The 61452-nt window shown below is 35.0% G+C and overlaps 2 protein-coding genes across 2 annotated transcripts in view; both read left to right on the top strand.

The window, feature by feature from the left end:
- Positions 1-10009, top strand: part of LOC144968808 (beta-1,4-N-acetylgalactosaminyltransferase bre-4-like) — a 26759-nt gene extending 16750 nt beyond the window's left edge. Inside the window, exons 7-11 of the mRNA XM_078907514.1 lie at positions 682-786; positions 4733-4871; positions 8269-9156; positions 9278-9539; positions 9576-10009. Of these exons, the coding sequence (XP_078763640.1) occupies positions 682-786; positions 4733-4862 (235 nt within the window). The 3' untranslated portion in view covers positions 4863-4871; positions 8269-9156; positions 9278-9539; positions 9576-10009. The remainder of the gene's footprint in view (positions 1-681; positions 787-4732; positions 4872-8268; positions 9157-9277; positions 9540-9575) is intronic.
- A 27706-nt stretch (positions 10010-37715) lies between these two features.
- LOC144968809 (beta-1,4-N-acetylgalactosaminyltransferase bre-4-like) lies at positions 37716-60238 on the top strand. The gene is made up of 7 exons (XM_078907515.1): positions 37716-38248; positions 42297-42529; positions 45069-45256; positions 46048-46170; positions 52743-52847; positions 55800-55938; positions 57655-60238. Exons 1-7 carry the CDS (start codon positions 38173-38175, stop codon positions 57667-57669), a joined length of 879 nt encoding a protein of 292 aa, XP_078763641.1. The 5' UTR covers positions 37716-38172; the 3' UTR covers positions 57670-60238.
- The last annotated feature ends 1214 nt before the right edge of the window (positions 60239-61452 follow it).

Here is a 61452-nt window from a genome sequence, read left to right on the forward strand (position 1 = left end):
GTACTGTTATTATTCAATTCAGAAACAAAAAAAACTTGATAAAACCTAGAGATGACAATCTCCATAGTACAATGATTTTGTTTGTTAGGTGTCGAATGCTAAGAAAATGAGCATTTATTAGCCTCATATATTGACTCATTATATTACGAACATTGATTTGACCATGGTTAATGGATGCCTTTTGTTTGGTCAGGGTTTTTTTTTGCCATGGGTCGAGCTGGTTATATTTAACGTGGTCTGTATTCATACTTGTTTTTATTTAAGAAAATAATTTATCTCTGGGATATTGAATGGCTAAAATGGTTTATCATAGTCAATCGTGGACAAGGGAGACCAGTTATTGAATTAAAAGAGTATAAGACAGACATGGAAATGACTTAGGTTCAATTCTTAGGTGTCCATTCTGTAAAATCAACTGTGATGTGATAGCTTTGTTTAATCTATATCTTTTGAAAAGCACTTTTTCTCTCCTATCCAGTTGGATATCACGAATTTGTTACTGTTTTTTTTAAATTTAACACAAGAACTACCCTCCCCCCTCCCCTAAAAAAATTGGATAATCTTTAGGTCCTGAAGCCACTAGGTTATAAGGTTATTTTTACTATTAAGCTGTCCAGTATTGAATGAGGTTGCCTCATATCCTATTTTGAAAGATCACATTCTTGTTTTAATCTGATACAGGATTCGAAATAGTGGATATAAAATCACTAGATACCCCATGGATATTGCTCGATACCGAATGATAAAACATACCAGGGACAAAGGAAATGAATTAAATCCTCAGAGGTAAGAACCAAAGTAATGCTTCTGAGTTAGGATCTATGGAGGACATAAATTTGTGTTTTCCATGGCAACACTATCACCATGTCAACTCATAATTAAAAAAAAAAAACACACGACTAGTTAAAGATCCAATTTTATTGGCATCTTCATACTTTTACATAAAACTGACCATGCCAAGACCTTACCACGGTGTTGAATAAAACATGAACTTCTGCTTATACAGGTCGCAATATCCTCTTAATATGAGCTTTTTTATCAAGCTGATATTATGCTGGAATAAATATTATTATTATCAGAATGAGGAATGTCAATTTCTTTTCTAAAGTGTTTTGCAACGAAAATTCATTCTACACATTGAAAGCATAATTTATTTCATCTCAAAGTTTGTAAGTTAAGCATAAAGTAGAATATTAGACGTCAGATTCACCCGGGCATTGTACCGATTTGAGATGACTGGTCACAAATGTGCTCAAAATGATTTACAAAAAGTCCTAAGCCAACAACACTCCATATTTATGGCAGGGTACACTTGCAAGGTGTTGTTACGTTATTTTTTCATCGATGACAATGGTGTTACCTAGCCTGGTACTCGTTTGACATAATATGAGTGTGGTTAGAGAATGTGGAAGGAGCCTTTACCAAACGTTCAACTTTGCTCTATCAATTGTAGTTCTTGAACCAGGGATCTATAGGTCAGAAGGCAGATGTTGTACCACTAGACCATAGAGTGAATTGTTTTGGATTAGTATGTATTAGTATTAGGTATACAAGATTCTTTTTTGCGTTTTATTTGCCATTCCAAAAGTTTCTTGTCATCATCATCATCATCATCATCATCATCATCATCATCATCATCATCATCATCATCATCATCATCATCACCATTACCACCACCATCACCACCACCAGCACTACTACGACTACTACTACTTCTACTACTACTACTACTACTACTACTACTACTACTACTACTACTACTACTACTACTACTACTACTACTACTAGTACTTAATAGTAATACTATCAGTATTAATACTATGAATATGACTACTATCTAATATCTAGTGTGTTGTACGCCTAGTAGGCCGACGTGTGTAACTGTGCCCTTGCTGTTTTTGTGAAGTTTTGTGATTTTAAACCATTTAACATTCATTTCTGCATTGGGTTTTTATTCCAGTCTATGGGACCTGTTTCAGTTTATCTTGTGATACAATTTTTACAACTTTTCAATAGAACGAAATATTTTAATCAACAAATTTTTTAACGGATTTTACTCAACATAATCATTTTTATCCTACTTGTCAGTTGACATTTTTGTACCGACTTATGTTCACATCATTGTTTATGCCTATGTCACCATTCGATTACAATATAAGTACACGGCATAACTGTGTTTGCGATCCAGAGGTGGCTGTACAAAATATTTAGGGGTGACGTTGGATCGCAGCCTTACCTATCGGGTGCATCTCGAAAGGGTTGCCCGGAAGATAGAGAAGCGGATTAGTCTTCTGAGGAAGCTGGCGGGATCGACTTGGGGCGCTAGCCAAGCGCTCCTGAGAACGTCCGCCTTGGCACTATGCTATTCCACCGCGGAGTATTGCGCTCCAGTGTGGGGTAGAAGCAGAAACGTTGAGAAGGTGGATGTAAAACTTCGCAAGTCAATGCACATAGTGACAGGAACGCTAGCAACAACCCCTAGAGAATGGGGCCCGATAATGGCAGCGATCCAGCCGCCCGATGTCCGGAGGGAGACGATTACCGGAAAGTGGCTGAGTAAGATCAAAGAGAGAGGGAATGGGGATACCCATCTGATGCGCATAATGGACGGTGCCCCCGTTTCGAGTCGAAATAAGTCCCGGCAATCCTTGTACGCAGAATCCCTGACTACGGACAGGGCTGCACATACGAGATGGAAGTCGGGGGGGGGGGGACGTACACTCCTCTTAGCTTGGTGAGAAGTTGCCAGGCTTTGATGCCAGTGAGAGGAGACACTAGGTGGCTGCGAATCGGCTTCGGTCGAGGAGCTGCCTAACGGCAAGTGCGTTACATCGATGGGGTCTTACTACCTGTCCAATATGTCCCCGCTGTGGGCAAGAACCCGAGACGGCAGAGCATCTAGTCGAAAGGTGTGATGTGACGATGCTACCCGGCGGGTTCGCGACGGTGCACGAATGCGGACCGGACTTTGCTGATTGGGTCGATCGTCATAACATAGTAGTGTGAACCATAAGAGGCTGCTGCTGTCGCAAACAACGACCTTTCGAGGTGCAATCGGACGAGACGCCGTCCTGCAGAATCACGACACGACCACTTGTGTTAAAAACAATAAACTGTGTGAGAGGTGTTAACATCAATCACGTTGGAGCGGTGTCAAAACAAAAAGCCTTTCCTAAAATAACAAAATTGTGCAACAATAACGACCATAGTGAGCTCATCTCAAGACAAAAACCAACTGAAGCCGACCATTAGAAATATCAACAGTCTGTAATAAAAGCAGCAGGGGCTTTGTTCAAACCACCAACAAACAAAATATTATTACCGATACTTTTGGCGTTTCACACAGCAGACACGAATTGACAATTGTAAATAAAACTACCTGTCGGGGAAAATGTATTCATGGAGATAACACAGAACCTTGTAACAAAACTGAGGACACCCACCTACAATCTGTGTCAATGTGTGAGAACAACTTACATAGTAAAATTAAAGTGGCAAACCTTATGAAATGTGACTTATTTAACTCAAGATCACTATGTAATAAAAAGACAACTCTGATTTGTGGACACATTTTGGACATGTTATCCATAACAGAGGCATGACTAAAAATTTTTTTTTTGCTTAAATCATTAGTAAAATAAAACCTGCTGGGTACAATGTGATCAAGAAAAGGCGGAAAGGTCGACAAGGTGGTGGGTTAATAATGATTCATAAGGAAAATATTGAATGACAGAAAATAAAAGTAACAACTAAGCCAACGACCTTCGATACAATCGAATGTCATCAAAAAGACAGGAAAGAATATACTCATTCAGTCACTACGCGGGCTTCCAATAGAGAAAAGGATAGTGTACAAAATCGCTTATTTTGCTTCCAATTGCCTTCGCCATACAACATTTGAATACATTGAATACCTTGGGAGGAAATATAAACTAACTCAATCTCTATGATCCACCAGTTCTTCGCTAATGGAGAAAAACATCCCAAGAATAAAGTTTGCTGAGTGTGGTTTTGCATTTTCGGCTCCAATCATATGGAATTCTTTACTACCTAAAACCCAACAATGTGAAAGTCAACCAGTCTTCAAACGGCAATTAAAAACCAATCTTTTTCATTCTGCTTATCGTGATTCTATGTGAACTTAAAAGAATAGATTGTGTGTGACTGTTGTGGTGATTTTGTAGTTGAATGAATAAACTTGTGTGATACCAATAAAACAAACAAAAAAAACCTGTTGAAAAGCACCAATGAGCACTAAATGTGGATACTGGCGCTCTATCAAATAATAATAATAATAATAATAATAATAATAATAATAATAATAATAATAATAATTAATAATAATTATAATAATAATAATGATAATAATAACTACTACTACTACTACTACTACTACTACTACTACTACTACTACTACTACTACTACTACTGTTACTACTATTATTATTACTACTACCATAACAACAACTACTACTAATACAATAACAACAACAACAATAACAACAACTACTACTATTACTACTACTACTACTACTACTGCTACTACTGCTACTACTACTACTACTACTACTACTACTACTACTACTACTACTACTACTACTACTACTACTACCACTATCAGCTATCCAAACATGAAGGACTCCAGCTCATTGGCCTTTTCACTTTCTAAGTCTAATCATTCTTGTCTGTCTAAAGCATATTTATTATCTCTACATTTCTCTTTCAAAATCAGATATGCTCTGCTAAAAACAACCTCAAAAAGGATGAAGACAGACGGTCTAAATTCTTTGAATTATACAGTCCAAGAAGTGGATGAACAACCAACTCACTTAAGGATAAAAGTTTTTATAGATGAAAAATAAATTTTGAAAGTAAGTTTTGATATATTCTGATATTTGATTTTAATTGCGAGAGAATTTTATACATGAAGTTGGAAGTTTTGTTCAATCTTATTCCTGTTACTTTCATAACATTTTTAACAAAAATAATTATGCTGAGATTAGATTTCATCTGCAAAATGTAAATAAATACTGGGAGACAAGACATATAAATTGTTGTTTCGGTATAATTTATTACTGATCTTATTTTCTTCTGATTGGTTAACACCTGTCATTTTATGAAAAGGTTGAACTATAGACCCCTTTAAGAATCCAATACAGATTTTCAAGGGTGAGAAATAACAAAACTGTTCTTTTTTTAAATATATACTAATTCATTTTATTTGGACGGATTGAAGCAGATGTCCAAAAGTGATGTGATGTGAAAATGATTAGTATTACAAAATGTTAGTGATATCTTACTTGGTGTAAGACTGTATATTAATAATATAATAATAATAATAATAATAATAATAATAATAATAATAATAATAATAATAATAATAATAAATAATAATAATAATAATAATAATAATAAATAATAATATATAATAAATGATAATAATAATACATAATAAAAATAATATAAAATAATAATAATAATATAATATAATATAATAAATAAATTATATAAATATAATGTAATTCTAATCATTACATCTTCAGATACAAAGGTGAGCAATTGTTTTTAGAGATAAAACATATTGTAATTTGTATAATCAATTCTCGCTTTAACAGTTAACCAATGGAGTTCATAAAACTGGCTGTGTATTCTCTTTTTTCTTCTTTAAAACAATTCGTGCGGCTTGATTTTGTAAAAGCTGTCACTGGAGAATTCAGGATTCATCCTTTTGGCTATATAGTAAATTGTAATTGTCACGTTTTCCTGACTCAATACCAGTTTGAGACAAATGGTGTAAATAAAGAATAAAAAAAGAAGAAAAATGTAAATCTGTAAAAATGAATCCGTAAAGAACACTGCATACCACTTGAGGTTAAAGCGATCCATACAGAATTCTATTTGACTTCAATTCTGAAGTAGTTTAAAAATTCCAGTTGTCAGATATCTTGTGTTTCTAACTCTCCTTCTCTTGCCTTACCGTCATTTCAGTCTAACATTCAGGATAGAGATTAGTGCACTTACTTCACTTCCTAATTTAAACTGGTATGGTTGTGTCAATTGCGTAATCATTTCGATGTGAATTAGAATTTGGATCACTTTTGATTTGATGATAACGGTATTGGTGGCTGAGCTCTATGATACCTTGTCTTGAACTTTGGTCAAGCATTACGGACTGTGGTCAGTGACAGATGTTGACAGCAAGTGAGAAAACTTGTGTTTCTGCAATGTGCAATTGGGTAAGGCACTTTGCAAACATTACCACTCTCAACTCAGAATGAGTAACTGGCATAAGACCGTGAAAGATTTATCTTATTCAAACAAGCTATATGTATGAATTGAACATTTTAGTATAGCTTGTTTGTATAAGATGGCCTTCTGGCGGGGGGGGGGGGGGTAGACGATGCATATAAAACTCCACTCACTGTACATGTTAAAATTATGGGGATAAATTTTCTAAATGTCAATATAGTTGTTCCTATAGTAAATGAGTCGTAGAAACGAAATGGTGGCCCAAACCAATCATACCAAATTATGTCATTGACCACAGATTGTTATAGTAATTCCTAATACTCGTGCACATCGAATGATTATTTTGTAAAGCTGCACATCTGTCAAATGGATTTTAATAGCAATAAAAAAAAATATTAAAATTGATAATCATTATTAAACAACATCTACCATCTGTCCTTGTTGTGATTATAATTGTGATTAACAAAATTTGATGAAGCATTTCGATCGAAATTTGAAAGTAACAGTTGTTAATCAAAAGTTTGCATTTAATTCTTTAACAATTTTACATAGAGTAAATGCTATTTAAGATTGCACCGTTTAAAATGCACCTTTGTTCCCAATCTTTGCGACAAATTGTATAGAGTATAGACATAAAAACGACATCAAACGTAAAAATATTCTTTATATCAGTGCTTCTTTATACTTTTGAAATAGAAATGAAAAAAATTCGGACAGTTTTTTATCATCATTTTTCATAACTTGTTATAAGTATGGTTGATATAAGACTGGCTTTTGTATGTACAGATTTTTAGGGCTTTAATTCAGTGGCCAAATTCAGATATTCTCTCTCTCTCTCTCTCTCTCTCTCTCTCTCTCTCTCTCTCTCTCTCTCTCTCTCTCTCTCTCTAGTTTTGTTTTTTAAAGTCAAATTTTTGTCGGAATTTGTATGTTTGACCAAATTTGACCACAATGCCACTGGTTTTATGACAGTGAAGTAGGGGTATGGTGACAACTACTATCGAACTAGTAAAATTATAAAGTATAAAAGTATAGATTTTAAAAATTATAACATGTCTTCTGATTTAATTAAATTTCAACGTTATTTAAAGATAAGAAAATGGCAAATAAGGTAAAATAGTTAGACAACAAACACATACCTTCTATTTGATAATATATAAATATAACACAATACAAACACACAATCTTGTTTTGTTGTCCCAGAGTTGCTTCTGTTTGGGTAGCAGAGTTTGATATGGTGTCTGTTGAAGAAGACATGTAGCGTAATGATTACTACACTTTTAACCTGCCACAGGACATAATAATAGATATTGAGAACAACAGGGCTTCAAAAGTTCTGCACACTAGATTTTATCACTTTCCCTTTTTGTCTCGATTCGTGATTATCGCTAAAGCGGAGCTTCAATTTACCAATTTTATCACAGTCCTTTATGTCATGGAGATGTGATATTACTGATAAATAGGGCTTCTTGCCTCTTTTTATTGGTCACAAAATAGTACAGCTTAACAGGACATCAAATATTAAGTTTGGCCTTCTCCGTGTTATATTTTATAGACACCCGTTCGTACATACTCATATAGCACAGTTAAATTTTCTTTGTGCTATGATGTTAATGGACACCCATTCAAATATACTCACATAGTACAGTTAAAATTTCTCTGTGGTATGATTTTAATGGACTCTTGCCTTGCTATCTTTATGGCTCGTACTGTGTAGAGCAAAATATCAGGTGGCCAGTTGTGGCTTGACATGGGTTCATATATCCTGGACGGTCAAGTGGGGTTGCCAACAGAAGATAGCCTAACAACAGATTTGAAAATAAACAACATGTGGTCAGTCACAAGTTACTTTACATTAGAACTTGAGGTTGTCTTACTGTAATGTGACGCTATTGAATTTAAATTTTGCCCCAAAATTATACAAATCTTATGTTAGTTGCCATTGGCAGATCTGATATTGGTATGGATTGCTTTACTTGTTATAAATTATACACATTTTCTTTCCTTTTCATCTTTCAGAACTTTCGTATCTAATAGTATATTTCGATTGGCAAGTTGACAAGAATGAATGGGACTACAAAGCCAAAAAAGGAATACATTAATTGAATATTCAATCATTCCAATTCAAGATGTGTAAATTATATATGTCATGAATTATTATCATTATTTTATTCCAATCTTGTACTTTATTCGAACATGTGATTAATGAAATGTACTATCTGGTAATTGTGTATTTGGTTGTGTTTGTGTGTGTGTTTGTCTGTGTGTGTGTGTGTGTGTGTCTGGATGTGTGAGGGAATAAGTGTAGTCAATAGTCAAAAGTATAGACGCAGTATTGTAGATTCACTCTAACTTAACAAACAGTAAATCCTCAAGATTGTTTTGAAAGTAGAGTTGGTCTGAAAAGATCATCATGTGAATGACTTTTGTAGTATTAGATATTCAATACATTTCAGGCAAGGTTTCATTTTACTTTAAATTTGAAAACATCTTGCATTTGTCATTAGGAGAATATTGACGACCTCATTCCGAGCCGCATCGCAATTACTGCTCTTTTGATGAACTTTTGGTCTGTAGTCATATAGAGATTATTATTGAAGGAAAATATAATTTGAAAGAAAATTGAACCTGTCATTAAAGAGGATTTATTTTTTTGTAATTGGTTCGTGTCAAGTCCGTGAGATTGTGACAGGATTTTAGATTGAATTTTTGTTATGTGATAGAGTTTGAAAAAAAGATTGAACACTCGAAACCAATTTCATTTCATTGCTTTCTGCCTTTGTCTTGGATTGAGATTACTTGATTTTGTCCTAGGCCTGGCTGGAGTCCTTGACTGTGGGGGAAACAGTCAAATGTCTAGTTATACTTTTGGGGGATGATATTTTTTTTCTTGTAAATCATCTCTCTGTTATGCATTGTTATATATGTTGTTTAATTAGTGTAGCTTTGAGTATGTTCATCTTAGTGCGATCTTGTGCTTGTGTCTGGATAAGACTTTTAGGTGATCTCAAACTAAGTATAAAGTCAGTATGCTCCTGGAATCTGTATCTGTTCCCTATTTGTCCCATTCCCCTTTGCCATACTTTTTCTTGGCTCCTTTAATTGTAAATCTATAATCTTTTTTGACTATTCCATTTTCTTCCTTTTCTTCTGGCGCTGAAAAGACCTAAATGTTTTGCAAGCGCCGTAAATCTCCTTAAAAAGAAACAAACAACTAAAAAAAAAACAAAACAACAACAACCAAAAAAAACAAACAAACCCTTACTGTATCTCACATGGTGGGCAGAGAGGTCACTCTTGCTGTATCTCACATTGTGGGCAGCGAGGTCACTCTTGCTGTATCTCACATTGTGGGCAGCGAGGTCACTCTTGCTGTATCTCACATTGTGGGCAGAGATATCACTTTGACAATGTCTTCTATCCCCCTATATCTGATTTCCCTTTTCATTTTGCTCTCGTCTTTGTTTTGGATTGGCATTGTTCAGTTTTTTTCCAGGTAATGGCAGGAATCTTCTCCGAGAGGGAGGCAGTTGAGTGATTGTAGAATTCCTTTTTATGTAATATATATTTTTCCTGCAAACAATCTCTCAATTACGTACGCTTTTAGCTTTTAATTTTGAATATATTGTACCTCGTAAATATTTGAGTGCATCCTTTTTAGGTCATCCTTTGCTTCTGCCTGATGGGATTTTTAGGTATTGTCAAAATAGGCACATTGAAAGTAATAAAGAACAACGAAATTATGTGGTAAAATTTAAAAGAAGTTCAATTAAACGTTACTTCTTAGAAAGGTGCACCGGAGGACAGAAGTCAAAGGATTTCTGGCCAAAGGTCAAACCATTCTTATCAAAGAAGCACAACAAAGATCAACAAAGGATTGTACTTCAAGATGGGGATAAGATGTTGAATAATGTTGGTGATATCTGTAAATTTTAAACTCTTTCTTTGTAAATGTTGCAAATGAAAATTGGTAAAGATGTTGTTTTTGATCAGGAAACTCACCCAAGCATCAAATCCATAAATTAAACATACCTGACCTTCCGAAATTTGAATTCAAAGAAACTAATACACAAACTGTCCAAAAAGTTATCAACAATATCAATGTTAAGAAAGCAACTGGTTTTGACAATTTTCCGGCCAGACTTCTTAAAGCTGGCTCCCCCATGCTCGCTGAACCAATAACGAATCTAATTAACAAATCAAATTCTTTTGGTGTGTTTCCTGATCAATTGAAATTAGCACAAGTCACGCCTTTATATGAAAAACAAGATCCTCTAAATGTGAAAAACTATCGTCCTGTTAGCATTCTACCAGTCGTTTCCAAAGTATTTGAAAAAAATATATTTAGGCAATTATCAATATATTTCGATGACATTTTTAATGAATACTTGTGTGTTTTTCGTAAAGGCCATGGCTGCCAAACAACACTTTTGCGTTTAATTGAAGATTGGAAAGATGCATTAGACAATAACAAATATGTCGCTGCAATCCTCATGGACCTTTCGAAGGCTTTTGACTGCTTGCCTCACAACATTCTTATTGCCAAACTAGCTGCCTATGGGCTAGAACAAAAAGCTCTTTATCTAATTGAGAAATATTTGAGCAGAAGAAACAACAAATAAAATTAGAGGATGCCGAGAGCGACTGGGTAGGCATTAAAAAAGGCGTTCCACCAGATCAATTCTTGGACCATTATTTTTTAAGCCTTTTATAAATGATAAATTTTACTTTATCAGAGAGGAAAAATTATATAACTATGCTGACGATAATACCGTGTCATATGCTCATTCAAATTTTGACATGTTTCTAAAAACTGTTGAAAATGAAAGCGCAATTCATACCAAGTGGTTCGAAATAAATTGTATTCAAGCAAACCCGGACAAAAGGATTGACATAGACAACCAACTAAAATTTGATTTACACAATAAAGCCATCTTTAAAAAAAACATCAAATTGAACAAGTTAACAATATTTCACTCTTTTGTATTGTCAAATTTCAATGTCTGTCCACTAGCTTGGCAGTTCTGTTCTAAAAATAACTATGATAAACTTGAAAAGATACAATAAAGAGCACTGCGTTTTATTTATGAAGAGGACAAAAAATCCTACGACCAATTACTTTCAATGGCCAAAATCCCCTCATTACAAATAAGAAGAATGAGAACAATTGCTTTGAAAACGTTAAAAATTTATACAAAAATGCTCCTCCTTGTCTATCTGATATGGTCATTTTGAAAAATAACAGATACAATTTTAGATATTCAAACCTCCTTAATATTCCAAGAGTCAGAACAACGTCTTATGGCAAAAGATCTTTCAGATATTCTGCTACTGTGCTTTGGAATGAACTTCCCGAGCACATCAGGAAAATTTCAAATTTTAATGTTTTCAAAAATCATATCCTCTCATGGAATGACCAGCCATGCCAATGTAATATTTGTAATTAATCTAATCGTACAGATATATATATATATATATATATATATATATATATATATATATATATATATATATATATATATATATATAGATATATATAGATATATAGATATAATGTTACTTTTCTTTGTGTGGCATGATGATTAGAATCTTGATGAGGGAATCTTTTTAAGCGACATGAATGTATAACTATGTATTTTTATGCACTATGTTTTAAAACCTGTGTCGGTCAAAAAGTCGGGGGAATTAGGCTAAAACCGTGCAAATTCGGGTTGAAAGCATGAAACTTTGCATACAGGTTGCTAGGACTATAATCTGGTATAGAACCACTCTGGCAATCAATCATAACTTAGCTGTTTAAGGCCTTAGATTTTACCTATTACAGCTATATTAAACAAGGGAAATAACTGCGTAAAAATATTTATTTTCTTCATATTCATTGTATTAGGGAAAATTAGGCTAAAATCGTGCACATTGCGGTTGAAATCCTGAAAATTGGCATATAGGTAGCTATGACCCGTCTGATAAAAAACACCTGTTATATAACAACTCTGGCAATTTATCATAACAGTGCGTTTTTAGCACTTTTATTTTTTCCTATATAGCATGACTTATCTGAGGAAATAGCCACGATAATACAATGCGCTTTCTAAAACTTTAAATTCACTGTTAACCATTTACGGTAGCTAACTGATGGTTATTTCGTGTTGTAACTAGTAGATGAGAGAGAGAGAGAGAGAGAGAGAGAGAGAGAGAGAGAGAGAGAGAGAGAGAGAGAGAGAGAGAGAGAGAGAGAGAGAGAGAGAGAGAGAGAGAAATATTACTCATTACTGTACTGACCTATCACTCTCGCATCTACACAAGTCCGTGTAAGGCAAACCGGACCTTAAACACTTGCATCGGGTGCCGATACATTCTCTCTTACATGATGAGTTTTTTGGACACAATTGACAATTCTGGAAATAAGACCACAGTGGTACATGTCGACCCTTACATTTGTTGCAGGGTTCTCTTCTATAAAAGATATAATGTTAGCAAAAAGATCGACTTATTTCAAGAACTGTGAGATCATCATTATCATCAACAGTGACATCTTTTAAAGCATGACAAACTTTATGGTAGTGTGCCTCCTGGGCGACTAAATCTCCTCCGGCAATAAATGACAACATATCAGAATCTTTGATAGATAATGCTATTTTACGAATATTTTCTTCCATGTCATTACAGAATGGAGTACTCTCGATTCCATGTTTTTACAAAAAAAGCACGATTGTATAGCCAATCTCATCCGATGACTCCTCCAAGTCAAATGAAGAAGTTTGGAATTCTTGTAGGGCATTTTTTTTTAGATTTCTTTAATTCTAATCGTCTAATTTTGGTGGCATTTCATTTTACACGACAATACTTATCCCACTTAGCATCATTTTGTTTTTAGCTTTAAATAAACTCATTTCTTTCTGATGAATTTGAAAAAAATAGATACATCCAACTTGTTTTCTTCAAAAACCAAAGAACTGAAGAGTTTCATAGCCTTTCCCTTTGTCATACCTCCTCGACTTAGAGGGACATTCTAAATGGTCTGCGTTATCTTGTTGGCATATCAAACACTTGTCCCAGTCTCTGGGAGCAGTTCTTTTCGCCATTGTATGTTAGGAAATCATGAAATCATGCAAACGTATTCCTTTATTAGTCATATGCAATATTCTTTCACATCTCTATTTCTCTCTCTCTCTCTCTCTCTCTCTCTCTCTCTCTCTCTCTCTCTTTCTTTCTTTCTTTCTTTCGTTCTTTCTGTTAAAGACCCATCATCAGCAGGCAAAATATGTGCAGTGCCTTACATAAGGACACAACAGTACAAATAGAACATTCTCCCATTGTCCCCATGCAGTAAATAACGTAAAGTAAATAACTTGCCACAAGACAACTTCATAGTGATTGATGATGATGATGATGATGATGATGATGATGATGATGATGATGATGATGATGATGATAATTATAGCGTTCTTATATAATTTAAGTGGTATGCCGACTCTTTACTGTCATCATGTTTGACCGAAATAGGTTTTAACTCACGTAAAATGATTTTGCAGTATTTTTGGAAAGAAAAGGAAACAGGGAGAGGGGAGAAGGAGCAATGTTCTTTGACAACACCGGTTATCGGCATTTATTGAACTATTCTGCCAGTATATTTTGTCTACCCCTCTGCTCGTCTGCCTGTCTGCCCGTCCGTATTAGAGCAATTAATTATACTTATTAAATCAGCTGCAGAAAAATCTCATATCAAAGAATATTGCTCGCTAGACATCCAATATGGTTCGTGAATCGAAAGTAAAGGGAAAGGAAAACATACGCTTGGATGATAAAAATAGTCACCAATGAGAATCCAAAGGATGACGTAAAACAGCCTTGGATCGGTGTCACAGTAAAGACTGTTCACAATTATCTCATTAAATTTTTATTTTATTAAGAACTGAATTCATCTCACTCCAGTTATATTTCGGTAGGCTTAGATAAACTTTACCTTCTAATATTAGATCATCTTTCCTTTTATATCCTTCCGTCGACGTAATTTCTAATTAGTGAATACTTTTCGTTCTACATTCTGTCACGTAGCCACTTATTATAAAAGCTGATAGGTCTAACATTCTACACTCACTTCTCTCTACAATCTATGCCAGACGGCCAGCCGCTCACTCCTCATACATTGATATATTTGAAGATTATTATCTTTTGGTACTTTGTGGATATTTTTATCTCCACCATCAAGACGCCGAAGCTTTTACCTTTGATAGTGCAGTCTTCAACAAATTAAGGATCAAACTGAGCCCGCTGTCGGAGGAATATATAATTCATCCCTTACAACTGCCTGGAAGCGGAACCTTACAAACCTGATATTATATCATCATAAGTTACGTAATGTCTTCACATTTCTATTTGTAACTGCCATAATCATTATTCATCTCATTTAATTAAATTTCATCTTTCTTTTTATTTCATTTTTAACTAAACGTTAATTGTTTTTCATTTTAAAGTAACTATTAACTTCTGGGGCCTTATTCTATATATCTTTATGAATAGTTGAGTAGCTCTACTCACTTGAGACCATGACATTTTGGAGAGGACACCGGAGACCATGACAGTCGGTTTGTCTCGAATGTTTACACAATAAAAATTAAAGAAATTTTTGTCGTCCATTTCAAAATTTTCTTATCTTAAAAACCTTGTATCTCAACTAATACTGATCTCTCAGAGTAGTTCTATATCATAAATTATAGGATTTTTCATATTCTACAACATACGTCATTTTCATGCTTTCAACCCTCATTTGCACAATTCAAGGGTTTTTTTGGACCTAATTCCCTACTAAAAGGCTTCTATCAGCCTGACTAAATTATTTATGGAACATTTTTAATGCCGACAATAAATAAATATTTGAAATTGAAATAGATTGCTCATGAGGCCGCATCAGCAGCAGGAGCAGCATTAGTAGCAGTAGTAGTAGTAGTAGTAGTAGTAGTAGTAGTAGTAGTAGTAGTAATAGTTGTAGTAGTAGTTGTAGTAGTAGTAGAATAATATAGTATGTAGTATAAGTAGTAGTAGTAGTAGTAGTAGTAGTAGCAGTAGTAGTAATAATAATAATAGTAGTTGTAGTAATAGAAAAAATAGTAGTAGTAGTAGTAGTAGTAGTAGTAGTAGTAGTAGTAGTAGTAATAGATGGGTACCAGCAGGAAGAAGTGCTGAAACCTGAAACTAAAATCTAGACACTTTGCCAAACCTGAAAATGTTCTTACTGAAAATGCGGCCTAAACGTTACTCTTATTTCAACACCGTTTTTATACCGTTATAAAATGATTACACAGCAAAGGTGGCTGAATCACGTTTTAGAATTTTTACCGATGCTATTAGGTTATTTTACTCAAAACACTGAAACCGGAGGTATTTGACTTCGAGATATCGCGAAACCGGAATTCCGGCATGAACCGGAAAACTGGCACCCATGTAGTAGTAGTAGTAGTAGTAGTAGTAGTAGTAGTAGTAGTAGTTGTAGTAGTAGTAGTAGTAGTTGTAGTAGTTGTAGTAGTAGTAGTAGTAGTAGTTTTCTGTCAAAAGGGTGATCTGAAGGAAGAGATAGGAGGGAGATTCGAATTCACTTTCTTCATTGCAATGAATGTTTTGATCATTGATACGCAGTCAAAAGATTGCGAAGCAATTAGTAAACAAAAGGTTGCTTGGATGCACATGACATTACTATTGGTCAATTGCAGCATAGCTAGGATCAATTGCATCTAATCATAAAACATCTAGGTCATATTTTGACGGTGTCAGGAGACTTTATCCTTCTATAGTGAACTTTAGTGCTGCTTTTGTTTAAGAAAATAAATTAAATATGAACATTTATAAAGAGCACTTGAGAATTAAGTGTTTTTGTTTGCATAGTGTACATGTTGTGTTCTTGTATTTTAGTAATGTATTATAAATCGTTTTATATGAGATGTCTTTTGCTTTTTCTGAGCTGTTGTTTTTATGTAAGTTGTTAAATTATTGAATGATGTGGCTCCTAACAGGTTCTGTTTCAAATGTTACGCATTTGTCATTTTGCAGTATGATTTGTGCATGTATTTGCTGTCATGGTGACTATTCCATATATTTAATTTCCCACGCATGTGATAACATTCTGGAGGCCTCAATGTCCGCCGAAATGGGAAAATGTTCCTAAATAAAACGTTCCTACTGGATATGTATCTTTGCGTTGTCTGATATTGTCAATGTATTTTAGTCTAGCTATACCAAAATCTAGGGGTGTCTAAATGAGTCAATCAAATGTATAGTAAAATAAAGTGAGTATAAATGTCTGTTATAAAAAATACGTTGTTTTGTATAATTTATGAGAGTCATTTTACGCCTTTTATTTTACTATACATTAATCTTAGTCTAGCTGATCTTCGTTTAATAGGTATGTCATATGGTCAAACTCTTCCTCTATGGGTTGGTACTGTGAATGTATTGTAGCTAATGCTATGTTCGCTATTCTTTAGTATTTAGTCTTCAAAGATAAAGGTTTGTAGACATTGATTTTCGTGTAGTTTTTGCTTCATGCTATGTAGATTGTCTTTCAAATCCTTATCTGTTTTCTTGTTTGTCTTCCTATAAGTAAAACCTAATACTTTTATATCTCCTACTCATTCTAGTCAACTGTTTCTTTTTGTTTGTTTTTAAAATAAAATTCTTTTGAGTTTTGTTAAGGTTCCTATCTCCATTAATTTTGATTTACTAGCGTTTACTTTTGCAACCTTGCCCTCGCCAAAATGTCTAAATTTTCATAATATTTTTGATGCTGATCTGTTGTAAAGAAAGTTGTGACAACAGCGTACGCTTCACGTTTTCTTTATTACTGCTACCAGTACAGAGAGTTTAGCACCTCTGATAGAAGGGTAATTATTTACGAAGTGGTTATTCAGTATCAGATACTGAATAGCGCTTTGCCACGATTCAGTATCCACAAGGAACTCTTTTTTATAGAGAGAGTGAAAAGTGCGACAATCTCTGTTGAATGTAAATAAACTGCTGACCTACTTCCAGATTGAACACGTGCAGTAACTGACAGACCGATTCAAAGTTGTAAAAATATTTTGATCGTAATTTTTTAATTTCTGCTATTTTGCAATTAGTTCAAATTATCAAAGTAAGAGTGGCATTCAAATACATTTTTAAAAGTCTAAATAGACATGATTAAATGTCACTAAATGTTCAGTGACAACATGGCTTGGTGGATATAAGCTGTTTGACTCTGAGCTTAAGGTTCGAGAGTTAAATTCTCGGGAGGGATAACTTTTTTTTTCCCCCCCAATATTTTTAAAATTCCTTCTGTCTATTGATATTTTTTAAAGTTTTGTTTTAATAATTTTATTTGCTTGTAATATACTTTAATGTTGATATTATACTATTGTTCTTTTATTATTATTATTATTATTATTATTATTATTATTATTATTATTATTATTATTATTATTATTATTATTATTATTATTATTATTATTATTATTATTATTTTTTTTTTTTAATTTTTTTTTTTAATTTTTTTTTTAAATTTTTTTTTTCTACTTACTTACTATTCTTATTATTGTTGTTGTAATCGTCATCATCATCATTATTACGATTACGATTATGATTATGATTTTTTAAAATCAAGTAGTTGGAGTCGGTGTGTCTTTTTTACGAAACCCGCCGAAACCCTGCGAAACCCGCCGAAACCCGCCGAAACCCGCCGAAACCCGACGAAACCCGACGAATCCCGACAAAGTTATGGGAAGTAGGTAGCTGTGGGGAGTGAACCTAGGACTCAGGGAAGTGTACACCATTGGGGAGTGAACCTGGGACTGGGTTTCGGCGGGTTTCGTAAAAAACCAGTGCTTTTTTACGAAACCCGCCGAAACCCGGCGAAACCCGACAATATCCAGCAAAGTTATGGGAAGTAGACAACTGTGGGGAGTGAACCCGATACTCAGGGAAGTGTACACCAGTCGGGAGTGAACCTGAGACTAAGGTTATCGGCCGGTTTCGGCGGGTTTCGTAAAAAAGAATTAGTGCTTTATTACGAAACCCGCCGAAACCCGCCGAAACCCGACAATATCCGGCAAAGTTATGGGAGTTTGGCAACAGTGGGGGGTGATCCTGGGAGTCAGGGAATTGCACACCAGTGGGGAGTTAACCTGGGACTGTGTAAAAAGGATATCAGTGGGAAATAAACCTGGGACTAAAGGGAGATGGATACCATTGAAAGTTGAAGCCGGATATGGGAGTTGAGTACCAGTGGAGAATGAACCTGACACTATAGGAGGTGGGCGCCAGTGGGGAGTGAACCTGGGACTATGTAAACAGGATATCAGAGGGAAATAAACCTGGGACTAAAGGGAGGTGGATACCATTGGGAGTTGAAGCCGGATTTGGGAGTTGGGTACCAGAGGAGAGAGAAACCTGACACCATAGGAGGTGGCCGCCAGTGGGGAGTGAACCTGGGACTATGTAAACAGGATATCAGTGGAAAATAAACCTGGGACTAAAGGGAGATGAATACCATTGAAAGTTGAAGCCGGATATGAGAGTTTGGTACCAGAGGAGAATGAACCTGACACTATAGGAGGTGGGCGCCAGTGGGGAGTGAACCTGGGACTATGTAAACAGGATATCATTGGGAAATAAACCTGGGACTAAAGGGAGATGGATACCATTGAAAGTAGAAGCCGGATATGAGAGTTTGGTACCAGAGGAGAATGAACCTGACACTATAGGAGGTGGGCGCCAGTGAGGAGTGAACCTGGGACTATGTAAACAGGATATCAGAGGGAAATAAACCTGGGACTAAAGGGAGGTGGATACCATTGGGAGTTGAAGCCGGATTTGGGAGTTGGGTACCAGAGGAGAGAGAAACCTGACACTATAGGAGGTGGGCGCCAGTGGGGAGTGAACCTAGGACTCTGTAAACAGGATATCAGTAGGAAATAAACCTGGGACTAAAGGGAAATGGATACCATTGGGAGTTGAAGCCGGATATGAGAGTTTGGTACCAGAGAAGAATGAACCTGACACTATAGGGGGTGGGCGCCAGTGGGGAGTGAACCTGGGACAATGTAAAAAGTCCCAGGTTCACTCCTCACTGGTGCCCCCCTCCTATAGTGTCAGGTTCATTCTCCTCTGGTACCAAACTCTCATATCCGGCTTCAACTTTCAATGGTATCCATCTCCCTTTAGTCCCAGGTTTATTTCCCAATGATATCCTGTTTACATAGTCCCAGGTTCACTCCCCACTAGCGCCCACCTTCTATAGTGTCAGGTTCATTCTCCTCTGGTACCAAACTCTCATATTCGGCTTCAACTTTCAATGGTATTCATCTCCCTTTAGTCCCAGGTTTATTTTCCACTGATATCCTGTTTACATAGTCCCAGGTTCACTCCCCACTGGCGGCCACCTCCTATAGTGTCAGGTTTCTCTCTCCTCTGGTACCCAACTCTCAAATCCGGCTTCAACTCCCAATGATTATGGTATCCACCTCCCTTTAGTCCCAGGTTTATTTCCCACTGATATCCTGTTTACATAGTCCCAGGTTCACTCCTCACTGGCGCCCACCTCCTATAGTGTCAGGTTCATTCTCCTCTGGTACCAAACTCTCAAATCCGGCTTCAACTTTCAATGGTATCCATCTCCCTTTAGTCCCAGGTTTATTTCCCACTGATATCCTGTTTACATAGTCCCAGGTTCACTCCCCACTGGCGCCCACCTCCTATAGTGTCAGGTTCATTCTCCTCTGGTACCAAACTCTCATATCCGGCTTCAATTTCAATGGTATTCATCTCCCTTTAGTCCCAGGTTTATTTCCGATATCCTTTTTACATAGTCCCAGGTTCACTCCCCACTGGCGCCCACCTCCTATAGTGTCAGGTTTTTCTCTCCTCTGGTACCCAACTCCCAAATCCGGCTTCAACTCCCAATGGTATCCACCTCCCTTTAGTCCCAGGTGTATTTCCCACTGATATCCTTTTTACATAGTCCCAGGTTCACTCCTCACTGGCGCCCACCTCCTATAGTGTCAGGTTTATTCTCCTCTGGTACTCAACTCCCATATCCGGCTTCAACTTTCAATGGTATCCATCTCCCTTTAGTCCCAGGTTTATTTCCCACTGATATCCTTTTTACAGAGTCCCAGGTTAACTCCCCACTGGTGTGAAATTCCCTGAGTCCCAGGTTCACTCTCCACTGGCGCACACCTTCTATCGTGTCAGGTTTATTCTCCTCTGGTACTCAACTCCCATATCCGGCTTCAACTTTCAATGGTATCCATCTCCCTTTAGTCCCAGGTTTATTTCCCACTGATATCCTTTTTACACAGTCCCAGGTTAACTCCCCACTGGTGTGCAATTCCCTGACTCCCAGGATCACCCCCCCCCCCCACTGTTGCCAAACTCCCATAACTTTGCCGGATATTGTCGGGTTTCGGCGGGTTTCGGCGGGTTTCGTAATAAAGCACTAATTCTTTTTTACGAAACCCGCCGAAACCGACCGATAACCTTAGTCTCAGGTTCACTCCCGACTGGTGTACACTTCCCTGAGTATCGGGTTCACTCCCACAGTTGTCTACTTCCCATAACTTTGCTGGATATTGTCGGGTTTCGCCGGGTTTCGGCGGGTTTCGGCGGGTTTCGGCGGGTTTCGTAAAAAAGCACTGGTTCTTTTTTACGAAACCAGCCGAAACCCAGTCCCAGGTTCACTCCCCAATGGTGTACATTTCCCTGAGTTCTAGGTTCACTCCCCACAGCCACCTACTTCCCATAACTTTGTCGGGATTCGGCGGGTTTCGGCGGGTTTCGGCGGGTTTCGCAGGGTTTCGGCGGGTTTCGTAAAAAAGACACACCCGTTGGAGTAATCTAATCCGTTATCGATTTATTACGAATATCTTTTATGTGTTATCATCTCGTTGTTGTTTTCCATTATTGTGCTCTTCTATTGTTTATTACTTTTTTCTGTTGTTGTTCTTCTTCTTGTGGTTGTTGTTTGTTTGTTTGTTTGTTTGTTTTGTCATCTAAGACAAACCCGATTCATTATAAATATGTGGCCAGACTTTATGCCATTTTTAATTGAGCGATGTACTTCCGTGAAGTAATTGCCGTATTATATTGAAATTTACATGACAATAATAATTAATAATAATAATAATAATAATAATAATAATAATAATAATAATAATAATAATAATAATAATAATAATAATAATAATAATAATGATGATGATAATAATAATAGATACTGAATATTAGACTACAATTGACATCTATTTACTGAATACACGTCGTATTTTTAGGGGTATTTCTTTTTTTACGAAACACGCCTAAACCCGACAAAGTTATGGGAAGTAGGCAGCAGTGGGGAGTGAACCTGGGACTCAGGGAAGTGTTCACCATTGGGGAGTGAACCTGGGACTGGGTTACGTAAAAGAAAGCAATTACTTTTTTTATGAAACCCGACAATATCCGACAAAGTTATGGAAAGAAAGTAGGCAACAGTGGGGGAGTGAACCCGAGACTCAGGGAAGTGTACACTATTGGGGAGTAAACCTAAGTCTATGGTTTTTCGGCGGTTTTGGTAGCCAACTCCTATAGTCTGGCTTCATTTCCCACTGGTATCCATCATCCATAGTCCCAGGTTCATTTCCACTGATTTCCTCTTCTCACAGTCCCAGGTTCACTCCCAACCGGGTTGCACTTCCCTGAGTCCCGGTTCATTGCTCAATGGTGCCCACTTCCCATAACTTTTGACAATTTCGGTAGGTTTCGAAATAAAAGTACATTCTGAGCTCACTGTCCACTGGTATCAGCCTCTCGCAGTCCCGGGTTCAATCCTCATCGGTGTCCAAATCCCAGATTCACTCCCCACTGCTGCCTGTTTCCAATATCTTTATCGGCTTTTGGCGGGTTTCGTAAAAAAGTAATTCCCCCTCTCCCTTGGTATTGCTTTTTTACAAAATCCAGAGTCCCAGGTTCACTCCCCACAAGTGTACATTTCCCTGAATCACAGGATCACCCCCCACTGTTGCCTACTTCAATAACTTTGTCGGATATTGCCAGTTTTCGTCAGGTTTCGTAAGAAAGTAATTGCTTTTATGTGAAACTCGCTGAAACCCGCCGAAAACCATAGTCTCAGGTTCACTCCCCACTGGTGTACACTTCCATGAATCTCAGGTTCACTCCCCACTGTTGCCTACTTCCCACAACTTTGTCGGATATTGCTGGGTTACGTAAAAAAGCAATTGCTTTTATATGAAACTCAATGAAACCCGCCGAAAACCAGAGTCTCAGGTTCACTCCCCACTGGTTTCTATTTCCATGAATCTCAGGTTCATCCCCCACTGTTGCCTACTTCAACAACTTTGTCGGATATTGCCAGGTTTCGTCGGGTTTCGTAAAAAAGTAGTTGCTTTTATGTGAAACTCGCTGAAATCCGTCGAAAACCATAGTCTCAGGTTCACTCCCCACTGGTGTACACTTCCCTTAGTCTCAGGTTCACTCCCCATTATTTGCCTACTTTCCATAACTTTGCCCGATTTTGTTGGGATTTGGCGCATTTCGTAAACAAAATGTAATTGCTGTTTTTTTTTTTTTCAAAACCCGCCGAAACCCAGTCCCAGGTTCACACCCCACTAGTGTACACTTCCCCGAATCTCAGGTTCACTCCCCAGCACTGTTGCCTACTACCCATAACTTTCTCGGATATTGCCAGGTTTTCGTCGGGTTTCGTAAAAAAGCAATTGCCTTTATATGAAACTCCCTGAAACCTGCCGAAAACCAGAGTCTCAGGTTCCCTCCCCACTGGTGTATATTTCCATGAATCTCAGGTTCATCCCCCCCCCCCCCCCCACTGTTGCCTACTTCAATAACTCCTGTCGGATATTGCCAGGACTCGTAAAAAAGTAATTGCTTTTATGTGAAACTCGCTGAAATCCGCCGAAAACCATAGTCTCAGGTTCACTCCCCACTAGTGTACACTTCCATGAATCTCAGGTTCACTCCCCACTGTTGCCTACTTCCACAACTTTGTCGGATATTGCTGGGTTTCGTAAAAAAGTAATTGCTTTTATGTGAAACTCGCTGAAACCTGCCGAAAACCATAGTCTCAGGTTCACTCCCCACTAGTGTACACTTCCCTTAGTCTCAGGTTCACTCCCCATTATTTGCCTACTTTCCATAACTTTGCCCGATTTTGTTGGGATTTGGCGCATTTCGTAAACAAAAAGTAATTGCTTTTTTTTTTCAAAACCCGCCGAAACCCAGTCTCAGGTTCACTTCCCACTGGTGTACATTTCCCCGAATCTCAGGTTCACTCCCCACTGTTGCCTACTACCCATAACTTTCCCGGATATTGCCAGGTTTCGTCGGGTTTCGTAAAAAAGTAATTGCTTTTATATGAAACTAGCTGAAACCCGCCGAAACCCAGTCCCATGTTCACTCCCCATTGGTGTACACTTCTCTGAGTCCCATATTCACTTACACAGCTGCCCTCTTCCCATAACTTTGTCAGGTTTCGGAAAAAACCCCCACCGTATTATAGAACAAAACCACTATTCAATGTCAGATACTGAATAGTACAAAACCACTATTCAGTATTAGATGCTGATTAGTGCAAAACCGCTATGCAAAACCACTATTTCAGTATCAGATACTGAATAGTGCTAGCCTTTTTTTAATGGAGTGTGTATTACCCCTTCCATTGACAAACGGCCCTTCATACCGTGGTGGAATTGAACTGTCTTGTTTAATGCTGACACAGTTCACCAGTTTGCTATATATTTAATCTAGTTTCAGAAGTATTCGCATTTATGTTATTTTTAAATATTGTTTTATGCCTGTAGCTTTGTGCTATTCGGTTGAATGATTTTTCTTGAACTAATGATGATATTATGTGATGTGTTGAATTATTTGTAGTGTGTACTACCTTGTCTCTGATGAAATGCGTGTTTCGTTCTATGCTTCTGTCCGGAATCGCACAAGAAGTTTATTCATGGTGGATTGAAGTCGTAAGGAGAGATTTTCTTGTTGTTGCTTATGTTTTTGTTATGATCTTACAATCTGTATTTAATAGTGATATTGATCTGTAGCCTTTCATTTTTTGTACTGCTTTTGTTTGTCTTCGGAATAAGTAAAATGTATGAAACATTTTGGGATTTAGTTAATTTTACCGTTTTTTTTTTAGATTTGTTCGAAAACTCGTTTAAGTGCCGCTCCTTTTGGGGGGTAAATGATTGATAAAATTCGACAGTTAGATCGTTGGGGACATGTGTCTTCTTCTGATTCATATTATTGATTGTTTTTATGGTGTCTTTTAGGATTATTGGAGTGTCTAATTCTTCCTGTTGGTTTCTGACAATTTTTTTTGCGTGTTTTTTTATATTCGTATTCAACTATGGCCACCTCTATTTACAGAAGTACTGCGAATATGTGATTTCCTCTATTGCCTTTAGTACTGGGAATAGTGATTTCCTCTATTCGCAGTAGTACTGCGTGAAAAATATAAATAAACTACGTTATTATTATTATTATTATTATTATTATTATTATTATTATTATTATTATTATTATTATTATTATTATTATTATTATTATTATTATTATTATTATCATCATCATGATGTTTGTTATTACTATTGTTGTTATTATTATTATTTTATTTTTAATTATTTATTAAAAAATAATAATAATAATAATAATAATAATAATAATAATAATAATAATAATAATAATAATAATAATAATTATTATTATTATTATTATTATTATTATTATTATTATTATTATTATTATTATTATTATTATTATTATTATTATTATAATTATTATTATTATTATTATTATTATTATTATTATTATTATTATTATTATCATTATTATTATTATTATTATTATTATTATTATTATTATTATAATTATTATTATTATTATTATTATTATTATTATTATTATTATTATCATTATTATTATTATTTTTAATTATTACTATCGAGACTATTACTATTATTATTATCTTGCGTTTCGTTGAAGATGACGATGTGTCTGTTGTTGTGTGGTCATGGTGGTGTTGATATGGTGGTTGTTATTGTAGTGATGAAGGTGATGATGTAGTAGTGGTAGTGATGATGACTCTAAGGATAATGATGATGATCTAATGGTGGTGGTGGTGGCGGTTGCTGAAAATAACGATGTGGTAACTGTGGTAGTAGTAGTAATGATGATGATGTGATGATTGTGGTTGTAGTAATGGAGGTGATAGCGATGATGACGGGGAGGAGGATGCTGATGTAAAGGTGATGGTGGTTGCTATAGTTTTGATAACGATGTGGAGGTTGCTCTGGTAGTAGTAGTAGTAGTAATGAGGATGTGGTGGTGGCTGTAGTAAATGTAGTTTATTGATGGTAACTTCTATTATTTGTAGGAGGACTGAGATATGAGCCATGAGCAACGGCGCACGCGGGCGCGAGAGGGAAAAAAAGAGAGAGAGAGAGAGAGAGAGAGAGAGAGAGAGAGAGAGAGAGAGCGAAACTGTGTGTGTGTGTGTGTGAGAGAGAGAGAGAGAGAGAGAGAGAGAGAGAGAGAGAGAGAGAGAGATATTCCTGGAACTTTATAAAATAAACTAACTGTAAATAATACAGGGTGTCCATAAAGTCTGGGTACATGGTAATAGTACAAATTCCTCTTTAAAACTCTATCTTATTCGATTGGGATGTAATGTGGCTAGTGCGCACATACATAAAGGCTAGTGATCTAAATTTAGTGGTTTTATTTGTTCTTATAAAAATGTAACTCACATCTTCGATATAGTTTCTTTATTTCAGCAAAAATAATGCTAAGTCCAAAAAATGTATAGTCAATGGTGGTGAGCACCAAAGTTAAAACATGCAGCTCATCTCAAATGCAGAATAATAGAATGACCTATAGAATAGAAACACCCCTGTTTTTAACCCTATCGTAAACTGTCCCACAATTCCTTTTGACCACTCCTACTGATCTTTGACATCCCAAATTAATATCCAAAACCTGCCTCTTTCAAGTAATAGCGAATCATGCTCAACTTGTATGTTAAAAATAACAAGAATTTTCTCGAACATTACTATCAAACCCCGCCTCTTATGACATAAAAGTACTTTGATAAATGACGCATCTTATGCATAATAACCAAAAATAGCGTCAATCTGTTACTGATTAATGTTAAACCCCGCCTTTTATGATATAATATTATTTTGGTACTCACACCCAAATAACAAAAATCCATTACAATATGTTGTCTTCATTACCATATACCAATTGAGACTAATTAACGAAAGTAATTTTCTACTACTTAACACAACGACAAGTCCTTCACTTGAAACATAAAACTGTCCTAAACTCATTTAGTATTTACCATATTTCCATTGAAATCCTAGCGTCGTTAACTTTGCTTGAATATTAATCATGTTTAATGAACAACAACCGACCGTGTTTTATGATCATGTTTTTCTCAAAACTCCTGAGTAAATTTCTTGCATAAGCTTACTCTCTTACAGTAAATGAATAGTATTTTAGCGATACATGACCTCTTCTTCGGTGAAGAAAAGCATCATTCAGCCAAATCTCCACAATCTATAGCATAAATGAATAAATATAAATAGATAATGATGATGATAATATAATCTTTATTGTCCAAATAAAAGGCAATTCATGTGCGGTAAATAATGCTCAACCAGTTTGGTTCATGGTCTGAACATCAACACGTTTACAAGTACAGACACAGACATACACGCAAGCACATTGTTTCTCACATGTATACAAAAGAAATGAGCGTACATACATACATACATACATACATACATACATACATACATACATACATACATACATACGTACATACATACATACATACGATGGGGAAGTACGACATGTACCCAGACTTTGTGGACACCTTGTAGAATGCGCAGGGACGGAACTATTGTCATTAAAGATAGATTTCAAGATGTGAACGAATGATCAAGTCGGAGAGGTGGGAACGGGGACCTTTCATGGATTGGATTGGGGTAACAAAAACAAAACAAAACACGATCTTGTTAAGTTTTAGACTTGAAAGAAAAATTCAAAATTCAAAGTCACACAAAATGTTTCAATCAAAATCCTTCTTTTCTTACCTTCTCAAACTAACACACTCTCATTCAACTTCAAGCCATTCAACAACATGCCGTTTTGAACAGTTGTGTTTAGTGAGGGGACAAATACTAATTTTCAGAGACGGGAGAGCGCAGTACTTCTGTGAATAAGCACTTTGTTGAACTACTATCGCCTTTCTATCTTCACGTTTGTGTATAGCTCTGTGTAAAATGTGTTGAAAGCTTGTTTGCGGTTCTGTTTCCTGACGTGTCTATGATTTCTTTGATGTGTCTTTTGTTTTGTGTTTGTGTTTCTATGTTTTGGATGGACGGTTCAACTATATTTTTCGTGTTTTAGTTTTGACTGCGTCTAACTTGTTTGATGTCCAGTCTAGTCTGTTCTTCTATTTGAGTTTGTATTGAATGTTTAATATAATACGGTCACTGCATTCTTTGTATATCATTTCAGTCTAGTAGATATACATCTATATTTCTTTTCTTTAAGTGGTAATTGTCTTTGGATTTCTGTGGCTATAGTTATTGTCACTGTCTTTGCTGTCATATCTAATGTTTACCACCATTCTGGTAAGTTTGTGATGTATTTTTTTAAGATTCTGTGTAGTTTGTATAGCATCTGTTTTCTTATAGTATGTTGTTAAATTTGTACTACGCACATTCCTGTTTCGTTTTGTTGTGTCGTTGGCCAAATCAATGAGTATTTAGGAGTCTCAACTCCGTCTATTTCTGCACGTTTCTTTTAGAGTGAAGTCCCCTTTGTCCTCGCCAGTTACTGGAACAAAACAATTCGAAATCGCAACTATATGATAATGATTGTAATGTTAATGATAAGGATATTATTAATGATGATGATGATGATGATGATGATGATGATGATGATGATGATGATGATGATGATGATGATGATGATGATAATAATAATAATAATAATAGTAAGAAGAAGAACAAGAATATTGCTCATTAGTGCTTTTACTTTTTTTGTGTGATTCATTTGGATTTACTTTTGAAGGTAGCATTTTTTAAAACTAATAACCTATAACATGAGTATTCCTTTGAACACTTTTGTGGAAATGGTCTATATCAAAGACTTTCATTACAACTTCATGGAGATTCCCAATTCCTTTCTGCTCTCTCTCTCTCTCTCTCTCTCTCTCTCTTTTTTCTCTCTTTCTCTCTCTCTCTCGCTCGCTCTCGCTCGCTCTATCGCTCCTTCGCTTCCTCCTCTGTCTCATTATTCATAATATTATGCTATATTATAGCTGTCTGTACTACTCCCCCCCTCCCTTTCTCTCTCTCTCTCTCTCTCTCTCTCTCTCTCTCTCTCTCTCTATCTATCTCTATGTCTCGCTCTCTCTGTGTGTCGCTCTCTTTCTCCCTCTCTCTCTCTCTATCTCTCTCCATCCTTCTTCCTGTGCCTCAATATTTACTTATATGTCTATCCTACTCTCTCTCTCTCTCCTCTCTCTCTCTCTAAATAGGGTTTTAATATCAGACGCTGTGTATATATGTCAGGTCGTATCAAGTCGGTAAACATCGTCTTGTTCACCATGTTTAAATGTAATACAATTGAAATTGGCACGGGTTTTTCAGCTGTCTACATTCACTTGGGTGATTTTTTTCTGACTAAATTCTCTCAGACTTTTGATGTGTTTGTACGATTGATATAACGGGCAGAAAGTGTTTGTATTTTATTTAAACACTTACCATCAATACACAAATGCTATTTTTAGTGACATGACATTGAACACCCACACGAGGAAGGAGACCCTAAGTTTCACGTCTCAACAGTTAAAACGTAGAACGAGACATGACGCCTGGAGGCGATATTACAATTTTATTTCGGACATAGACAACGCTGTTAACAGCCAGGTACTTATTTTACACCCGAGTACGGTGTGAGAATATGAATAAAGAGTCTCTCTATCTCTGTCTCAATAATATAACTGTCTATCCTACCCCCCCCCTCTCTCTCTCTCTCTCTCTCTCTCTCTCTCTCATTGTGTGTGTGTGTATGTGTTCCTCCTCTGTCTCAACATGTTTATCTCTCTCTCTCTCTCTCTCTCTCTCTCTCTCTCTCTCTCTCTCTTTTAAGAGAATCTTCCGCTTCCGTCTCAATATTATGTATCTGTCTATCCCACTCTCCCTCTTCTCTCTCATCTTTCTCTGTCTCAATATATTTATTGTTTATCCTACTCTCTCTCTCTCTCTTTGTGTGTGTGTGTGTGTGTGTGTGTGTGTGTGTGTGAATATGTGTGTGTGTTCCTCCTCTGTCTCAATATGTACATATCTGTCGAACTCTCTCTCTCTCTCTCTTTTCTCTCTCTATCTATCTCCCACCCCCCTCTCTCTTTCTTTCTCTATCTCAATGTTTATATATCTGTCTATCCTACTTTCTCCTTCCCAGTCTCAGTGGTCCTTACGGTGAACACAAAAGGGAGTTGTCTGCTCAATATTTCTCTTTGTGTGCGATTAAAATCTTTGACTTTTCGTCCTGGTCATGAGACATAACAATTAAACTTGAGCTTTCATTCATTCTATTGGAAATGACACCTAGATTATGACAATAGTTAACCCATTGCGTGTTATTGGTGTTTCAAAACCAGCTGGTTTATTCTTTGTTAGTGTTGTTAGGGCCGCCATTATATTTCGAAACGTCCCGTGCAAAGGGACGTCACTCTTAAGTTGTTCTACACTCTTCAAATAGAAAAAATAAATCAGTCATCAATTCTATAACAAGATATGAAGTGAGTAGAAAAGTGCCAGAAGACAATAGAGAATAAAAAATTTTTTCGCGGCGGTGGTGGGGTTTGAACCTGCGACCTTATTGGTACGACAACTCCGCCTGGCAGGTGAGAGCGTGGCTCTACCGTGTGAGCTATCCACGAACACAAAAATATTCGTTTCAAACCCAAAGTCATTTCTAGATCCCTCTCTCACCCACTTCTTGAGATCACCGATTCGTTCACCACCATCGCGAAATAATTTTGACCAGCTGTTGAGCTTAATAGCCAATATTCTCATCACAAACATATAACATAGAAACGATTAAGACATTGAGTATGCTCCGGTGTATGGGGTGAATTTTTAATTCAGAAAAGTGAGTGGAGCAGGCACTTATGTTGGTAACAACAAGATATGAAGTGAGTAGAAAAGTGCCAGAAGACAATAGAGAATAAAAAATTTTCTCATCAAAAGTCTCATCAATTCTATAGTACGTTCATTGGCTACAGTATCATACTTCGGTATTTTTCTTCTTTACGGAATATTAAAAAAAAACCCCGAAGAGACTAGGGTGAGCGAATTTTTGGAGGGTTTGCGTTATAATATTATACACAGTGAATTCTGTTGTGATCACGATCACTGGACTCTGTAAAGGCTTGACTGGGGTTTTACTTTTCACGAGAACCAATTCAAACTGACAAAGAATATTGTACACGTTGTACATACTTGACATAACAATTGTAACATTTTTATAGTTGAAAGCCAGAGCCAAAGCTGCCTTTTGTGATTTCTATATTCATAAAAATCTGATAATAATATGGATTAAACATGCAACTTTGTTACAATGAGGAAAATTTACAAGTGTTTCTCCAGAGAGGCAAAGCGCGGAATTCTTTATTTCATGGCATGCGGCGAATATCAAAACTATTAATAGATTGTTGCCCACCACCAGGAACTCAGAGTGGAGAGGTCAGATTTATAATTATGTTATTCTAATTATGCATCTCTTGTCTTTGAAAACTGCGGTCCCTTTAAATGGTTATTCAATACAAAACTTTCACAGAATCTGGTATTAAAGAAGATTCAGTAACATTTCACATAATGACATTCAAAGGACCCCCCCCCCCCTTTCTCCCCAGTGAACATAATTCAAGAATTGCAAACATGTACCGTGCTCGCTGGGTGACCAGTGGGTTTTCATGACATGTCTTGTGCGACCCTTATAAGTTGTCTTGCTCAACAGTTGGTCGGGGATTATCTCTTTGTTAAAGGCATTTCTCCTCGCCCTGTCGAAGACGGGCGTGAAAATTTGAAGGACCCCCCCCCCCCCCGTTTTTGTTTGTACATCAATAGCTTTGTCCAAAAAAGTTATAAGCACCTAACGGGTTGCTTGTCTCGTCCAATATATTGCATGTCCATTGTCCACCAGGAAAGAGATACATTATATACGCTGTGTGCCTTTTTTCAAGACTGTTCAGTGCTATTTACATGGTAGCTATTGTTACACTGTTTGAAACAACCCCAAATTTATTTGCTAAGCTACGCCACTGAATGTAACTTAGTTGTGAATATTTTCCCCACGAAGAAGAGAATCAACGCGCCATTATTATAAACATTTTAAAGTCTGAGTCATTGTAAACGATGAAAAGATCAAAGAAATTCATCCGTGTGAGAAAACTTTGGTCTATAACAATCGGTATTCAAAGGTCGTTAGGTCACTTAAAATATAGATAAGCCGCATGCAAAAAATGACGGGACCACATTTCGTAACTTTGGAAGAATTTGCGATATTCCGTGCACACGGGATTTGGAACGGACTATAATATTCTTACCCGATGACTCGAGTGAACTCTTAATCACATGGAAAGGACCATTCAAAGTAATGGCACTACGATCTGGTGTTAACTACGAGATCCAAATTAACATCACAACAAAGACATTCCATGCAAATATTATGCTAAAAAAATTCTCCGATAGAGTCACAGTGTCACAACGTCTGTTTACTTGAATCGAAGCTGCAAATGCAGGATTAATCATCACGGGACACAAACAACCGAGACAGAAAAACAAACAAAAACTACGCAATTACAGTCTTTAAAAACAAAAAGTACGCAAAGTACTAGAGCTCCTGATTTTTTACAGGAAAAACATTAACAACTTCGCGCACATCGCGACACCACAAAGAAAGGGTCCCCGAATAAAATAGTTTGTTTAGAATCGTGTCAGAATGACTTTGATCAATTAAAGTCAGCACTTTGTTCAGAACCAATTCTTAAATCACCTGACATATCAAAAGAATTTGTTAAAGTGATACTAGGCTGCTAGAAGCTGTGGACTGTAAAAAGTAATAAACAAAAATGACTATAACAGCTTCAAGATGAGAACAAAATACCAAACACGAAACGTTCCGGGCTCAAAACCCTTCTTCAGCCAACACAAAATAAAAACAATTAAGTCATAAATACATTACTAAATTCCAGATAGACGACAGAGATATTTTTAAAAGTCCTATCTGTAGAAAAATCTTTCCTCGCAGAATTATGCCAAATCAGAACGCATGATTTCGATAATTTCATTTGGAAACATGATTCCCCCTACATTGAATATTGTTTGGATATATATCCAATATTCATTCATGAGTTGGGAAATCTTTTCTTTTTTATTGTTGTTATTGTGAAGTTTCACCCATTAATGATTAATAATGGGTGTGTCAATATTTCATTTCATTCAATAGATTCCCTTCAAATCAATCATGGACTTAATTCATGCTTCATTGTCATCACTATTGTTCATCACAATGATTTGTTATCACAATCTTTCATTGATTTTGTCGCTCATTCATCCTACCTATTTTATCATAAACATTTTTATGTCTAGTTAATAATATACAATTTCGAAGTGGTTATTCAGTATCAGATACTGAATAGCACTATTCAGTATCCACAAGGAACTCTTTTTTTTATAGAGATTGAAAAGTGCGACTATCTCGGTTGCAATGTAAACAAACTGCTGACATACTTCCAGATTGAACTGTGCATAATTGCAGCCCATTTTACGTAACATAAGTTGTCAAAATATTTTGATTGTTCAATTCTAATTTCTGCTATTTTGCAATTGACATAATTTAAAATATCAAAATAACAGAGGCATTCAAATATTTTTTTAAAATATCTAAATAGACATAATTGTCTCCAGTAGTTTAGTGAATATGTGGCTTGGTGGTTAAGCTGTTTGACCCTGAACTCAAAGGCAGAGGGTCAAATCCTTAAAGTGGTAACTTTTTTTTCCAATATCTTTTTATTTCCTTCTGTCTATTACTGTTTTTTAAACTTTTATTTTAATAATTTTATTTTCTTGTAATGTACTTTAATATTTATATTATATTATTGCTCTTTTTATATTATTATTATTATTATTATTATTATTATTATTATTATTATTATTATTATTATTATTATTATTATTGTAATCGTTATCATCGTCATTATTATGATTATTAATTTCATTTTTAAAAAAAAATAATCAAGTAGTCATTTAATCAGTTATCCAGTTATTACGAATATTTTTTATTTGCTATAATTTCGTTGTTTTTCATTGGTGTTCTCTTCTATTTTTATTATTGTAAAAAATCTTGCTTTTTCTGTTTGTCTTATTTGTCGTTGTTGTTGTTTGCTTGTTTGTTTGATTGTCATCGAAGACAATCCCAATTAATTATAAATATGTGGCCAGGCTTTCTGCCGTTTTAAATTGAGCGTTGTACTTCCGTTAATTAATTGCCGTATTATATTGAAATTAAATTTCCACGACAATAATAATAATAATAATAATAATAATAATAATAATAATAATAATATAATAATAATAATAATAATAATATAATAATAATAATATGATAATGATAATAATAATAATAAAATAATAATAAAATAATAATGATGATGATGATATAAAAATGATATAATAATAATAAAAATAATAATAAAATAATAATAATAATAATAATAATAATAATAATAATAATAATAATAATGATAATAATAATATAATAATAATAATAATAATAATAATAATAATAATAATAATAATAATATTGATAATAATAATAATGATAATAATAATATAATAATAAAAACAAAACATACAACAACAACAACAACAAAACAATAATAATAATAATAATAATAATAATAATAATAATAATAATAATAATAATAATTATAATAATAATAATAATAATAACAATAATAATAATAATAATAATAAGATAATAATAATAATAATAATAATAATAAATGATGATGATGACGATGATGATGATGACGATGATTATGATGATAGTAACGACAATGATAATAATAAATAAATCGGTCAATAAATAACTATATATATATAAGTAAATAAATTGATGAATAATGAATGTAACAAATGAATAAATTCAATAATTGATACATTGAAAATAAAGGAATAATGTAATAAATAAAGTCTGCAAAATTGAAACCTAGATATCTATTTTAAAACCATTTTGGCTATATCTTTACACTCTGAAATTTTTTTTGAAATGTTTAACATACATACTGAATATCAGACTACAATACGCTTCAACACTCGTAACGTCACTTCCCTCGTAATGACGCATGGTAACTGGCTCTAAACTACCGGAACAACGGCGGACGCCCTTATGAAATATTTCTGCGACGAGCATAAAAGCGTATCCAGAGAGGAAAAACATTATAAATCTGATCATGTTTTGACTTTTACACATTCTGATAACAAGACATATGAAATGTTCAGGCCAGCATGAAGAATAAAAAGTACCGATTTTCTTTGTTTAGAACCGCGATGGCCGCCTTTGCTGTGCGACGTGACATCAGACTATTGAATCCAATTGACATCTATGTACTGAATACACGTGGTGTTTTTGAGGGGTGTTTCTTTTTTTTTTTACGAAACCTGCCAAAACCCGCCAAAGCCCGACAAAGTTATGAGAAGTAGGCAGCAGTGGGGATTGAACCTGGGACTTAAGGAAGTGTTCACCATTGGGGAATGACCCTGGGACTGGGTTTCGGCGGGTTTCGAAAAAAAGCAATTATTTTTTTTTTTACGAAACTCGCCGAAACCCAACAATATCCGATAAAGCTATGGAAAGTAGGCAACAGTGGGGAGTGAACCTGAGACTCAGGGAAGTGCACGCTAGCGGGGAGTAACATAAGACTATGGTTTTCGGCAGGTTTTGGTGGGTTTCGTAAAAAAGTAATTGCTGTTATATGAAACTCGTTGAAACCCGCCGGAAACCTTAGTCTCAGGTTCACTCCCCACTGGTGTACACTTCCCCGAGTCTCAGGTTCACTCCCCACTGTTGCCTACTTCCCATAACATTGTCGGATATTGCCAGGTTTTGTCGGGTTTCATAAAAATGTAATTGCTTTTATATGAAACTCGTTGAAACCCGCCGGAAACCTTAGTCTCAGGTTCACTCCCCACTGGTGTACACTTCCCTGAGTCCCAGATTCACTCCCCACAGCTGCCTACTTCCCATAACTTTGTAGGGTTCGGAAAAAAAACACCGTAAATACTAATAGTACAAAACCACTATTAAGTCGAATAGTGCGAAACTACTATTCAGTATCAGGTACTGTATAGTGCAAAACCACTAGTCAGTATCGGATACTGAATAGTACTAGCCATACAATTTTATTGTTGCACAAATCATAACAATGGATGAATGCTATATCTAGTATCATGATAGTACATTTATTTCCGGAGCTTACTTGGTCACCTTTGCCAGCAATAACACTGTCGAGATTGTCGAGCCCTGGTCCTGCTGAAAGTACTCTATCTGGAAGTGGAACCACACGTCCGAACAACCGTACCATCAAGATCAAGTTGGGAATATTGTCATGTTATCATTTGTATCTGAGATCACTATTTATTCATAAGAACATTAATGTCATTAAATTTAATCGTTCTATATTCCATCATCTTAAACTAACTCGTCATTTGTTCTTTTTTTAAAAGTATCTTGTAAATTCTGGGGGCCTTACTTATCACATCTGTATTTTATAAATGTAGTCGAGTTAGCTCTTGAGCGCTCATTGAGACCACGACATTATGCACCTCTTCAGATTTATTTAAAAAAAGTAATAAGAAGCCACAAAAGAAAATTAGGGAGAAACGAAGCGTTACAGACAGAAAAATAAGGAAACATATTCATAGCAAAATGAGAGTTAAAGTTGATTTCTGTCCCGGTACGAATTAAGAAAAGCAATATATTGCAAAATTAAATCCATCCCTACTCTCTCTCTCTCTCTCTCTCTCTCTCTCTCTCTCTCTCTCTCTCTCTCTCTCTCTCTCTCTCTCTCTCTCTCTCTCTCACTCTCTTTATCATCGGCAAAACTTTATATAATAGTGTTCCCAACTGATTCGTGTTTTGCAAAAGGAAAATGCTTTAGACTTTTGTTTTGTGGATCACCACATGAGCGATTCACATAACGTTATGTTTACCACCCGCTCATTCGATCCAATCTGTGAACTCATATAAAATATTGTAATAATATTAGCCAAGAAGTGGACAATACAATTGTGAATTCTGCAAAATTTGTTAAGTTAACATGTAATGTACCATTCAGTTCTATTTTCTGTGATGGTATTGAACATCTGGTTAAACGATTTGAAGTTGTTATAATGATGAAAAGATAAAAAAAAAGAAACAAACCAAATGAATAAGTTGTTCTTCTTCTTATAATGATAATAATAATAATAATAATAATAATAATAATAATAATAATAATAATGATAACAATAATAATAATAATATAAATAATAATAATGATAACAATAACAATAACAATAATAATAATAATAATATTAAAAATAATAATAATGATAATAATAATAATAATAATAATAATAATGATAACAATAATAATAATAATAATAATGATAACAACAATAATAATAATAATAATAATAATGATATTATTATTATAATGATGATGATGATGATGATGATGATGATGATGATAATAATAATAACAATGATAATAAACATAATCATGATATCATTATTATTATTATTATTATTATTATTATTATTATTATTATTATTATTATTATTATTATGATTATTATTATTATTATTATTATTATTATTATTATTATTATTATTATTATTATTATATATTGCTGATGATGATGATGATGATGATGATGATAATAGTGATAATAATAATAACAATAATAATAATAAAAATAATAATAATAATATACATCAAAATAATAATAATAATAATAATAATAATAATAATAATAATAATAATAATAATAATAATAATAATAATAATAAGGATGATAATAATAATAATAATAATAAGGATGATAATAATAATAATAATAATAATAATAATATAATAATAATAATAATAATAATAATAATAATAATAATAATAATAATAATAATAATAATAATAATAATAATAATAATAATAATAATAATAATAATAATAATAATAATAATAATAATGATATTGTTATCATTATTAATTTTCTTCTTCTTCTTCTTCTTCTTCTTCTTCTTCTTCTTCTTCTTCTTCTTCTTCTTCTTCTTCTTCTTTTTTAAAATTTTTCTTAACCATCATCACTGCCACAACTGCCTCTGCTGCTGCTCTTGCCACTGTAGAAAGTTCATTTGACAGATTTCCGTCTCTGATATCAATTGTAGAAACCCCGGCAGGATGTTGGCTAGCTTCATTAAGTATAGGTTGTTCACAGCTGTTAACGTCGTCATCCTATTTTGCGTCATTAATTTCTTCATCTACCGCTATTACGTCGTCCCTAAAACCAACTTAACCCCCGCCATCAACACAGACCGGACGCCCGCAGTCAACATTATACGGGCAGTGGGGTTACAGGGGAAGGATCTCAATCGTTATTGACGGCCCACAAAGACACCATTAAAGGAAACTCCTCGTTGGATTTGAAATTCAAACAATCCATCAAGCCAACTTTGGCTTCATCAACGTCGTTAAATACAGTTATACCAAAAAGCGGCAATGCCACAACAGCGGCCGGTCAGAGGCGAGAGGAGAAGATGCTCACGGAGGCCAATGAAAAGGGTCAAAATACAAGTATACTTCAGTCCTGCCCTCTTATCCCGCCTAAACTGAGTGAGATCACATTTAAATATATAGTCACCACCACCACCACCACCACCAACACCATCATCATCATCATCATCATCATCATCATCATTCATTCATTCATTCATTCATTCAATCAGCCATACAGCCATACTCATATATCAGTGAAAACGGGACTATTAAAATCTCTGATATAATACTGCTGTAATCAAAAATAAGAAACATTTAAAAGATTTTGGCTGAAAAAAAACTCTTCCTTAAAATATCGATCGATTAAAACGATCCTTAACTCGTCAAATACTTTCAAACTTGGGACTAATAAGACAAGATAGGGGTCATTTTTGGGTACAGCTGGGGCGACCATCCCCAACCCAGCGCGTCCACAGGTGGCGGATCGTGGAACGGCCTACAGATCCTGATCTATAGGTTAGCTGTAAAGCCGCGGACCAACTGGCGATAGTCGTGGAGAGTGAGGTTGGGTAGTCTGGCAGCACAGCTACACATACAAAATGCCTCATATACTCTATGAAGGGACTATCAAGGTGAATGGGAGGCGCCTTAAAACCTGCCAAATGCTCCCACTGCCTTGTGGGTTATGACCGGGAGGTCAAAAGGCTATGGAGTAAACCAGATAAAAATCCGTCAGAAGGCAACGGGAAACCACTGACGTATCATCCCAAGATCGTCATGATGTCCGTCCAAGCGAATCTAGTCAACGACGTCAATGGATGTTTTTCGAGCAACTCGATTACAGCCTCGTCCGGTAGAGATAGTCATGCAGGTGAACAGGTGACTCTCGACCGTCATCCAGCTACTGTGCACCACCAAACATTACGAACAGCAACATGGAATGTAAGAAGTCTGTACCAGAAAGGAAAATTAGCAAATGTAGTTATGGAAATGAAGAGATTGAATATCAATGTTTTAGGATTATCAGAAGTTAGATGGAAAGGAGCAGGAGAACTTAATTATGATGACTGTAAAATTATATACTCAGGAGGAGGAGAACACCAAAGGGGAGTTGGAATTATACTAGATAATAAAACGGCGCGAGCAGTCAAAGGATTCTGGCCCATATCAGACAGAGTAATGGCAATCAAACTACAAGCAAAACCTTTTGATTTTGATATTTTACAAATATACGCCCCAACCACCAGTCACGATGATGAAGAAGTGGAAAATTTCTATCAACAAATAGATAAAGCAATGCATCAGATTAAGTCTTCAGACATAAAACTCATCATGGGCGATTTTAATGCCAAGGTGGGCCGAGAAAGAATAGAAGATATTGTGGGCCCACATGGTCTGGGAGACAAAAATGACAGAGGTGATCGTCTTATTCAATGGTGCCGTCAACATGATCTGACAATCACAAATACTTGGTCAACAAACCACAATAGAAGGAAGTGGACATGGAAAAGTCCTGGAGATGGAGTGAGAAACCAAATAGATTACATACTCATCAGCAAACGTTTCCGAAACTCGGTTTTGTATGCCAAATCTATGCCGGGGGCTGACTGTAACAGCGATCATATACCTGTGCTATGCCCCATACGAGTTAAATTGAAAATCTGCAAAAGAGCAAAGGCTAAACCTAAATACCAACTAGACATTCTCCGGGAGGAACAGAAGATACAAGAAAAATTTGAACTATCAGTAAGAAACAAGTTTGAAGTGCTTGGAGAACTAACAGATATAGAAGAGAAATATGAGCAGTTTAAAGACAGTGTTGCTGCATCATTAGAAGAAAATGTTCCAACCACACTTAAGTTGCAGAAGAAGAAATGGATTACTCCAGAGATATTAGAATTAATGAATGAGAGAAGAAAGGCCAAAAATCAGGAAGAAAAATACAAGACTCTGAACAGGCAGATAAAAAGAAAATGCAACGAAGCTAAAGAAGACTGGATAAATGAACAATGTCACTATATAATGTCCTGCAAAGAAAAAAATGGCAAATTCTTTCATCAGAAAATCAAAGAAGTGACAAACAAAACTAAATCAGGTGCTAAAAGTGGATGCATCAAAGACAAGCGTGGAAACACCATCATGGACAAAGACTGCATTCTAAACAGATGGTCAGAATATATTGAAGAACTTTTTTTTTGATAATCGAGGAGAAATGCCTATGATAAAAGAACTGGAAGGGCCTTCTATAATGAAAGATGAAGTTAGGAACGTCATGAAAAGCATGAAAAATGGAAAAGCTGCAGGACCTGATGTCATAACAATTGAAGCCTTGACTGGCCTGGGTGAATGGGGGATTGAATTCATCACAAACCTTCTAAATCAAGTGTATGACACAGGAAAAATGCCAACTGATATGAAACGATCCATTTTTATAGCACTACCAAAAAAGCCAGGGGCAGTTGATTGTGAACAACACAGAACTATTAGCCTAATGAGCCACCTCACAAAAATTCTTTTGAAGATAATTTTACTAAGAATAAGAAATAAAATACGACCTGAAATTGGGGAGATGCAATTTGGTTTTGTTGAGGACAAGGGTACCAGAAATGGAATATTCACATTATCAATGCTGATGGAAAGATGTATTGAAGTAAATAAAGATCTGTATATGTGTTTCATCGACTATTCAAAAGCCTTTGATAAAGTACAACACGAAAAACTATTCAAAATTCTATCATCCTTGGACATTGATGGTAAAGATTTAAGAATATTACGGAATTTGTACTGGGAACAAGAAGCAGCAATGCGTGTTGACAACGAACTAAGCAGTTTTACACCTATTAGAAGAGGAGTTAGGCAGGGGTGTGTTTTGTCTCCAGATTTATTCAACCTCTATAGTGAAATGATATTAAGAGATATCGAACATAAGAAGGGGGTGTGTATTGGAGGAAAGAATGTAACAAATCTGAGGTATGCAGATGATACGGTTCTACTGGCAGAATCTGAACATGAACTACAAGAATTACTGGATGTTGTAGTCAGGAGTAGTGAAAATATGGGACTGGAACTGAATATATCTAAAACAGAATGTATGACGGTATCTAAAAATAATAACCCACCAGCCTGTGTAATAACAAGCAGAGGACAAACAATACAACAAGTTGAATGTTTCAAATATTTAGGCTTCAATGTAACATCCAATGGAAAATCAGATTGTGAAATAAAGAAAAGAATAGGTATGGCGAAGAATGCATTCAACCAGCTGCATACAATTATGAAAAACAGGAATATTAGCATGAAAACAAAAATCAAAGTCCTGGATTGCTATGTACTGTCTGTGCTGCTATATGGTTGTGAGAGCTGGACCATAAACAAGACCATGGTTAAAAGACTGGAGGCAGTGGAAATGTGGTTTTACAGAAGAATGATGAGGGTGTCATGGATGGAAAGGAAAAGAAATGAAGAAATTTTAGAAATGGCAAACAGAAAAAGATCACTGATAACAAAAATCATCAAACGCCAAATGGAATTTTTAGGACACATTATCCGCCACCCTGGTTTGGAAATACTCGCCTTGACTGGAAAGATGAATGGAAAAAGAATAAGAGGAAGACAAAGAATAACGTATTTGAAAGGGATAAGAACTTGGACAGATGAAGCTGAGAAAGGTGGCGCTGCTTTAATAGAATTGGCAAGAGATAGATCAGCTTGGCGGAAGATGACCTCCGACGTCTGCTTCAGATATGGAACTACATGAGATGATAGGGGTCATTTTGATCGATCAATATTTTAAGGACGAGGTCTCTGAACGAAACGTTTTAAATGTATTTTTTTTCAGAGAATCACATCCCCCCTTCCTTCCTTCCTCAACTTGTCCCGTTCTTATTTAGAGTTACTAGATAAAGTTCCAGGGTGATAATAATAATGATGATGATGATGATAATAATACGCATTCATTTTCACCCTCCTTCATTCCCCCTTTCTCTCTCTCTCTCTCTCTCTCTCTCTCTCTCCCTATCCCTCTCTCCATCCATCTCCCCCCTCGTCGTTGTCTCTTTCACATCCCTCTCTCTCTCTCTCTCTCTCTCTCTCTCTCTCTCTCTCTCTCTCTCTCTCTCTCTCTCTCTCTCTCTCTCTCTCTCTCCCGCCTGCCTTGCCATACCAGATGGTCCACTCGCCACATACTCCCATCCTATGAGCTTCAAGGAAATTGCCAAAGCCAATCCGGGATTGCAACCAGGTGGCCGATCAAAGCCTACCGAGTGCATCTCACGCCATCGAGTCGCTATTGTCATACCATATCGGAACCGGGAGGAACATCTCCAGATATTGCTCAACAACCTGCACCCAATGTTGATGCGGCAGCAACTGGATTACGGAATTTTTGTGATTGATCAGGTAAGGGAATTAATCCCATGTGACCATTCAAATAAGAATGAATTTTAGAATTGGGAAAATCGACTCGGATACGAATGTGTACTTACTTGCCCATAAGCGATAAATAATGGATGCTGTAACTGTAAGAATAACACTGATACAAAGCTGCTAGAAGCTGTGGATTGTCAAAAGTAATGAACAAAAATGACATTTCAAGATTCTTTTACTTTTTGACAGCCATGCCAAATATTTCTCTGCCGCCTGTTTGGATTTTCAGTTATGCATTAATAGTTTTATTATTTTTTCATTGTTGAAGAAGGGATTTGATCCCGAAATCTTCCGTGTTTGGTATTCTGTTCTTATTTGAAGCTGTTGTATTTTTTTTTTTTTGCGCCATAAAACCCTTAAAAACAAAACAAACAGAGACGTCAATATAATACGATTTTGAGACGATAGGTCACCTTTAAGATAAGACCTTTTAAAGTTAATTTATTCCCCCTGCAAGCAACAGGGAACCAGATTATCATATCATACAGTTTGTAGTTGCCTATAGATAGTGCATCAATACTGTATCATTATTCTTAATGAACAAAAAAAATAGAAGAATACAACAGCTTCAAATAATAACAGAATACCAAACACGGAAGATTGCGGTATCAAATCCCTTCTTCAGACAATAAAAAATAATAATATATTGACGTGAACCAGGTGCCAAAATATTGATTTTGAAATGAAAGTGACTAGAAAAGGGAGGTTATTCGTTATTTTTTGGTCTCTTTAATTGTCTTCATTTAAGATGAAATTTGTTATTTGTTATTTTTGACTAGAGATTAGCGCAAGGATGTAGGAAACAGTGCCAGGCAAAGCAGAGCGAGGGATGATTTTTTTCTTGTATTTTCTCTCTTCTCTATCCGGTACTGTTTGATACACACTTTTTCAGATCTTTATCTAACACCCTTGCCTATTCCATCTCCAATTTGTCACTTACCTACTATGACTATTATAAGATCAATTTTGACCATCTAACCCATCCCAATATACGGTTTGAGGCTCTGGCTAACAAATTCATTGAAAGACTTCGGGTTTAGATTATTAGTAAATGGTTGATCATTACACTCTTTTAACCTAGAATGAAAATATTTTCATATTATAAGGAGAAAGAAAGAAAAAAAAAACAAAAAAAAAAAAAACGAAAAACAAAACAAAATAAAAAAAAACAAAAAAACAAAACAAACAAAAACAAATAACAGAAAAATACAACACGAAAACAAAACTGTTCAGTTGTTTCACGCTAAATATTGTTAACGTAGCTTTATACTGCAATTGAGATTTGGATCGTTGTAGTAGATTTGTTTTGAAACAGAGCCTAAAAGCATCTTTTTGGTGACCAATTTCTCTAGGTCTTATCTCGCTGGGTAAATCAAATGACAAAATGTGAATACAAATTTGAAATGATGATCAGAAATAATACATTTTAAGGGATCATTTCAAAATGTTCTAATTTATTAATAAATAAATAAATTTATTTATATATTTTTAAAATTTAATTATAATAATATTAATAGCAAAAAAAAAAAAAGAATAAATAAAACATTTAATAAATGGATAAATAAATAAATATATAAATTACTTTATCATTATTTATTTATTTATTTTTTGCTATTAATGACATTATACATTTCTCCCCCATAAAACAAATGAACTTAAAGCAAGTGTCCTATTTTTAGCTGTTAATTCAATTTTCAGCATTTAGCTCTACCCGGTTATTGAACCGCCATAGTGGGCAGGGAGATCACTGTGTCTACTATACTCCTATATCTGCTTTTTGTCTTTGTCTTGGAATGAGATTACTCGGTTTTGTCCTTTTACTTGTCGGAGTCCTTGGCTGGGAGGGAAGCAGTCAGCAGCTGTATCGTTAAAATTTTGGGACAGGATATGTTTTCATTGTAAATAATCTCTCTATATTGTTATAATTGTTGTTTTAAATGTATAATGTAAACATTTGAGTATGTTTCTCTGAGAAGGATCTTGTGCTGGTGGCTGGATCTGAATCTGAATGTTACTCGAAGTCGACTCACTTCTGAGTATTTGTATTCGAGGCTAAGAGAGTTGTTGACAGTCATTGTTATTGTTGGTGTTTAGTCTTCGCTTGCAGGTGTCAAGTTTGAACGTTTGGCCAACCCTCATATCCATATTAAATTTGTTATAAGCCTAAATACAATTTTTCAAATACAACAATAAAATCACCCATTACGACCATTACCATTTCTGAAATGCATATAAGAATGAATTTATCACAATTTTTTTATGTTTTGCTAAGCTTATAAGAAGGGTTGATTTTTTTTTTCAATGTATCGCACTTAATAAAGAAATACTTTACTTCAGAGCTAAGAAAACAATAGGGATCTGTGGGTATTGACAAAAAGTTTCAAGCCGTCAGTAATTCAATCATTTATCCCTCCCCCCACACCTCCACCAAAAATTGAATTGTTTGGAATATGTTAAATTATCGAATGTTGAAAAAAAATTGACCGGTGAACATTTGTACTATCTGTACCAGGCACTCCCCACAAGGTTTAATCGTGCAATGTTGATGAATATTGGCTATGCTGAGGCCATGAAGCGCTATAACTATCAGTGTGCCGTCTTCCACGATGTTGATCTCCTTCCAGAAAATGACAGGAACATTTACTCTTGTCCTGAAATGCCGCGTCATTTATCTGCAGCCATTGACAAACACGGATACAGGTTTGTAGAATACCACCTATTCTATATCTTTTGAACAGTTGAAATACTTTGATAAATCTACCAGTCCACAGTGTTATGGTTAAATAGTACATCAGACTAAAATTGAGATAAATAATATCTTAATTCATCTAAAATACTATTTCATTAGTAGAATTTAAACTTGAATCTACAGACATTAAAGTAGCTTATATAATATAGATTATATTATTATTATTATTATTATTATTATTATTATTATTATTATTATTATTATTATTATTATTATTATTATTATTATCATCATCATCATCATCATCATCATCATCATCATCATCATCATCATCATCATCATCATCATCATCATCATCATCATCATCATCATCATCATCATCATCATCATCATCATCATCATCATATCATTATTATTATTATTATTATTATTATTATTATTATTATTATTATTATTATTATTATTATTATTATTATTATTATATTATTATTATTATTATTAATATTATTATTATCATCATTATTGTTATTCAAAAAAAAAAAGAGAAAGATCCATAAACTAAACATAACAAAATATTTTTATATTCCATACTATGTTTGATATATGAAATTTTCTTCTTCTTTGTTCACACATCGGTGATTTACTACCTATTCTTTTAATGGGCACAATATATGACATGATCTCCCTCCCCAAGTCAGGGGTTTGATGATTTTTTTCTCTTACTAGTTATAGAGACAAATGTTTGTCAGACATCTGGTTTAAGTGCCATTTTGCAATACTATCTGATCATGCTTTATTTCAGATTGCCTTATCCAACAATCTTCGGTGGTGTGAGTGCATTGAGCAAAGATCAGTTTGAAAAAATAAATGGTTTTTCAAACCTATTCTTTGGCTGGGGTGGTGAAGATGATGATTTGGCAACCAGGTATGAATAACCCTCTCCCCCTCCTCCCGCCCTCTCCATTGCATTGCCCTTCATCTCTGACCGCCTTAAACAATTCTAGATATACCTAATAGTAAAACGTTATTTTTGAAAATTATTTCGTCAATTCGAATTTGAACTTTGTGACTGGTTGGGGTCTTTTGAATTGCATGGTGGGCAGGAGACCACTTGCTGTGTCTTTGCCCCCCCCCCCCCCCTATATGTTTTCTGTGTTGCTTTGTCTCGGAATGGGATTACTTCGTTTTGTCATGGCTAGTTTGTTGAGTCCTTGGCTGAGAGGGAAACAGTCTTACTTATTGTATTAGTTTTCGAAGATGATTTTTTTACCCTTATAAATCATCTCTCCGTTATGTACTGATAGTTATATTTTTTCAATTTTGAACAGACCATTGTCGATAGTTTTATGACAATGAACATGTATGGTTTCAGCTACAATCGAGCTAGCAAAACTATAGAATTCCACACAAAAGTATAGCTTTCAAATAAGTATACAAGTCTAGTTATTTAAATAAATTTCAACTTTATTTCAAAATAAGAAATAAAATAAAATAGTCAGACAACAAAACCCTATCTTTTACTTAATAATATATTATGAAGTCAACACAATACAAACAATCTCTTGTTGTTATCCCACGATTGCTCCTTTTTTAATTGCGTCGATTGATCTGGCTTCTTGGGAAAATGACATGTAGTTTGATGATTACTCAACTTCTTAATTTTCCACGGGACCCAATAATCGATATTGAGAACACCGGGCCTTCTACACACAGGATTTTATTACTATTAGTCAGAGGCAGATACGCAAATTATAGGCCTAAATGTCAACTAATGGTTTCCTCAAATTCCACTACATCTTTGGATAGGTTAGGCACATTATATCAAAAGTTTACCAAAATCGAAAGGTACTATCAACGACTTTTTAAGTTCAAAAGGTCAAACATGCAAATTATGCTGAAAATGTTACAACTCCAATTTTTATTTCGTTAATGTGCTTTAAATACTGTCTTTTTTATATGCTTAAGTTTTATACCTATCCATAAGATCAATTGTGAGTCACGGCGCAATTTCATTGACATTTTAACAAGTGAAAAGAGGGATTCGAAAAATTTGACAAGCGTTTTCTCAATTCAGTGGATTGTTATTGTCATTCCACATAATATAATTTCGATTCTAAAAGACGATATTAAGTATTTCTAATGTTATAATATTCGTTTGGTAATGGATTCAGAAATATTATACCAAAAGTTTACTAAAATCAAACAGTATTATCACTTTTTGTAATGTCAAAAGGTCAAATATGCAAAATATCAAATCCAATTATTTTACGTATGCTGAACATAACATTTTCTTTGTTGTAATGAAAATTAAAGTAAGAGAATATAATAGTTTTTGAATTATGGCACCTTTTAGACAATAGTTTAAGAAATGAAAAGAAGGATTTTTAGAACTTTGACAAGTGATTTCTTGATTTACTTGAGTGATTTTGAAATTCCAAAGTAATTCGACACTAATAGGCAATATAATAGATTATCAATATGTTTTAATGCTTTTTTGGGTAAAAAAAAAAAAAAACCCCACAGAGCTAACCATGTGATGACGCCGTCAAAGCAACCCGAATTATGCTGCAATTGACATTTAAACATGTCACAAGGATCCAATCAACATTTTTGTTTACACATTGCTTTGCATCAGATTGTCAACTATCAAAGATGAGACGACGGATTGATTGGGAACATTTGCTTTTTTAAAAATCTGCCTACCCCAAACCCCCGCTGCTCTCATTCTCTCACCCTTTTCTTTCTCTGTCTTTCCTCCCCCCCCCCCCCTTCCTCCCTTAGTAAAAACAATAACAAAAAGTATTGATAGAATGCGTTTGGCCAATGAGTTCACAACATTGCCATCCGGAAGTATAACGGACCAACACACAAACTCTGTGTAACCATGAACTTTTATAGTCTGGTTAATACAGTTTAGTGAGAACAACTCACAAACGCGGATGGCAAAAACAATAACAAAGACCTGAGTGACGTCATCTGCATACTATCTATTATGTGGCGATAGAGTAGTGGCTACCACCTTAACTCCTGCGAACAACACGACATGGTGGCAGGAATCCCTTGCCTTGTTCCTTTTCCTGTCGTGAGCAGGTATCTAGAGACATAAAGTTTATATCGAACTCGGAACATATTTTTATCAGGAAAGGGTGAGAGTCAATAATATTATGAATAGGCTAGACTTTTGCCGGTTGATAGTGGTGGGTGCTACGCACTACGAAAGATGTTTTTTTCCCTTGTTTAACAGAATTTCGTAAACATCAATCAACAAATCACAAACTTTTACCAATAAAAACCCATAATACATCTATTATTATGAAAAGTGTCTTCTCTCAAAAAGTATCCTAATCAATCACTGTATGAGCATGAAGCAGACGTGAGTGAAGGAAACGTCAACATCAGAATAGTTGAGTTAAGATATGGATGACTGTTAGTTAAATTACGAAGTGAATCGTAAAGATAAAACAAATCTACAAAGCATTCTAAAATTATGCAGTGAGACATTCAAAGTTAAAGACCTGAAAGCTATTACGGGTTAACTTTGAACTAAATCTTTACAATCGACAAAAATTACGAACCTAAACACTGAAATTGAAACGGATTGTGTCATTTGGTGGCGGGTTCGAGGCTGGTGATTAGGAAAACAGGAAAACATTGCGCACAAAATAGGTCTCCCATTTATTTTTTTCCACATTATTGATAATACACTTTTAGTAAAAACAAGCATGCACAAATAATATTTTGTAATAGTTAAATTCGTCATATTTGGCTAAATTCTGAAAATCATGGTTCAAATATTAAAAAAAAAATAGATAGACGGTAATTTTTGATACATTTTACCATTTGTTTCATAAAATATCAATATCAAGACAGTATTTAATGCGTGATGGAATATTTATGACTATGTGCTTATTTTGGCACTAATCAACCACATAATAATGGTTATTTTTTCTATAATTTGCTATGGAAAAGTAAGCAGTCAAAGGTAGTAGCACGTGTTTTACCACGTGATGCATAGTCTTTTGTTTTGACGGCGTCATCATATGGTTAGCTCTATTATATCAAAAGTTTGCCACAATCTTTTTATACTATTATCGATTTTTAAGGTATCATGCTGGATAAAGAACTTTCACAAAATGTTATTGTTTGAGTCCAAAGGGTGTCCGACAGACTTATGTGGATCAAGATTGTAGTCAACATGGGGCAAATCACTGTCGTGAGTGCATACGCACCCCAGATAGGCTGTACGCAAGACAAGAAGGGTGAATTTTGGAAGGAGATTAAAGAACAAATTGAAATGTTCGACAAATCAGAAAGTCTTCATCGGTGTAGACTTGAATTGGCACGTTGGGGCAAGCAATATCGGAGAGGAGAGATTGTTGGGAAGATATGGGTATGGCAGCAGAAATGATGAAGGCGAAGATATTGTAAGATTTTCAACAAGGATGGATCTGGCAACACTAAATACATATTTTAGAAAGAAAGATGGATACAGAGTGACGTATTTAAGAGGTGCGAGAAAGACATAAGTGGAGTACCTGTTGTATTGGAGGAGAAATTTGAAGGAAGTATCAGATTGTGACAGTTTGCCCGGAGAGACAGAGTGGCAGCGCAGCATGACATAAGGTTGTTATTGCGAAAGTGGCATTTGGAAAGAGGAAGATAAAAGAGAGACAGAGTGAGTGAAAAACACGATGGTGGAAACCAAAAGAAGAAGAGGAAAGAGAAATATTTGCTACTACTGTGAAAGGAAGACTAGGAATTAATTTCCCAAAGGAATGGAAAAGAACTGCTGATACAATCCGTGAAGTGGCCAAAGAAGTGCTCGGGGTGAGCTCGGGAAGAGGAAAAGTTGGAAAAGAAACATGATGGTGGAATGAAGAGGTTCAAGAAGCAATAAAGAAAAAGAGGGAAGTAAGGAAGAACATGGAAACAAACAGGGATGCTATGAACATAGATGGATATACGCAGGCAAAGAAAGAAACAAAAAGCAAAGTCCGAGACCTTCAAAGATATGTATGAGCAATTAGAAAGTAAGGAAGGCCAGAAAAAATATTTTCAGAATAGCGAAACAGGGGGACAAGAATACGAGAGATATTAAGATCACCAAAGACGAGAATGGAAGAATATTGAGCAAAGATGAAGAGATTAGAGCAAGATTGAAAACATACTACGAATATCTCATGAATGAAGAGAATGGCAGTTATACAATCTGAAGAGAAGATAGTAGATGAGATAAGCAAGAGCGAAGTGTGGGATGCAAGATGAAAAGGGGAAAAGCATTTGGACCAGCCAAGATAACAGAAGAAGTCTGGAAATCACTTGGAGATGAAGGGTTAAATCTCCTGGCATGGTTATTCAACGACATCTGACAGAGAGAGAGAGAGAGAGAGAGAGAGAGATAGATAGATAGATAGATAGATAGATAGAGAGAGAGAGAGAGAGAGAGAGAGAGAGAGAGAGAGAGAGAGAGAATGCCGGAAGAATGGACAAAAAGTACGTTGAGATATTCAAGAAGGTTGCAACTATATGGGCATCAAGTTAATGAGTCATACAATGAAGATATGGGAAAGAGTATTCGATAAGAGGATTAGAAAAGATGCAGACATAAGTGAAGAACAGTTTGGATTTGTTGCTGGTAAAAGTACAACGGATGCTATATGAGCTCTAAAAGTGACCGCAGAGAAGTATAGAGAAAAGAAAGGATAATTACATTGTTTGTTCATTGACCTGGAGAAAGCATATGATAGGGTACCAAGAGAAGACATGTGGTGCTGTCTAAGAGCAAAGGGGTAACAGAGAAATATATCAAAGTTATCCAAGATATGTACAAAGGAAACAAAACAGTGGTAAGGACATCTGTTGGCTCAACTGATCCATTTAATGTTAGAGTTGGATTACACCAGGTATCTGCTCTCAGCCCACTGCCGTTTGCAATAGCAATGGATGTTCTAACAGAACCCATTCGGCGAGAGGCACCATGAAACATAATGTATGCGGGTGACGTAGTAATTTTGAATGATACAAAAGCTGAGGCGGTAAAGGAACTGGAGGGTTGGAAATGGGTGTTGAAAAGGATGGAATTAAGGGTAAGCAGATCGAAGACAGACTATTTGTGCATCGGACAACAGAGAGCAGGACCACCAATAATGATAGGAGAAGAGGATGTGCCAGAGACAAACAATTCAAATACTTAGGAACAACTGTACAAGGAGATGGGGGCAATGCGATGGAGATTAAGAAGAGGATCCAGGAAGGGTGGAAAAATTGAGGAAGCTAACTGGAGTTATGTGTGACTAACGAATTTCCGCAAAGCCGAAGGGGAAAATATATACATCTGTTTTAAGACCAGCAATTTTATATGAACTAAAGACAGCAGCTACAACAAAGAAGCAAAATAAAGAAGTTGAGGTGGCAGAAATGAGGAATGTGAGATGGCCACGGCTGGACAAGAAAATATAAAGTGAGAAATGAACGAATTTGAAGGTTGACTGAAGTGAAGAATGTATTAATAAAGATGAGAGAAGATAGATTGAAATGGTTCGGACGTGTTAAGAGACGAGAGAGGGAGTAGGTGGGAAAGAAAGTATTGGACTTACTATTAGCGGGAAAGAGGAAAAAGGAACGGCCAAAGACAAGATGGTTGGATAACGTAAAATACGATATGAAAGAACAGGACCTGGGGGACGATGATGCTCTGAACCGAGATGCATGGAGATGTGGCATTCATTATGGCAACCCTGCAATATGCGGGATAAGCTTAAAGAAGAAGATAGATTTTTAAGGTCAAAAGTTCAAATTCGGAATCATACCTCAAACATTTTCGTATCCATCATGTTTTACAAATGTTCTTATAAATAAACTTCTACATCGTGCTAAAAATTTAAAGTTCGTAATAATTTTAGAGTTACTGCACCTTTTGTTCAATGTATTAAAAAAAAGTAAAGAAGGATTTCAGGACTTTGAAAAGCAATTTCTTGATTTACTTGGGCTCTTTTGTAATTCGATAGTATTTCGACATTAATTGACACTATACTAACTATAATTTAAAATATTCTAATTATTTTTTTGGATAAGTAAAGACCTTAGGAACATTATACCAAAAGTTTACCAAAATCAATAAATATTATGATCTATGTTTAAGGTTCAAAGGTCAAATATGTAAATTATCCTCAAGAAATTTTGAAATCTATTTTTTACAAAATTGTCCTAATTGAGATATCTACTGTATGTACTGAAATACCAAGTATAAGCATGGAATGAATTTAGAGTTCCAGCATCATTTGGTCAATATATTAAGATATGTAAAGAATGATTTTTAGAACTGACAAGTATTTTCTTTATTTGTTTGAACGCTTTTGAAATTCTATAATATTTAGACCCTCATTTGCACTATTATATTTCTTTTATATTTTATAATGAAGCACTGAATGAGATTTTGCCTCATTTCCTGTTTTGAAGGATCACTTTACTTACTATCTTGTTTTTAATCCTATACAGGGTTAATGTTGGTGGTTATAAAATCACTAGATGCCCCATGAATATTGCTCGATACCGAATGATAAAACATACCAAGGAAAAAGGAAATGAACCAAGCCCTCAGAGGTAAGATTCAAAGTAATGCTTCTGGGGAGAAGACGTGGAGGACATAAATATTTATTTCCTAAGGTGACACTATAACCATGGTAACACATACTTGAAAAAAACCTCGAACGTTATAAAAATACATCTTTATTGGCATTTTCATTTCTAAAACATAAAAATGACCGTATTAGGACCTTACCATGGCGATTGAATAAAAAAAAAACATGAACATAAGATAAGATAAGATAAGATATACTTTATTCATCCAAAAAAAATAGAAATTCGTTTATACACGTGGCATGCATGAAAATGTATAAACACAAAGTTGAGAATTTATGCCGACAATGTATATATATAAATTATAAAAACAAAAACCATGAAATAATAGTGCTTAACTTTAGCATAAAAGGAGCTATTTGTAAGATAATTAAGATTGTTTGACTTCTACAACGTTGTTATCGAGCGTTGCTCTAATCAGGAAGTGGAAGTGAAAGTAGATTGTTCTGTTTTTCGTATTTTTCTAGATTCATGTTTATGGAGGTTTTTAATTACATAAAAGGTGTTTGTTTCTATGCCTGCATGAGGATGTTAGTTCGTTTCTTCTGTTGAGTGTTGCTATGTTCGGTTTAGTGATGATGAAGAATTTTTCTTCCAAGCAGAGGTTGCAAATCTTAGAAGAGGGGGAGTACGATTGTGCTCTGGAGATGATTTTCCATGTGATGCTGTGTTGTATGTTTATTCTTTGAGGTTCCAAATGTGTTCGCTTAGTGTAGTAGAATGTCGTTTGTGTATGTCTCTGAATGAAGATTTATGCAGGTTGTATCTGTTTTGAATGAACACTCGGTGAGGCCAATGTATGTTTCTTGTTTTGGTGTGTCTGGTCGTGTAACTGTAACACATACGATGTAACACATACGAGCGTTTTTGATTACTCGACAAAGAACGTCCCGATCCAGACAAGCAAACAATACCTAAAATCTCTTATCTACAAAACCGAACAATCTATAAGAAACATCAGATGCGATGCTGTGTTATATGTATCGTTCTTCACATGGATCATATATATATATATATATATATATATATATATATATATATATATATATAATATGCAAATGCACAAAAATGTAAAAATATACAATCAAGAACCAATAGCAACACTTTATATATTAATTTGATAACTTGAGATAGGCCATACCTCTGGCCTTTAGTACGAACTTGTGTGTATATATTTAAAAGATCGATAGTATTTAATAGAACGCGATATCCACCTAAAATGTCAGCAGGTTTTATGCCGAAATAAACTTTATTGAGAAAAGTGTGTTTAAAAGTGTGTTTGTATCAGAAAGAAGAACTCCGATTTCTTTACAGAACAAAATCCAATCTACATATTGAATGCTTGATTTATTTCAACTCAAAGTTTGTAACTTTGCTCTACCGGTTGTAGTTCTTGAATCAGGGATCTACAGACCAGAAGGCAGTGGTCAAACCACTAGACCACCGACCCAGAAAAATCTCAGTTATTGTTGATATTGCTTCAAATTATTTTGATTAGTACGAATTTTGTATTATGTAAGCCATCATAATAACCATCAACTTCATCATCACATAATCACTATCACCACCGTGTTTTTCGTCATGTTCTTTTAAAACACGACATTGTGTCGACCTTCCATCTCGAGAACCATTCATCTGAGTGGTCAGACAATGCAAACAAACACTCGGCATTGAATTGTCTGCTTTCACGTTTCACACCTAGTGATGCAGACAATGAGTGCTGAGTCAATAGGATTCAATAGTCGTATCGTCACTTCCTTCCTTATGACGCATGGTAACTTAGTAACACTGGCTCTAAACTATCGGAACAATGGCGGACGCCCATATGAAATATTTCTCCGGGTAGCAGAAAAACGCTTCCAGAGGAAAAAAAAACACATAAATATGATCATGTTTTGACTTTTACACATTCTGATCAAAAGGCATATGAAAAGGGAATGAAAAGTTCTAGCCAGCATGAAGAATAAAAAGTAATGATTTTTTTTGTTTAGAACCAAGATGGCCGCCGTTGCCTGGCGGCGTGACATCAGACTACTGAATCCTATTAGCCAGCCGTGTCAGGTAATCCCTTGTTGTCAACAAGCATTGCGCTTCTGACATAATAGGGGTCAGAGAGACAATGGAATCGCAATGATGAGAAATGCTATTACGATATAAATGTGAGAAAATGGTCCAATGAGAAACATATTATTTTCCTTACTCTTTAAAATAAATTTTAAAGATATTTTTCACTAATAAAGATGGAATCATGGTGTACGATTAAGCGGAGAATGTGTGCGATTAACTGGAACGATTATATAGAAATAATCCGTTTTTCGGGAATGTGTAGCCTATAAGCAGAATGTGCGATTAATCAATACGCAATTAAGCGGAATGAACCACTGCTACTACTACTACTACTACTACTACTACTACTACTACTACTACTACTACTACTACTACTACTACTACTACTACTACTACTACTACTACTGCTGCTGCTACTACTACGACTACTACTACTACTACTACTACTACTACTACTACTACTACTGTTATTATATCTACTAACGACTACTACTACAACTACTACTACTACTACTACTACTACTACTACTACTACTACTACTACTACTACTACTACTAACTACTACTACTACTACTACTACTACTACTACTACTACTAACTACTACTACTACTATATATAATAATAATTAATATATATTATTATTATTACTTATTATTATTATTATTATTATTATTATTATTATTATTATTATTATATATTATTATTATTATTATTATTATTATTATTATTATTATTACTATTACTATCAACAAGACATGCTATCCAAACATGAATGACTCTAGCTCATTGGCGTCTTCACTTTCTTAGTCTGTTAAACAAATATTTTAAATTTCCCTGTCAAAAACAGATTTGTCCTATTAAGATCAACCTCAAAACGGATGAAGACAGACGGTCTAAATTCTTTGAATTATACAGTCCAAGAAGTGGATGAACAACCAACTCACTTGAGAATAAAGGTTTTTATAGATGAAAAAGCAATTTTAAAAGTAAGTCTTGATATTTTTTTCTATTTGTTTTTTTTTTTTAGCTGCGAGAGAGTTTTATACATAAAATTTGAAGGTTTGTTCAATTTAATTCTGTCACGTTGATAACCTTGAAAATAAAATAATGCTGGTATTAGATTTTATCTGCAATGTGTAAATAAAAACTTGTTATTGTTTTAAGTTTAATTTATTACTGATCTTTTTTTTCTGCTAGTTTAATACATGTTTTTATTAGAAGTTTTAGTTGTAGATCCCTTTCAGAATTCCCAACATATTTTCAAGGGTCAAGAAAGTAACATAACGTTTCTTTCTTTAAAATAATATAATACACATACAGTTTATTAAGGCGGATGGAGGCAGATGTACAAAATTGAATTTGATGTAAAGATGATCAGTATTACAAAATGTTAGTGATATTTTTCTTGGTTTAAGACAGTATGTTGAACCCAGGATTCATCTTTTTCGCTTATAGTTGATTTTAAAAATCAATTTTTCATGACTCAATAACACTTTTAGACAACTGGTTTAAATGAAGAAAAAAAAGAAAATGTAAATCTGTAAAAATGAATCAGTAAAGAACACTACATATCACTTGAGGTTAAAGCGATTCATAGAGAATTCTATTTGACTTCAATTCTGAAGTAGCTTAAAAATTCCAGTCGTCAGATATCTTGTGTTTCTAACTCTCCTTCTCTTGTATTACATTGATTTCAATCTAACATTCAGGATAGAGATTAGTGTACTTACTTCACTTCCTAATTTGAACTGGTATGGTTATGTCAATTTTTTAATCATTTCGCTGTAAATTACTATTTGGATCTCTTTTGATTTGATGATGACGGTATTGGTGGTTGAACTCTGTGTCACCTTGTCTTGTACTTTGGTCAAACACTACGCCTGTGGTAAGTGACAGCTGTTGGCAATAATTGGGAAAAATTGTGCTTCTGCACTGTTCAATTGGGTAAGGCACTTTGCAAACATTACCACACTAAACTCAGTTGTGAATGAGTAACTGGCATAAGACAGTGAAAGAATTATCTTGAAAATTGCATAAACAAACAAGCTATATGAAATGGAAATTTAGTTTCACATGGCCTTCTTGGGGGAATAAATAATTCACATGAAAATGCACTCACTGTACATGTTGAAAATATGGAAAGACCTTTTCCAAATGTGCATATCATCTTTTCATAAAGTAAATGTGTCTTTGAAACGAAATGGTCACCCAAACCAATAACACCACATTATTTCATTGACTCCAGGATATTATATTCCTTTCATATAATCGTGCACTGGCATTTATTTTTTTTTATCTTCACACCTATCAAATGGAGTTTAATAGCAATTAGCAAGAAAAAAATGATAATCATTTTTAAACATTATATTCCATCTGTCTGAATGCTGAATTCACTATCAGAAAATGACAATGAAGTTTTTCATTGAAAGGACAGCTACATAATGAATATAGGTACATATTATAAGGCTTTCGGCTTATTCTCTTCCTCTAGATTTGTATTTTAAAGTCAAATTTTGGTCTAAACTTGGATATTTGACAAAATTGGACTACAATCCGTCAGTTTGAAAGCATTTGAAAGTGCCGGTAAAGATTACTTCCCTATTGAATTTGGATCTTATGTTAGTTGCCAGTGGCCCACCTGATTGACCCTCATTGATTTACTTTTTAAAAATTTATCATTATTTTTCCATTTCTCCTTTCAGAACTTTCATTTCTAATAGTATAATTCGGTTGGCAAGTTGACAAGACTGAATGGGAATATAAAGCCAAAGAAGGAATGACAACATGCTGGGTCCGTCAGAGAGTTTCTGAAAGTATTTTATGATCTGTGATACTCTGAACCTCAGTATTGGGTGAATGGGATACAAAGATAGTATAATATATTGAATGTAATCATGTGTGTAATTGAGATGTACTATCATAGAATATTATTATTATCATTATTATTATTATTATTATTATTATTATTATTATTATTATTATTATTATTATTATTATTATTATTATTATTATTGTTATTATTATTATTATTATTATTATTATTATTATTATTATTATTATTATTATTATTATTATGATCATCATCATAATCATCATCATGATGATCATCATCATCATCATCATCATCATCATCATCATCATCGTCATCATCATCATCATCATCATCATCATCATTATATCACCATCATCATCATCATCATCATCATTCCAGGGTCTCTATTAGACTTTAATAAGACGTGTGATACATTTTTTCAAAGCCCTATCGAGGGTAAACAATAATCCTTAAACAGGAGCAGATATGTGGCAACAACTATTTGGGAATAAATCATTTCTTCCTCTTCTTTTCCTATTCCAGGCACCTGGCCTTTTCAATTTCTCTATATATTCTGAGAGTAGACATGTAGCTGACACTGTTGCAATATTGCGATATATATTTTAAAGTCAACTTAAAGTTATACACGGAATGTTATTTTAGACGAGAGAGAGAGAGAGAGAGAGAGAGAGAGAGAGAGAGAGAGAGAGAGAGAGAGAGAGAGAGAGAGAGAGAGAGAGAGAGAGATCATTATATACGTTGTTGGAGATATATTTTGATCATTATCATTCATTTTTATCAAGTTTTACTAATTTATTATAAACATCCACCGCATTCATCACACTATCATTCAAACAAGAGTTAATCATTCGGCTATGAAATATATCTAGGCATTTTATCAACATTTTACTTTGCAAATACACTTGAAAAGAATGCATTTAAAACAAATGCCTCTACTTTATCTCTCTAGAGGTCTCTAGAAATATGACTTGGGTTTGAAACGAATATTTTTGTGTTCGTGGATAGCTCACACGGTAGAGCCACGCTCTCACCTGCCAGGCGGAGTTGTCGTACCAATAAGGTCGCAGGTTCAAACCCCACCACCGCCGCGAAAAATTTTTTTATTCTCTATTGTCTTTTCTCCTTTCTCCTCTTTATCATTATTCGTTTGACAGCCGTCTGAGGGAGTCAGTTTCAACAATACCGTTTTTAACTTTGCTTCTATTAACATACCTCCAAAATACCATTACATTAAAAAAATTAAATAATTGAGCTTTATATAGCGCAATATCCACTAAACGTGCTCAAAGCGCTTTACAAGGGGTCCCTGGTCAACAGCAACATGTAACATGTAGGACGGGACACCTGGGTGGGGATCCTGACCTCTTATAGTTGGCAGGGAGGTACATGTTGTGTCTTCTATCCCGCCATACCTGTTTTCCAATTGTTTCCTGTCATTGTCATGGAATGAGATTTCTTAGTTTTGTGTTGATCCTTGCCGGAGTTCCTTGGCTGGGAGGGAAACAGTCGAATGTGTAGTTATAGTTTTGGGAGATGATATATTTTTCCTTGTAAATCATCTCTCTTTTATGCATTGTATTATGTTTAGTTTACATGTTATATTATATGATTGGTAAACATTTGAGTGTATTCCTCTTAGTTGGGACCTGTGCTTGTGTCTGAATGAGACTTTTAGGTGATCTCAAACTAAGTACTTTCACGGTGTGCTCTTGGAATCTACATCTGTACCCTATTTGAACCAATTCCCCTTTGTCTTACCTTTTCTTTTATGCTTTAATTGTAATTCTTACTGGCGCTGATATGACCTTAATGTGTTGCAAGTGCCGTAAAACCTTTTAAAAACATAGGACGGGACCTGGCGCCTGTTACGGGATATTACAATTTTTCGGACAAAGACAACGCTGTTAACGGCCAGGTACTCATTTTACACCTGAGTAGGGTGAGAGATTGTGAGTAAAGAGCGTTTTCCAAGGACTCAACTATGCGCCGAGCTCAAGGCTCGAACCCAGGACCTTCCGATCCGAAAACGAGGGTCATACCACTAGACCACATAGCTCACAACTTACTATCAGACGCAAGTATTTTCCTCAATTTATTTAATCTTTTGATTTCTGACATGTTTTGTCATAGTTTCTGTGTGCATCACTAGTTTGAACATTTTCTTTAGATTAATACTGTAAAATGTTTTTATATAATCTATGTTTTTTGTTTACAACTTTTTTAACATCACGAGTCATCCATACATGTTTATATAAGATCTCTATATACGTGGTTGTTCTATATAATTCATATTATCACTTCATTATCACCAATGATCTATTCGCATGATGGAAGTAGGCATGTTGTGAACAGACAAGTTTAATCAAATGCTGAATATATATTTTCTTTGAATCTTTGCTGGTTTACTTAAGTGTAAGGATATATATATATATATATATATATATATATATATATATATATATATATATATATATATATATAAATTATAAAAGCAAAAACGAGAAAATAATAGTGCTCAACATTGATAAAAGGAGCTATTTATAAACATTTCAAGTATAATTATTATTGTTTAACTTCTACAGTACTGTTTCATGTCTATGACAATCTACTTGAAGTTGCAAATACGAAAACAGAACAATCTACTTTCACTTCCACTTCCACATTGCATGCAACTTCAAACCACCATAATAGTCTCGACACCAAAACATCACAGGAAGTATGAAACAACACACTATCATAAACAACAATAACGATTACACACACTTCCCGTAGATTGTCATAGACATGTAACAGTGCTGTAGAAGTTAAACAATAATAATTATACTTAAAATGTTTAAATATATATATAGAATGCAAATTGTCACTCACATTTTGTGTGGCCGAGACGATTCGTTTCTGTGTCTTACACGTCTTCAGTCGGCGTAATCCATAGTAATGTCCGTAAAAAAGTTCTTACTCCAAACTAAAGTTGTTTCGTTGTGTAGTGGTGATTAGTGTTGATGTGTATTGGCATTGTTGTGATGTGCTCTCATTGCTTATATTATGAGTGTGTGTGTGTGTGTGTGTGTGTGTGTGTGTGTGTGTATGCAGGTAGGTGTGTTGTGTGTGGTGTGTACATGTGTGTGTGTGTGATAGTGTTGTGGAAAGTGGTTGCGTGGAGGGGGGGGGGGGGGGGGGGGGGGGGGGGGGGAGAGGGGAGGAGGGTATAATGGGTCGGGAGGGGCGGGGAAGGGGGGTGGGGAGGGTTATTTGGCCTTTTGCGTTTTGAGCTTGAATTTGTTAGAGTGTCTGCACATTGTCATTAGTTCTGATCTTTTGTTTAAGGTGCTATTGTTTCTGTAATAATATTTCCAGTTTCTCTGTCAGGCATAAATTGCATTTTCTAGCACCGCATCTGTTTGGGCTGCTTTGCCTGACGACATCCCAGGTTATTGTTGGTGTTTTATTAGTGTTTATTTGTTCCCAATAGTGCATTGCTATTTTGGTGCTTTTTGCTTTGTTTTCATGTGTTATGGAGGCTTTGTGATTGTTGTATCGTGTTTTGAATATATATATATATATATATATATATATATATATATATATATATATATATGTGTGTGTGTGTGTGTGTATGTATATATATGCATATATGTGGAAGAAAGACTTTCCTTATAAAATAGTGAAA

This window comes from Berghia stephanieae, chromosome 3, assembly GCF_034508935.2.
Source record: "Berghia stephanieae isolate SIO BIC M18660-M18661 chromosome 3, UCSD_Bste_1.3, whole genome shotgun sequence".
Taxonomy (NCBI): Eukaryota; Metazoa; Mollusca; class Gastropoda; order Nudibranchia; family Aeolidiidae; genus Berghia; species Berghia stephanieae.

Bases quoted from the DNA above. Each gene is read 5' to 3' on its own strand.
- LOC144968809 (XM_078907515.1), top strand. From the start codon at position 38,173: ATGCTCACGGAGGCCAATGAAAAGGGTCAAAATACAAGTATACTTCAG. The intron at 42,530-45,068 runs GTAAGGGAATTA...TATCTGTACCAG, and splicing joins GAATTTTTGTGATTGATCAG to GCACTCCCCACAAGGTTTAA. The intron at 45,257-46,047 runs GTTTGTAGAATA...GCTTTATTTCAG, and splicing joins ATTGACAAACACGGATACAG to ATTGCCTTATCCAACAATCT.